Source organism: Archocentrus centrarchus, unplaced genomic scaffold, assembly GCF_007364275.1.
Source record: "Archocentrus centrarchus isolate MPI-CPG fArcCen1 unplaced genomic scaffold, fArcCen1 scaffold_36_ctg1, whole genome shotgun sequence".
Classification (NCBI taxonomy): Eukaryota; Metazoa; Chordata; class Actinopteri; order Cichliformes; family Cichlidae; genus Archocentrus; species Archocentrus centrarchus.
Genome location: NW_022060263.1, coordinates 1537034 through 1607658, shown reverse-complemented (window position 1 = coordinate 1607658; position 70625 = coordinate 1537034). Strand labels below are relative to the sequence as shown.

The 70625-nt window shown below is 44.6% G+C and overlaps 7 protein-coding genes across 7 annotated transcripts; 5 read left to right on the top strand and 2 right to left on the bottom strand.

Moving 5' to 3' along the window:
- The first annotated feature begins 4492 nt into the window (after positions 1 to 4492).
- LOC115776656 (piggyBac transposable element-derived protein 4-like) lies at positions 4493 to 6859 on the top strand. The gene is made up of 2 exons (XM_030724378.1): positions 4493 to 4662; positions 4821 to 6859. Exons 1-2 carry the CDS (start codon positions 4493 to 4495, stop codon positions 6514 to 6516), a joined length of 1866 nt encoding a protein of 621 aa, XP_030580238.1. The 3' UTR covers positions 6517 to 6859.
- Positions 6860 to 8510: 1651 nt separating this feature from the next.
- On the bottom strand, positions 8511 to 9614 carry LOC115776711 (trace amine-associated receptor 13c-like). The gene is made up of 2 exons (XM_030724473.1): positions 9442 to 9614; positions 8511 to 9327 (listed from the first exon to the last, which is right to left on the bottom strand). The coding sequence occupies exons 1-2, from the start codon at positions 9612 to 9614 to the stop codon at positions 8511 to 8513; spliced, it is 990 nt and encodes a 329-aa protein (XP_030580333.1).
- Positions 9615 to 19469: 9855 nt separating this feature from the next.
- On the top strand, positions 19470 to 20629 carry LOC115776654 (trace amine-associated receptor 13c-like). Its single transcript, XM_030724377.1, has 2 exons — positions 19470 to 19633; positions 19813 to 20629. The coding sequence occupies exons 1-2, from the start codon at positions 19470 to 19472 to the stop codon at positions 20627 to 20629; spliced, it is 981 nt and encodes a 326-aa protein (XP_030580237.1).
- A 17113-nt stretch (positions 20630 to 37742) lies between these two features.
- On the top strand, positions 37743 to 40977 carry LOC115776710 (uncharacterized). The gene is made up of 2 exons (XM_030724472.1): positions 37743 to 37951; positions 38406 to 40977. Exon 2 carries the CDS (start codon positions 38637 to 38639, stop codon positions 40587 to 40589), a length of 1953 nt encoding a protein of 650 aa, XP_030580332.1. The 5' UTR covers positions 37743 to 37951; positions 38406 to 38636; the 3' UTR covers positions 40590 to 40977.
- An 89-nt stretch (positions 40978 to 41066) lies between these two features.
- LOC115776720 (uncharacterized) lies at positions 41067 to 42922 on the top strand. Its single transcript, XM_030724484.1, has 2 exons — positions 41067 to 41268; positions 41360 to 42922. Exons 1-2 carry the CDS (start codon positions 41148 to 41150, stop codon positions 42712 to 42714), a joined length of 1476 nt encoding a protein of 491 aa, XP_030580344.1. The 5' UTR covers positions 41067 to 41147; the 3' UTR covers positions 42715 to 42922.
- Positions 42923 to 43157: 235 nt separating this feature from the next.
- Positions 43158 to 48306, top strand: LOC115776694 (uncharacterized). Its single transcript, XM_030724450.1, has 2 exons — positions 43158 to 47692; positions 48138 to 48306. Exon 1 carries the CDS (start codon positions 44270 to 44272, stop codon positions 47183 to 47185), a length of 2916 nt encoding a protein of 971 aa, XP_030580310.1. The 5' UTR covers positions 43158 to 44269; the 3' UTR covers positions 47186 to 47692; positions 48138 to 48306.
- Positions 48307 to 49053: 747 nt separating this feature from the next.
- LOC115776713 (trace amine-associated receptor 13c-like) lies at positions 49054 to 50226 on the bottom strand. Its single transcript, XM_030724474.1, has 2 exons — positions 50054 to 50226; positions 49054 to 49864 (listed from the first exon to the last, which is right to left on the bottom strand). Exons 1-2 carry the CDS (start codon positions 50224 to 50226, stop codon positions 49054 to 49056), a joined length of 984 nt encoding a protein of 327 aa, XP_030580334.1.
- Between the last annotated feature and the right edge of the window lie 20399 nt (positions 50227 to 70625).

Sequence of the window (70625 nt, the reverse complement as noted above, 5' to 3'; positions counted from 1 at the left end):
CCATGGATTAACCAAATAATAAACAATTAAATAATACATTAGACAGAGAGCAGCAGATCTGAAAGTGCTGACTAACTTCTTTGTCTCAGTGTATCTTATCTTGAGGATCTTGAGAGAGAGAGTGCACACTTTTACTCGGAGTTCCCACATGCACGTGTGAAATTGATTCTTTAATATATTAAATGTCTTACATTTTTAATTAAAGTGTTTCAGGTGTCTACCTTCATAATCAACCTGTTTACCTGTCAATTTGGTGACCCCGACATGATAAGGACTGATTACAGGTAATGACAGGTGATTTGTGAAGGAGGATGATTGTGAAAGTGGATGATGGGGAAAATTTTGTCCAGGACTCACCTTGGGACTTTAAGTCCTTAAAACACTCACAGGGGGCACCTCATAAAAAGGTAAGCAGAAACCTGTTGTTTTTAAATAACCGAATTCTGCATTATTGGATGTTAAAATTTTTCTGTGAGTGAGGAGGAGATAAGGTCACGAGAGAACAAATTTTAGAGAGTCTGTTAAATAAACTGCTTGAAGTTTGCACATATTAAAGCATCAGAAAAACTAAAGGGGTTTGACAAAAAAAATAATAATAATAATGGGTAAAGAAACAAAATAAATTAAGTGACAAGTGAGTGAAAAATGATTGTGAGAGATACTGTAAATGTAGAGGTTACATGGACCTGCCCTCCTGTAGGCCCACCACCTGCAGGAGGCATTGTAGGGGGCGGGTGCAGTGCGTGTGTTGGTGGTGGCTGAGGGCAGAGGCCCTGGTGGACCGATCCCAGGCTATCAAGACTAGCTATCGGGACATGGAATGTCGCCTCTCTGGTGGGAAAGGAGCCTGAGCTAGTGCATGAGGTTGAGCGATATAATTGGGCTCACCTAAACGCATGGTCTGGGTTCTGGAACCAGGGGGCTGGACTGTATTCCAGTCTGGAGTTGCCCTCAGGAAGAGGCCGCGAACGGGGGTGGGTATTCTTGTATCCCCCAGGCTTGCTGCCTGTAGGTCTGAGTTTTCACCCGTGGACAAGAGGGTTGTTTCCCTGCACGTTCGGGCCAGGGAACAGGTCCTGACTGTTGTTTGTGCTTATGTGCTGAATGACAGTTGCTGGGCAGGGTGCTCGAAGGTGCTCTGTCCTGTGAGTCCATCGTCTTGCTGGGAGACTTCAACGGACAATGACAGTGAGACCTGGAGGGGCGTGATTGGGAGGAACAGCCTGCTCGATCCGAACCCGAATGGTGTATTGTTATTGGACTTCTGTGCAAACCACAGTTTGTCCATAACAAACACCATGTTCAAACATAAAGATGTCCATAAGTGCACATGGTACCAGGACACCCTAGGTGGCAGGTCAATGATCAATTTTGTAAGCGTATTACCAGACCTGCGGCCGTATGTTCTGGACAGGGGTAAAAAGAGGAGCTGAGCTGTCAACTGATCACCACCTGGTGGTTAGTTGTATCAGGTAGCGGGAGAAGATGCTGGACAGACCTGGTGCACCTAAATGTATTGTGAGGGTGTGCTGGGAATGCCTGGCAGAAGCCCCAGTCCACGAGATCTTCACCTCCCCCCTCCAGCAGAACTTCAACTGCGTTCCGAGGGAGGCTGAGGACATTGAGTTCAAATGGACCATGTTCCGCACCTTCATTATTGAGGCTGCTGCTCAGAGCTGTGGCTGCAAGGTGGTTGGTGCCTGTCATGGTGGTAACCCCCGAACCAGATATGGTCACCGGAGTTAAAGGGAGACATCAAGCTGAAGAAGTAGTCCTATCGGGCTTGGTTAGCCTGTGGGACTCCGGAGGCAGCTGACAGGTATCGGCAGGTCAAGTGGAATGCAGCTCCGGCAGTGGCCGAAGCAAAAACTCGGGTGTGGGAGGAGTTCGGTGAGGCTATGGAAAAAGCCTTTTGAAGGGCATTGAAGCAATTCTGGCAAACTGTCAGGTGACTCAGGAGGGGAAAGCAGTGCTCACACGGTTTATAGTGCGAGTGGGGTGCTGCTGACTTCAACTGAGGCTATTATTGGACGGTGGAAGGAATACTTCAAGCACCTCCTGAATCCCACTGACACGCCTTCTGTAGTGGAAGCAGACTCTGGGGACGAGGGGGATAACTTGCCCTGTTATGTGTTCACTGATCCACACCACCAGTATCTAGAGCAATGACATCAGAATGTCATTCGGACTGGAGAAGTGTAGTCGGATGGTAACTAAGAGAGGAAAAGTAGTCAGAACTGAGGGGATTACATTACCAGTAGGCAAGATTGCAGACGTTGAATACAGCTACAAGTATTCAAGGAATCCCACAGGCAAATGGGAACCATGAAAATGTTGCTAGGAAAGCTCCAACCTTCAAGTACCTGCAGAGAGTAAGGCAAATCATGAAGAGTCAGCTGAATGGGAAGAAAAGATCTGGGATATCAACACCTATGCCCTGCCAGTTTTCAGATAACCCTGCTGGGATAACAAGCTGGCCAGAGGAGGAAATACAAGCCACTGATGTCAAGACAAGAAAGCTCCTTACCATGCATGGAGGGTTACACCCCAAATCCAGCACCCTGAGACTGTACGCTAAGTGGAAGGAAGGTGGCCGAGGACTAGTGTCAGAACCACTGTCATTGGGTATGGGTGTCAGGAAGATGGCCACAAAAGATCTTGTGATTAGTGAGTACTTAAGGCAGCAAAAACCCAAGAAAGAAGAGGACAAATAACAGGAACCATCATGGAATGACAGGCCTCTGCATGGCATGTACCACCAACAGATAGAACAAGTGCCTGACACAGAGTCACTAATCACCACACCAGGCAAGACCCCAGGTGCAGGCTGTGCAGAGATGCTCCTGAGACAATCTACCACATAACAGCAGGGTGCAAGGTGCTAGCAGGCAGGGCATACATGGAACGCCATAACCAAGTGGCCGGCATAGTATACAGGAACATCTGTCAAAATGGGACACGCCCCCAAGGGTGGTTGAGAACAAAAGAGCTAAGATCCTGTGGGACTTCCAGAAACAGACAGACAAACTTGTGATGGCTATCCAACCAGACATCGTAGTGGTGGACAAACAAAGGAAGAAAGTCGTGGTGATAGACGTTGTAATACCAAGTGACGGGAACATCAAGAAGAAGGAACACGAGAAGCTCGACAAATACCAAGGGCTCAGAGAGGAGTTGGAAAGGATGTAGAAGATAAAGGTAACAGTGGTCCCCGTGGTAATCGGTACACTTGGGGTAGTGACCCCCAAACTGGGAGAGTGGCTCCAGCAGATTCCTGTAACAACATCCGAGATCTCTGTCCAGATGAGCGCAATACTGGGAATAGCTAAGATACTGTGCAGGACCCTCAAGCTCCCAGGCCTCTGGTAGAGGACCCGAGCTTGGAGGGCAAAAATAGACTGCCCATAGGGGCAAGCTGGGATTTATATATATATATATATATATATATATATATATATATATATATATATATATATATATATTGCCTGCACTCTCCTCACCCTCACCCACAGCGGAGCCAGCCCCATCACCCACCCCAACCCAGCCTCACATCCACCTCAGGGCTGATCAGGTGAAAATTCAGCTCAGGAAGACGAAGATCAGGAAGGCAGCGGGTCCGGATGGAATCAGCTCCAGACTGCTCAGGGACTGTGCAGACCAGTTCTGTCAGGTGCTCCTACACATCTTCAACCTGAGCCTGAATCTAGAGAGGGTTCCTGAACTGTGGAAGACTTCCTGCATATTTCCAGTGCCAAAGATCGCACAGCCCAGGGAGTCCAACCACTACAGACCTGTGGCCCTGACTTCTCACCTGATGAAGACCATGGAGAGGCTCATCCTGCACCACCTCCGCCCACTGGTGAGCTCAGCACTGGACCCCCTGCAGTTCACCTACCAGCCCGGCATCGGGGTGGACGATGCCGTCGTCTGCCTGCTGCACAGATCCCTCTCTCACCAAGAGCAGGCGGGGAACACTGTGAGGGTCATGTTCTTTGACTTCTCCAGTGCTTTCAACACCATCCAGCCTGCACTGTTGACAGGGAAGGTGGAGGGAGCCGGAGTGGACAGGCAGCTGACTGCATGGACCCACCACCTCACTAACAGACCACAGTATGTTAGGTGCCATGACTGTGTGTCTGATGTGGTAGTCTGCAGCACGGAAACAATAAAAATATTATAATCCAGACGCGGCGGCTTTTTTGATGCAATTAGCTGTTCACGGGGATTCCTACATTGAAATGCATGTCATCACGATGTCAGCATCAACTATCTCTGATTTTTTTGGCGCGTAATTGAACACAACAACAGGAAGTGACGTCATCTCCCGGGAAATCTGTTCGCCTCGCTTGTAGTCGTACTCTCGCTGCCGCTTGTAGTCGCACTCTCGCTGTCTCTCCTAGTTGGTTTCTTGTTTGAAAAAACACAGACACACATAGATCGCACACATTACAAACTTGCCACAAACACACTACACACTGCCACACAAAAAATAATGGTACCGCGAAAACCCGGACCCGCGAAACGGTACTCCGTACACGAAGCTTTGGCGCTAATCACCGTGCCGGATGAAGATGGGGCTTCGGTCCACTCTTCTGGTCCGGATTCAGCTGATAGTGGCGATGAAGCGGACTTCCTTGAAGGCCTGGATCCGTGCCATGACATGTATGTATATATTCATGAAATATTGGGTTTATTTTTTTAGATAGAGAAAAGTAAGGAAAATATACAACTGTAAGAATTTCGCGCCAAATACGCACTATTATTTTATTACTCTCATGCTAAACACGCGTAACACATCGTGTAACTTCTCCTGTGTGCAGTGTTGCTGATGTTGAGGAGGAGATATTTGATGGATCCTCTTCCACTGAGCCACCCTGCACTGTGGAGGGAGGCAGAGGGCGAGACAGGAGTCGGAGGAGTCGGCCTCCAGCAAAGCGGGGAAATCGCTCCAGATCAGAGAGACTCTCTGGTGATGTAGCTGCCTGGAAAAATGAAACCGAGCCTGACAGTTTGCCACGTCCCCTACCACATTTCCTGCCTAAAAGAAGGCCAGGTGTGCAGCCACCTCTCTCAGAATTTGTGGACAGTCCAGCTCCATCAGAACTATTCAAGCAGTTTTTTGATCAGGCAGCTATCAAAACATTATGTGTAAACACAAACAAAAATGCAGCCAAAAATATTGCTGCTGGGAAAAAATTCAGATGGACTGACATTACAGAGACTGAGATGTATCAGTACATTGGGCTGACACTGTACATGGGGCTTCTGAAGCGGCCGAAGATCAAAGATTTTTGGTGCACCAGTTCCATCTTCCGTGTGCCGTATCCTCCTCAGGTCATGCCCAGAGATCGCTTCTACAACATCGCCTGGAACATCCATATGAGTGACCCTGCAGAAGATGCTCTCAATGACAGCAGGAAAGGCATGGATAATTATGACTGCCTGCACAGAATTCGCCCTCTGTATGACAGCTTACGTGTAGCCTGCAAAGCTGTTTACCACCCCCAGCAACACCTTTCGGTGGATGAGCGCATGGTAGCCACCAAAGCCCGAATTGCTCTGAAGCAATACATAAAGAACAAACCCACAAAGTGGGGGATAAAACTTTTTGTGCTGTCTGACAACACAGGCTACACGGTTGACTTCAGCATTTACACAGGCAGGTCCACTCTGGTAAGTGGGAAGGGGCTGTCGTTTGATGCTGTGATGTCACTCATCCAAAAAAGCTACCTGGGATCTGGTTATCACATTTATTGTGATAATTTTTACACCAGCCCAGCACTTTTCAGTCACCTGCATGGCCTGGGATTTGGAGCCTGTGGCACATTTCGGGACACAAGAATTGGCATTCCAAAAACAAAAGAAAATGCCCTGACCAAAAAATCTCCAAGAGGGACCATCAGGTGGATCAGAGAGGGACCTCTCATCTTCATCAAATGGATGGACACTAGGGAGGTGAGTGTGTGCTCCACCCTGCACACTGCCTTTTCAGGGGACACTGTCAAGAGAGCATGCAAGGTTGGTGGGAAATACAGAGCAATTGAGGTGCAGGTGCCAACAGCTGTAAAGGACTACAACCAATTCATGGGTGGGGTTGACCTTTCAGACCAGCTAATTGGCTCCTATTCCTCATGGAGAAAAAGCAGGAAATGGTATGTCACAGTGCTGCATCATTTCATTGACATTGCTGTAACTAACAGCTATTTGCTCAGCAAGCAGCTGTGTAGCAGACTGAAGCAGCAACCAATGACACACCAGGCCTTCCAGGAACTGCTGACAGCTGAGCTCTGTGGGGTCCCCTCACAACCAGTCCTGGAGAGCTATCACCATTTTCCTGTTGCCATTTTTGAAGGGGCACCTGACCAGAAAAAGGCCACACAGGGGCGCAGGAAGTGCAGGCTGTGTGGGAAGTGCACTCCCTTCATGTGTGAGGCATGTAAAGTACCTCTGTGTGTCATTGTGGACAGGAACTGTCACAAGACCTACCACAGCTCCGCTTGTGGTACTGAGAAGTGACATTTTATTATATCTTTCTGTATTTTAGTTCTTGGGACACTTGGATCTTGATTGTACTATTGTAAATAATTGCTCTGAGGTAAATGCTGTATTTTTTGCAAATTGTGCCAATACAATTTTTATGTGAATTTTTGATACACTAAAAATAAGCGTTTTTCAATAATCTCAATAATCTATCACAGCTCCACTGGTGCTAATGAAATGGAAAGTTTTAACAATGCCTTTCTTTTTATGAATTCCTGGGACAGTTAAAAATTTGATTGCACTTTTGTAAATAGTTTATTTTTGATATATATGCTGTCTTTTTGCAAATTGTTCATAATATTTCATTTTTCGTTTTTGCTACAGTTTATAAAAATGAGTGTATCTCCAAAATGTCCAAAAGTTATGGATGCACTCCAAATAAAATTTCTGTGTTTTGAAAGACCTCTGTGCATCTTTTTCTCATTTACAATTTTGAGGGATACAGCTATGGATTTTATTTATCTAGAAAAATATGTAAAAATAAAAACCGATTTTTATTTTTTTGTGGATTAGTGCACTTTTTAGCTAATTTCTGTAGTTGTTATGGATTTATTTCATACATATTATTAAAATTTGGGATGTAAGGATTCTATTGATGTATAGACAGTTGAAATAGTCCAAAAAATGGCACTACAGCATGTAAAAATGTAAAAATATGGTCTGGCGGACTTGTTCTATTGTAGGTACTAAGGGGTTAGACCTTTTATGACACAGTGGTAGCATCTGCCCTTTTCTATGCAGTGGCCTCCTGGGGCGGGTGGATGCACTGAAAGGGACAAGAGCAGGATCGACAAACTGGTGCGGAGGTCTAGGTCTGTGCTGGGATGTCCTCTAGAGTCTGTGATGGTGGTGGGTGAGAGGAGGATGTTAGCAAAGCTGACATCCGTCATGAACAACCTCCATCACCCTCTGCATGAGACCGTGGGTGAGCTGAGCAGCTCCTTCAGTCAGAGACTGAAACATCCTCACTGCAGGAAGGAGCACTTTCACAGCTCATTCATCCCAACAGCAGTTAGACTGTACAACACATCATGATGTCACTTTACCTCCTCTGCCATCACTTTATCCATACAGTCCAGATACATTTTATTTATTACACTCACCCATATAATGCATACCGTGTATGCTGTGTACCTTACCGGCTACAAATTTAAATAATTTTTTGACATCTGTATATAGTGTTTTGATGTGTGTGTATATGTGTGTATATGTACATTGATATATATATTTTATGTATATAGTGCTTATGTATATGTGTATAGTTTTTTTTCTATTTTATTTTATTTTATTTTGTTCTATTCTATTTTTAGTTCATTTGTTCTTACTCATCCTTTTCATTTTTCTCTGTACTGAGCTGCTGTAATGCACAAATTTCCCCGTTGTGGGATCATTAAAGTTTTATCTTATCTTATCTTATCTTATCTTATCTTATTTATATATATATATATATATATATATATATATATATATATATATATATATATATATATATATATATATATATATATAAAATGTACCATGTCTACAGGAAGTAGTTGGCTGATAGTTGCTTTGATGAGCAGTTGAAAAGGTAAGTGGCCTGTGAATGCAAATGAATGGAAGTGAATAGAAATTTTTAATTTAATAAAACATTCCTGAATTCTTGTACTGTGATTTGTGTTCCTCAAAGTCTACGGTAAAAAAATGTAGAGGTGCAAACCTTTCCTCACCATCTGTTTCACTTCCATAATTATAGGGGTTCCCTTTGGATTATATATTTCAGTTTTACATCAAGTATGATGTGTCTGAAATCACTGTCCTATTTTTTTTTTAATATAACCTCAATGTTTTAATTCACAGATAATACAAAACAGATTCTGCAGCTGGTAAAATTTGTGGTACTTGTTATAGTAAGAACAAAATAAAAAATGAGGCACTGACAATGAACAGCACATATGGAGAATATTTGTATGTGAGTCCTTTAACTCTGTTTACATGATGTTGGCCTCACAGGATCCAGACTTGAGTATTTCAAGTGTAACAATTTGTTTAACAGATTTTCTGAACCAGGGGTAAAACAAAGCATAGATCAGAGGGTTTATACAGGAGTTTAAATAGAACAGACATACTACAAATGTAACAGATGAACCACTGAGCATGGCATCTTGATCTGAGACTGTAACACAATAATATGGACACAGACATATTAGAAACACAATAATAAGAACACTGATAGTCCGTAATGCTTTCATTTCAGATTTCTTAACATTTGTACTTACTGACCCCTCATGTGTCACAGCTGCAAAATGAGACCACAGGGCGCGAGCTTGAGACACAGCCACAACAAAAACTCTAAGATAAAGAACTACAATCACAATGACAGGCCCAACAAAGGACAGCAAAAGATCTGCAACTCCAAAAGCATGACCAACAACAACTACACACTCTCCATAGCAGGAATTATACCTGCCTGGTTGCACCAGATTATCTTTCAACACCAGACACTGGAAGAGTGAAGAACAGATCCAACACAGATAAACACAGGCCTTTGCTCTTTTTGGAGTGACTTTGGTGGAATAATGGAGAGGGTAACAAATAGCCACATAGCGGTCAATTGATATGAGCACCATGGTTCCTACTGAGGCAGAGGTAATAATGTAGCTCAAGAGAAAATGCATACTACACATGAGGTCACCAAGGAACCAGCACCCATCTATGATCATAATTTGAAAGAACATCAAGAGACCCACAAAGCAATCAGAGACAGCCAGAGAGAGGAGGAGGAGGTTGGTGGGGGTGTGCAGCTTCCTGAGAAAGACAGACAGCAGTAAAATTATTTGTAGTAACAATTACAATTTTATACAGATAAAATTGTAAGAGAAACATAAAACCCAACTGCTTTATCTATAATAAAATGATTACTTGAAATGGGAGATGGAGATGATGAGCAGCAGATTAAGAATCACAGTGAGTAGAGCAATGGAGGACAGAGTAATATAAATGAGTACAGATAAAGAGTGAGGTCGAATGGACTTCCTGCAGGAGGAATTGAGGATCTGTGGAAAGCAGAGCTCAACTTCTTCAAAGATTTTCATCATTAGGAAAATGAAGAGATGACTAACTGTTGAGCTCTGCCAGCTTTATGTTTGAAGCTCGTTGTCATATCCTGGTTTAATTATGTTCTTGCTCCACATTGCTCCACCTACCTTCCCTCTGGAGGAAATTTTCTTTCAGTAGCTTTACTGCTGTGCCACAATCTTGAATAGTTTCAGTGGGTATGAATGTAGTTAATCTATTGTTAAACTTTAAATACCTGTTTGATTTATATTGAATTACGATTATGATTAAATTAATTACTGATTTGGCTATGAGTAGAGTGTTAGATCCCCTGTATAGGAGGTCTGGACCAGATCTCCTTTTAAAAGGGTTCAAGTCTCTGTTCCTAAAGGGTATTACCCTAATAAGAATGACCAGAAACAAATTTAAGTTGGTGGAGGTGAGACATGTAGCTCTGACTGCCTACCTCTGAGTGCCTAGCATGCTTCCTCCAGTAATGCACTTAACTGTGTAGCTTTACTAGTCGGTTACAGTTACCTACCACACTTGTCGATTGCAGCTCTCCCCTTAATGATCCATACATTGGTGAACTGGCCTTGGTTTTTAACTTAGTGGCTAGAAAAATACACCCCACGGATCTTTATTTTCACAGAACAACCTGTTATAACCACTGAAAAGAATGGGGAAAGTTCAGTCAGATTATAAAACCGATTAGAATAAGTCACTTAAGAAATCACTGAAATAAGAGCTAAAGCTGAATATCTCTTAATAATCTTGGAGCGTGCCACTGGATTGGCAGACTGGGGTCGTGGGCCCCATCACTATGAAGGGAGACTGGAGGGTGTGATCTGACTATCAGAGGATCTGTCACGGTGAGTGCTGGCCCAATAACAGGATGCACGAGACAAAGCTGACTTTTAGTAGTTTTAATGCTGAATGTGTATCAGCGTCCAAAAATACAAAATAAAGAATCCCAGAATCAAAGGTCGAACATAATCCAAAATGTAACACACTTGGAACAGAAAAGGAAGAGGCGCGCACACACAGCAGGTAGAAATCAGAGACTATGACACAACAATGAACAGAAGAAAACCGAGGGTTTAAAATTAAGATTAAGATGTCACATGCAGTTATATACAGTACAATGCACAGTGAAATGTATTTTGTACCTGCAGCCATATATACACACACACATATAAATACGAAGAATAAAAATACGTAATTCACACTATACAGCCTATACATGGAATTATAGAATATTATAATAATTTACATAGTGCATAATAGTCCAGTTTAGGGCTCAGAGTTGAGCAGATGGCTTGTGGGTAAAAACTCTTCTTCAGCCTTTCAGTCTCAGTCCTCAGGCAGCGGTAACGCCGGCCTGATGGGAGCAGGGAGAAGAGAGAGTGTCCGGGGTGGCTGGGCTGTTTTAGGATCTTCATGGCCCTCAGCCTGCACTGCTTGTTGTAAATGTCCTGCAGGTTGGGGAGGGTGGTTCTGATGGTCCATTCAGCTGATCGAACCACCCTTTTTAGGGCCATGAAGTCCTGCTTGGTGCAGTTTCCCATCCAGGTGGTGATGCTCCCACGCATGATGCTCTCAATGGTGCAGGTGTAAAAGTTTCTGAGCACCTTGAGTGGGAGCTTGAAGTCTCTCAGCCGCCTGAGGAGGTAGAGACGCTGTCTGGCCTTCTTCACAGTGATGTTAATGTGATGAGTCCAGGACAGGTCCTGTGAGATGGTCACTCCCAGGTATTTGAAAGTGTCCACTCTTTCCACCTCAGCACCACTGATGACAAGTGGATGGTAGTCCCTCTGCTGCTTCCTGCTGAAGTCCACGATCAGTTCCTTTGTTTTGCTGACGTTGAGCAGGAGGTGGTTCTCCTGGCACCAGTTCTCCAGGCAGGAGACCTCTCTCCTGTAGGCTGTCTCCTCATTGTGAGAGATTAGTCCGACAACAGCAGTGTCGTCAGCAAACTTGATGATGACGTTGGACTCTGACGTGGCCATGCAGTCATGGGTGTACAGTGAGTACAGCAGAGGGCTGAGCACACAGCCTTGGGGGGATCCGGTGTTGAGGGTGAGGGAGGATGAGGTGAGGTGACCCACTCGTACCACCTGTGGTCTGCTGGTCAGGAAGCTGTGAACCCACCTGCACAGGGATGGGCCCAGGCCCAGGTCCAGCAGCTTAGAGACCAGCCTGGAGGGAACTATGGTGTTGAAAGCTGAGCTGTAATCTACAAACAGCACTCTCACATAGTTCCCGTTACCGGTGTCTATGTGCGAAAGGGTCTTGTGGAGGAGGAAGGATATGGTGTCGTCTGTGGATCTGTCTGGCTGGTATGCAAACTGTAGTAGTGGGTTGAGGGTGGTGGGCAGTGAGGAGGTGATGAATGTCTTGATGAGTCTCTCAAAACATTTCATCACCACAGAGGTGAGCGCTATGGGCCTGAAGTCATTGGGGCTGCTGGGGTGTGGTTTCTTTGGGACTATGATGGACTCGAAACGCGCAAAGAAATTGTTGAGTTCACACCGGGGGTGTGTGTGGTGCTTTGTAGTCCGTGATGGTGTGTAGTCCCTGCCACAGTCCCCTGGAGTCAGACATTTTTTTTTAATTTTAAACCTTTATTTAACCAGGCAGACAGATTAAGAACATGTTCTTATTTACAACTGCGGCCTGGGAAATAGCCTCATGTAGCTCGGATAGTGCAGAGACCGTGTCCGCCTAGGGTAGAATACAGACAGCGCTGAAGATGACCAAAGTGAACTCGCGAGGCAGGTAGTGGGGGGGGGGGGGGGGGGGGGGGGGGGGGCAATTCAGAGTTAGGAGCTCCAGGTCACCCCAGTTGTTATTAATCATTAGGCACACACCTCCTCCTCCTGATTTTCCAGACTCACTCGTTCTGTCCGTGCGATGAACACTGAAGAACTCCGCCGGCTGTACAGCGTGGTCCGGTATGAGGGGGGTCAGCCTGATGATGTTGCAGTCCCTTATGTCCCTCTGGAACTGTATCCTGGCCCGGATACAGCTTGTTATCCAGTGACTGGACATTAGCAAACAGGATGCTCTGTAATGGCGTTTGGTGCGCTCTACGCCTCAGCCTCTTTTTTACGCCGGCTCTTTTCCCTTGGGGCCTTCTGCGTGACCTGGGTGCCCCGCGCCCTCCTTTGTTTGAGCTGGCCCACTGGCGCAGGATGTCCCAGGACCAAGTCAGGTCGGGGGAAAAAGGTCTCAGAATACATATTCTGATATTCTGATATTAAAAAGAGTCTGTCATATCACATATGACAGACCAGGCGAAATTATAAAAAAAAAATTTAAAAATTTAAAAAAATTACAGCTAAAACGAATATATACAAACAAAGCGTAGGAGAAGGTATGATGGCTGCTGACCTCACTGACACCATCTTTTTTCATCATTCTCACACAGAAGGTAATTAGGGAGAGTGGACACAGCAGGGAGCAACAGGTGAATCAAATGAAACTAGTAACAACAAGGAAGCAAAACCAAACACAAAGCACAGGGAGCACAAGACTATCAAAATAAAACAGGAAGTGACCAACAATGACACAAACACAGACTTAACAAAACATGAGGCATAACATATATATTGGGAAACAGACACAAGAGACACCACAACACAAGGGAGGGATACTGAGGTAAGGGAAACACCACATAATGAAACTAAATATAATAAAGACGTAGGGAGACAGACACACAGAAAAGTAGACAAACACAGAGACATAGGACGACAAGAACAAAGAAAAAACCAGAATGACATGCAAATAACAAACCCCAAAAAATAGAATACAAAACGATAACAAACCGAGAATCTAAACTATAAGAAAAACCAGTAAACAGAACCAGAAGTATACTACCTGGCCAAAAAGAAGTCACCACCAAAAAAAAAAAAAAAGGGTCACACACTCATATTTCGTTGGACCACTTTTAGCTTTGATTATGGCATGCATTCGCTGTGGCATTGTTTCGATAAGTTTCTGCAATGTCACAAGATTTATTTCCATCCAGTGTTGCTGTCATGTAACGGCTGTGTGGCAGGCAGAAACAGGACCGCAGTGCAGGCAAAGATAAAACTTAAATTCCACTTTATTTTCAGGTGATGAAGGAAAAGCCGGACTTGGCAGAGCTAGTGGCAAAAATAGCAAACTTAATTCAAAGGCAGAACAGGACACACAGCAGAACATATGAAGACAACGCGACAATGGGCACTGAAAACACAAGACTTAAATACACAGGAGGATAACGAGGGGAGTGGAAACAGCTGCGAACACAAATGACACTAATGACAGTGACATGACCAGGGGAAGTGAAAGTGAACACAACAAACAGAGGTCGGACGACTATCAAAATAAAACAGGAAGTAAGAGGAGGAAACAGAGAAGCAGAAATGGTAAATGGACTAGCTCTTATATAGCGCTTTTCTACTCAGTATGAGCACTCAAAGCGCTATTACAACATGTTTACATTCACCCATGCACTCCCATTCATACAAACACTTCCATGTTTGCTAAGCTAAGTGCTTTTTAATTAACTATCATTCACACACATTCATACTCCGACGGGACGGTCGGAGAGCAACTTGGGGTTAAGTATCTTGCCCAAGGATACATTGGCATGTAGCCTGGAGTAGCCAGGAATCGAACTGCTGACCTTCTGATCAGTAGGTGACCTGCTCTACCTACTGAGCTACAGCCACCCCACAGAACTGACACAGAATACTGGGAGAACACCAGGAACTAGAAATAACCAATTAAACCCCACAAACAAAAGAAACCCAGAACAGACCAAACAAAAAACAAAACACACGGGGTCCTTTGGACATGACAGTTGCATTAATTTTTCACCGAGATCTTGCAGTGATGATGGCAGATTCTGACCACTGCGCAAAGCCTTCTCCAACACATCCCAACGATTCTCAATGGGGTTGAGGTCTGGACTCTGTGGTGGTCAATCCATGTGTGAAAATGATGTCTCATGCTCCCAGAACCACTCTTTCACAATTCGGTGAATCCTGGCATTGTCATCTTGGAATATGGCCGTGCCATCAGGGAAGAAAAAAAATCCGCTGATGGAATAACCTGGTCATTCAGTATATTCAGGTAGTCAGTTGACCTCATTCTTTGAGCATATAATGTTACTGAACCTAGACCTGACCAACCCCAGATCATAGCACTGTCCCTACAGGCTTGTACAGTAGGCACTAGGCATGATGGGTGCATCTCTTCACCTGCCTCTCTTCTTACTGTGATGCACCCATCACTCTGGAACAAGGTAAATCTGGACTCATCATTCCACATGACCTTCTTCTATTGCTCCAGAGTCCAATCTTAATGCTCCCTCTTTATGCAAATTGAAGCCTTTTTTTTCTGGTTAGCCTCACTGATTAGTGGTTTTCTTAAGGCTACACAGCTGTTCAGTCCCAATCCCTTGAGTTCCCTTCGCATTGTGCATGTGGAAATGCTCTTACTTTCACTATTAACCCTTAAACACCGAATGTGTCCCATGTGACACGACATACTTCAAAAGTGCCGCCGTTCGCGGCCTTCCGGCAACAAATACTGTAATACCCCTATATGGCTGTGATGTGCAATTTCTGGGCTTTCAGGAACCATTTGCATTTTTTCGATAGGACAAACGGTTGCAGAGTTACGGTAATATGCCAGTTGATCAACATTCCTTTGATCAGCCGACTACGAGCTGATATGCCACGTCTCAATCAGCTGTTAGCCACTATTGAGGGCAAGTAATGGGCACTTCAGCATCGATCGCCTGGCGTTAAAGGGTTAAACATAGCCCTGAGTGCTACTGTTGTTTATCTTCTATTTGATTTCACCAAATGTTTAAGTGATGGCCGATCACGATCATTCAGGATTTTTTCCGGCCACATTTCTTCCTCGAAGGCCATGGGTTCCCACTATCCTTCCAGTTTTTAATAATGTGTTGGACAGTTCTTAACCCATTTTTAGTAGTTTCTGCAATCTCCTTAGATGTTTTCTCTGCTTGATGCATGCCAATGATTTGACCCTTTTCAAACAGACTGACATCTTTTCCACGACCACACGATGTGTCTTTTGACATGGTTGTTTAAGAAATGAGAAGAAACTCATTGCACCATTTGGGGTTAAATAACTTGTTGCCAGCTGAAAGATAATCACCCATGCAGTAATTATCTAATAGGAGGCTCGTACCTATTTGCTTAGTTAAATCCACATGGTGACTTTTTTTTTTGGCCAGGCAGTGTATATATCCAAATGTGTATATGCACCATGGTTTTGCCCTGCAGGCAGTGGTGGACTCCAGCGCTGAACAAAACTTTCTGGATTCTGCTTTTGCTCAACAATTGAAACTACCTCTTACTGACCTCCCGCAACCTCTGCTGGTCAAAGCTCTGAATTACTGCTGGCTTGCGGAATTAATGCTTCAAACTGAACCCATTCCTCCTTTCTGGCAACCACCATTAGTACCTCTACTTTTTCATCATTCATTCTCTTCAGACCCCTCTGGTCCTGGGACATCCCTGGTTACAAAAACACAACCCGTAATTGACTGGTCACAAAACAAAATTTCCACCTGGAGCCTTCTGTCAGCCCAGCCTCCATCCTCTGCTCCGTCTGAAACCCCTGGTTCTGATGTTCTCAATCTCTCTAATATACCTGCTTGTTACCATGATCTTGAAGAAGTGTTCCACAAAGACCTAGCATTATCGTTGCCTCCCCATGCCAAAAGTGCAGACTGGACACCCTGACGAAGGCCAGACCAACCCACCCCACCTGGTAGCGTGCCCGGGACAGCAGAGGCTCCCCCAGCGCCGTGGGGGGGGGCCTCCGGGAGCCGGCGCAGCCCCAGGGCCCAGGCCCCACACCCCAGCCCCCGAGCCACACAGGGAAGACCAGCCAACCGGCCAAGGGCCAACCCCCGCCACCCAAAGCTCCCGGCCCACACCCCAGGACCATAAGGCAGCACCATCCAAGCCCCCGACACCATCAACCAGGATAAGCACACAGACGTCACCAGAAGGCCACCACAGAACTCCAGTCTCAGGGGGCTACCAGACGCAAAGGCCCCCCGGAGTCCTCCCCCAACCGCCTACAAAGCACACCAGGAGCAGAGCTCACAGCCAACCATCCCCACTAAGTAATGAAGCTGATCGGTGGGAACCAAAGAGAGTCAAATTCCTCCAATTGGTTTTTAGAAGAAGGAGACATTCTCTCTAATCTAAAATGATCTATTAAGAAATTTTTGTATTGAGTAATACAGAGTTAATTTTTTAAATTTCCAATTCCTGAGGATAGTTTTCTTAGCAATGCACAAGGCGGTAAAAACTATGTGTGATGTATTTGACTCCATAACTAATTCACTTACATTACCTAAGATGCATAGTCTGGGGAAGTTTGGACATGACAGCTAAACCATGTGAAACATGGTAAACAACTAAAAGATTTTGATTTTATTGTGTGACAGACTGTTGACTTATGCTAAATGTATTCAGGTATTTAAAAACAATTGTTTTTTTGTTTGTTTGTTTGTTTTAAAAAGATTGGATTTGTATAGGTATCAGCAGATGTCTAAATGTAAAATATCGGTATCAGACATAAAAAAGTGGTATCGTGCCTTCCCTAGTTTAAACATATCTGTGTCCAGAAGTTTTCATCTGGGTTGATGGAAAGATCTTGCTCTCATTTTGCAGTTGGAAGGGAAATCGCACCACTAATTCTTAAGAATAACTTCTATATTTTGATAGCAATTTAGGGGTACAGAGATTTAGAAATTCTGTTATCCATACAGGCATTTCTAAGTTCAAATGATTTAAATTAAATCTTGCCTGTATGATGGACCTCAATTGACCATATTCAAGAAATTTACTGTTGCTGAATCCATATTTTGAAATATGTTCTTGAAATGAAATAAAGGTTCTATCTTGAATAACATGTTCTAGATTATTTATTCTTTATTATTTATTGTTTCCTGACTTTATTGGGGTGGTAGTAGTGGTGTTCTGAAAATTGCAATCCAGAGGCAAAACTGCTGATTTACTCCAATTGATGGAGTGGTCTGATATAGACGAGAACTTATCTAAAAGTGTGATTGTCTTCAGAAGAGAGGTTTGTGACTTCCCAATGAAAAGTAAAACATCATCAGCATAAAGGCTTATCTTATGTTCTATATTTTCAGTTTGATTTCCTTTAATATCTACATTTCGCTGGATTGCTGCTGCTAGTGGCTCAATAAAGATGACAAAAACTGCGGGAGAGAGTGGGCATCCCTGCCTGGTGCCCCTCTGTAGACTGAAGCATTGGAAAATAATATCATTTGTCCTAATACATGCATTTGCAGAGCTGTATAGTGTTTTGATCCAGTTTCTGAAGGATGAACCAAATCCAAATTTGTGTAGAACTGCTAATAGAACTTTCCAATTTACCTAGTCCATCACTTTCTCTGCATCTAAAAGGACAACATTAGTCTATTACATTTAATAGTCAGCATGCATTAATAGTCACCCTTGATGAAACCTGTTTGGTCCAGATGTATAATGGATGGAGTGGCTTTTTCTAATCTTTTGAGTGTGGGGTCTTTGCTTGGTTTTTGCCTGGTCTTTGCAGGATAATGTTGGTGGAGCTTATATTTGGAGATAGTGTGTGATCATTCTATATTTGAGTCACCATTTTGAAAAAGTGGGTGCTAGTGAACCAAAATTCTTTATAAAACTCTGCTGGACCTGGGGCTTTATTATTTGGGAATATACTCATGGTATAAGTTTCCCCTTACCGTAGGTACATTTATTTGCCTGAGGAACTCTGTCTTAGACTAGAAAATAAATATAACTGAACAATGACACAGAAGCACATAATGTTTTAGGACAGAATGTTTCTGCTATATCTTCATTTTATCAGGAACAGAAGCAAGGACTCTTGAGTGGAGTGGTCAACGAGACTAAACAGATGATAAACGAACACTTCGAGGGAGAAGCAGCTGTGGAATCCTTTCTCTCTGTCTTGCACATTTCTTGTTTTGTATATGATGTAGCCAAGATTGATAAGCTGTCACTATATGAAACTGTGAGCTGAACTAGAAGGTGTCAGTACTCCATGCCGTCCTGTATGAAAAATGGTTAATTAAATTTAATAATTGGAGTCGTTATTCCATTGTGTTGTCTCATTCCTGTTCGATAAATGAACACGCAGAAACCTAAAAGGCTTAAGCAGCAACTTATATTTTTTAAATTTCTTCACTTCATAAAATACAGATGCTGAAAGAGGTGAATCCAGATCATTTAGTTTTGGATTTTTAAGTATATCTTTTTAATAAAGATTTTGTATATTTAATTGATCTTTACTGTTAAGAATGTATTCTCACAAAAAAGGTGGATTTACCTTTTTAAAAATGTCCAGTAAATGGTAACTATTCAGAGCCAAACTGAATTTTTAATTATTATTTGTTTTAAGTCCAAACTACTCAACATCCTGGGTCCCAGACTCAGGATGATGACAATAGGTAAGATTTAGGTGTTTAATAACCTTTCACTTTTGAACAAAGTGTAAACCTAGTCAGTTATACTTCCACACTAAGGAAAATCCCTCTTCTGCTCTTTTTTCTTTTCTTTTCTTTTCTTTTCTTTTCTTTTCTTTTCTTTTCTTTTCTTTTCTTTTCTTTTCTTATTACCTCAAGGTGGAATTGGAGCAATGGAGTTTTCTTGTATTGGTTGTCTTGTATGTTACATGTGACTGAAATAACTGAAAGGTTTACAGAGAAAAAAAAAAGAGAGCTGAAAATGAATGATGTCAGGGGAAGAATGGGATATATAGGAGGAAGAGAAAGGGGCTCAGTCACAAAGCTGCCTGCGCTCAGCTTCCTTCTCTGTCTTTCTCTAACAATGGAAGAAACTGAACTCTGCTTTCCACAACTCCTCAACTCCTCCTGTACAAGGCAAAAGCGCCCACAAATTGAGGCTGTGTTTATTTACACCCCGCTGTCTTTCATCTCTCTACTTACTGCAGTTCTGAACCTTCTTGTCATCATTTCAGTCGCCCACTTCAAGTATTGACATATTTCATTATATATAAAATGATAGAAAATGAATGCTTCTGGTAAAATTAATTTGACATTTTTGATTGTATGGTGTTTCCTCTTTTTCTCATGGTTTTATGTTATATGTGTAACAGTGGTGTTGCTATTACCACTGTGCAACCACTTATAATGCTCCTATTTTAATCCAGGCAGCTGCACACTCCAGCCAACCTCCTCCTCCTCTCTCTCGCCGTCTCAGATTTCTTCGTGGCCCTCATCATGTCTTGTCAGATTAGCCTCTTAGATGGCTGCTGGTTTCTTGGTGACCACATGTGTGCTCTGTATTGCACTTTAGATTACATTGCCACTTCTGCGTCAGTAGGAACTATGGTGCTCATATCGGCTGACCGCTATGTAGCCATTTGTGACCCTCTGCGTTATCCCACAAAAATTACACTAAGAAGAGTTTCAGTTTGTATTTGTGTTTGTTGGGGCTCCTCCATTCTATATAACAGTCTTATAATGAAGGATAATTTCAAGCAGCCGGGCAGGTATAATTCCTGTTATGGTGAATGTGTAGTTGTTATTGACTACTTTGTTGGAATTGTTGACTTTATTTTGACCTTTGTTGGCCCCGTGACTGTCATCATATTTCTGTATCTAAGAGTATTTGTGGTGGCTGTATCTCAGGCACGTGCAATGCGCTCTCGTATTACTGCTGTCAGAATCCAGGGGTCAGAGACGGTGCATGCAAAGAAATCTGAGATAAAAGCAGCCAAGACTCTCGGTGTACTTGTCATTTCCTTTCTGATATGTCTTTTCCCATTTTTCTGCTCCTCAATGGTAGGCCAGAATAGCTTTTTTGATATTAGATCTGTACCTTTAGAGCGCTTGTTGTTTTATTTTAACTCTTGTCTGAACCCATTAATTTACACTTTTTGCTACCCCTGGTTTCGGAAATCTGTTAAGCTCATTGTTACATTTAAGATATTTAGGCATGGCTCCAGTGAGGCCAGTATACTGTAGAGAAAAGCATTGCAGGCACTGACACTATGAAGAATAGATAAATGATTAGTGAGTTCACTAAATGTAAAGGTCTAGAAGTCTGATAAAATATATCTCTACAATGTTAAAGGTCACTTTTGCCTTTAGGGGTCATGTGTAGTGTTCTAGTTGTCTGTTCCACAATGACACAATCATGGTAAATGGACTAGTTCTTATATAGCGCTTTTCTACTCAGAGCGCTTTGAGTCAGAGCACTCAAAGCGCTTATACAACACGTTTTACATTCACCCATGCACTCCCATTCATACAAGCACTTCCATGTTTACTAAGCTAAGTGCTTTTAATTAGCTAACATTCACACACATTCATACTCCGACAGGACGGTCGGAGAGCAACTTGGGGCTAAGTATCTTGCCCAGGGATACATTGGCATGTAGTCTGGAGTAGCCAGGAATCGAACCGCTGACCTTCCGATCAGTAGGTGACCTGCTCTACCTACTGAGCTACAGCCACCCCACCCCACAATTTAAATGAATGTAAATCCACCATATATTTCAAAATCCACCAAAATTAATATAATATGTGCAATCTGCTATTTTTCATGGTAGTCTAACTTATATCTACATCCTGGAGCTGAAAAAAAGGGCCTGAGTAGTGTTAATAAATCATTCATGGTCAATCAACAAGCATGATTACTGTAATAAACTGAAATGTAAACATTTGAATTGTTGACTTTATTAGCAGACTCCAAAACATGAGAACGGGATAACAACACAAACATTCCCTGGAGGTCAGCATTGTGAGTGAGTGTGTCGCAAAGATTTAGAGTTTATCTCTTGTAGTTTGTGTTTCACAAGTGGGTATATTACTTCTCTATCTTTCTTTGTTCACTATCACTCTCAGCTCTTGTTTCTGTATCAGGCTCTCCCACAGCACCATGCTGACTGCTGTCTGTCCCATTAGGGTTGCACTTGTTGTGTCTTTATAGTGATGCTGTGTAGATCAAACTTTCTCCAGTGAACACAAGAAACCAGTCTTTTGGCTGGTTTCTTGTGTTCTTCGCCACTAGATTAAAAATCTATATTCCTTACTGTGAGGAAGACTGATCCTCACAGTCAGTCTTGGCCTGATCACTGATGGCTAGGAACAGACACATTCTAATATTCCAATAATAATCTAATGCACGAACTGAACTGATTTCAGTCAAAGTGCTTTATGGTAATTTGATTTTAACATATAGCCTGCCATTTGAAAACCCTTATTTCAACTGACTTAAAACGGGTTTGCCTTTCATATTTTCTCTTTTTCCAAGAATTCAGAAACAGAAATTTTTTTGTAACTATGTTTTGATGCATGCACAACAATCCAGGTAATGAAATTCCAGACAGTTCACTCTGTTTATCTGGATGCAGCAAGTTTAGTGGAAAGTTTCATCACTCATTCCAATGACTTCTTCAGTCTCAGCTTGCTGCAGGTTTCCGCAACTTTATAAATGGTGCATTTGCATAACAACCAAAACTAGCACCATTGCCTAAAAATGAGCCAGCATTGTAAGATGGTGACAGGTGTACCCTTAGGTCCCCTCCTTGGTTAAGCAATCATTGTTCCCTTTTCACATAGATGGCCTCCTTGACCTCCTGCTCAAAACAGCATTCCTCCCTATACAGGCTGTGCACATCATCGTCACTGAAAGAGTGAGCACTGGCCTGTAGGTGTAGATAAGCAGAAAAGCTTGGCCTGATGAATTAGCTCTTCATTGCTTTGCTATTCACTTTACCAGATGTTTGGTTTTTCCCAGTGTATAATTCACACACACACACACACACACACACACACACACACACACACACACACACACACACACACACACACACACACACACACACACAAAACAACTACTACTTACTTCTATGGTTAGTAAATAATTTTTGGTTCTAAAGCAGACAATGACAATAGTGGAGGAATCATTCCTTTAGGAAAAGAAACACTGAAAATAATCACTACAAATACAACTGTATTATTGGAAAATTATGCACAAAGTATCAAGAGCAAAAGTAATTATTCTGCTGAAAAATGTTCCCCATCATTAAATGAAATATTATTACTGCTGCATATGTTTAAGAATGAGCTCATTTGAAATACTTCAAATTCTGTTTAATGTTCTTATCATATTTTATTTTATCATACAAAATACATTTCACTGTGCATTGTACTGTGTATAACTGTGCATGTGACAAATAAACACTATCTTATCTTATCTTATCTTATCTTATATGATAAAAAGGGTGGCTGTAGCTCAGTAGGTAGAGCAGGTCACCTACTGATCGGAAGGTCAGCGGTTCGATTCCTGGCTACTCCAGGCTACATGCCAATGTATCCTTGGGCAGGATATTTAACCCCAAGTTGCTCTCTGACCGTCCTGTCGGAGTATGAATGTGTGTGAATGTTAGGTAATTAAAAAAGCACTTAGCTTAGTAGAAACATGGAAGTGCTTGTATGAATGTGAGTGCATGGGTAAATGTAAAACGTGTTGTGTAAGCGCTTTGAGTGCTCTGACTGAATAGAAAAGCGCTATATAAGAGCTAGTCCATTTACCATTTATTTTATAAAAGGTTATTTAGGAGTGTGAGTTTTTTGTATGTTGGTTTAATCATGTTAGCCGATTTATTGTGTTTTAACAACACCCTGTAATAAACTTTTATTCTGCTGTAGTGCTACTGAGTTGATTCTGACGAAGACAAACTGTGCAGAGATGTTTCATTAACAACCTAAGATCCTCTGTTAATGATGAAAAAGAATAGAAACATGGTTAATGGGTAAAGCGGTGCATCACTTTGACTTTTAACTCAGGGTCCATACGAAGATTTATTGCTTTATTGATAAAACGACAGGGTACAGTTATGATACTGTCACTGACTAATGGCCGTTGCTATTATATTTTGGTTAGTGACGGTATTCCTTTTCAACCCTACAACACACAGGAAGTATATTGTGTATTGAAGTTCAAGGACCTGTGAATGTCCCCCTGATTTCTGCTTTAAGACAACCCATGGCCTTAAATCAATCTGTCTGCTCAGTCAATTTGCCCCGGATTTGCTAGCTTGTCAATTTGCAATTACAAATTGAGTTCAGCTGAACTGCAACCCTGCACTGGGGCACGTGCCAATTTGACCCAGTCCCTCAGTGCAGGTCTCTCAGTACCACTCAGCATGAACATGGGTGAGTGAAGTTGTCATCAGTGTTACGGGAGTGGCAGGCTAGACTGCTGTTGTTGGTTGGGTAGCACAATGCTAAAACAATGCATTGTTAAGGTTAACCTATGTTATTTACAGGGACAACATAGCTTAACCTGTCCCTCATTATAGCACTGCTTGGCCTGTTTGGTGTCATTTTGATCCAATCATGCTGCCCTTACATTATCTCAGGTCATCTGTGGGGGAGAGGGAAAAACGTTGGGTGAGGTCAGTGCAGACATAGGAGTAGAGAAAAACAGAGGATTTCACGAAAAACAATGTCGTGCTCTTTTTTTTCTATCAGGTTTGTTCTGCAAAAAAATTTTTCAAAAAAGCTCCAGTGATAATACACGATAACACCAGTGTCAGAGGAGGTGAATCAGAATAGTTCTGTCACAGAATGATGGACTATATATATGGCTAAAACTGAGCTTTAGACCATTGTTAAAAATTCTGCAATGCAGCAAATTTAACTTTCTTGTTTTTCAATTTCTTCCTGTGTTGGAATTTTGGCCCACTCTGCTTTGCAGAATTGCTTTAATTCAGCTACATCGGAGGATTAATGGTTAAGGTCAAAGCAATCTTAATCAGAGATTTGAGTCTGGACTTTGACTAGGCCACTGCAGTTTCTTTTTAATTGTCCTGCTGTTTGACCCAAGTGGATAACCCAGGTTGGCCCAGTCCTGAAGCATCAAACCAGCCCTAGACCATCACACTATCACCACCATGTTTGACTGTTTGTATGATGTTCTTTTTATTAAACGCTGTGTTTGTTTTAAGAGGACTCTGCTCTTCTACAAAGTTAAACTTTTGTCAGTTTGCAGACTATTTTTGGCAGGAGGCAAGCCTTTGTGCATGCGTGCGTGCGTGTGTGTTTTTACAGAAGTGGTTATTGAATTGGAACTCTGCTATGGATGCCATTTTTCTCCAGTCTCTTGCTGAATCATGAACACTGACCTTAACCGAACATTGTGAGGTATGCAGTTCTTCAGCATTCTTCAGGAGTAATCAAAGTGCTTTGGGGGTAATTTTGTTAGGTCAGACACTCCTGGGAAAGTTCACCAATTCAATTCAATTTTATTTACATAGTGCCAATTCACAACAAGCAATTGCCTAAAGGCATTTTATATGGTAAGGCAAATACCATGCAAACACTAAAGAGAAAACCTAATAATCAAAATGACCCCACAGAAGGGGGGCCTGAAATCTGAAGGTTCTGCCTCCCATTCTACTTTTAACTCCCTTAGGAACCACAAGTAAGCCAAGTGCTCTGTTGGGGTGATATGGTACTGTGAGGTACCATATAAGATGGACCCTGATTATTCAAGACCTTGTAGGTGAGGAGAAGGATTTTAAATTCTATTCTAGATTTAACAGGGAGCCAATGAAGAGAAGCCAATATGGGAGAAATATGCTCTCTCTTTCTAGTCCCTGTCAGTACTCTAGCTGCAGCATTTTGGATCAGCTGAAGGCTTTTCAGGGAGCTTTTAGGACAGCCTGATAATAATGAATTACAATAGTCCACCCTAGAAGTAATAAATGCATGAATTAGCTTTTCAGCATCACTCTGAGAAAGGATGTTTCTAATTTTAGAAATATTGCGCAAATGCAAAAAAGCGGTCCTACATATTTGTTTAATACAGATGCAGCCACCGAAAATGGCCGGCCGATCCGTGACGCGACCTTGGCCGGTCCTTGGCCGATTCGTGGCCGAACCTTGGCCTAAACGTGATCCCCCGCTAATGACGTAGGAATTCCGGCCACTGGTGGGAACGCCCCTAAGCAGCATTTGGGGAAAATGGTGGTAATGTCTTGTTTATCCACCAGGAGGAGCAGTAATAGTGGAAGCGCATTCATTTACAGTCCGCTGTATACTGTACCAAGGATCCTCACATCATTGAACTGTAATTGTAAGCGGAACTGTCCATTAAAAACAATAGAAAGATGAGAGTAAAGTGGTCATTATAGTGGAGCGGTGAGTATTGTCTGGAGGGACAGGCTGTGCTTGAAGTTCAGCCCGGGACCTCGGACAGGCTGTGAGCGCTGCACCGCCAGCGAAACTGGGTAAAAAAATAAATAAAATAATTCTGATCACCAGCTGGTTTGGCCTGGGAATGACCTGGGAAGCCTAATCCTCTCATCAGTGTCACATTGTTCTTCCAAGTCTTCACAATGTTAAGCTTTTTGTTTGTTTATATTTTCGCTTTTATTTTATAATCAAAACTGCGACCAAAATGACTCTGCTTCTCAAACTAATAATACTGGCAGTCGTCATTGTATGCTGAGCTAGGGTTAGGGTTAATAATTCAGACTAAATGTCATCCATATTACCTTTGCTGAATCTAACAAAGCATTCTTAGACTCTCCTCCACCTGCTTCATCAAACCTCAGCAGTAAACATATATGAAGGCAGCAGCTGACACATTAACAGTGAGCGCAGCGCACTGTGCAGTCTAAACTCTGCTCTGATTAATTATATGAATGTACAGTGAGTCAATCAGGATTGTGAAACGTCAGCTGCAGAGCCCCCAGTCTCCATCATCAGATCAATGCCCGGTTCATTTTGTTGTGTAAGCGCTTTGAGTGCTCATATCTGAGTAGAAAAGCGCTATATAAGAACTAGTCCATTTACCATTTACCATTTACCATTCATTTTCCATTTTATAAACAATACTTTAGAGGTTTTAGTGAAGTCACACTGTGACAGTGACGTGCATTAGGGTGTGTGTCATCAGTGGCTATAAAAGGAGTTTTCTTAAAGGATAAAGTGGTGTTTGAGCCACAGTTACCGCGGAGCGGCGGCTCCTTGAAATGGGACGCAGCCTTCCTGCGGCAGACAGCTAGCAGCAGGAACCGGACGCGCCAGGTTAGCCTAATAAGCTACTGAGGCGTCCATGACAACCACCATAGCAACAGCCTTTTAAGACCGTTTTAAAAACATCCTCAGAGTTCAAACGAACAAAAATATATGATTTGAAACAGTTACAGCTGCAGAGCTGTGGCGTCTTCTTTAAACGTTGTTTACACAGATGATCATGAATGATACGATGTAGCTAGCAGTGTAGCTAGCAGTGAATGAGGTGACGTCATTGTGTGCGCATTTCACAGCTGTCTGTCTCAGTCTGTTGTTGATATTACTCCAATGAACATGTGTTTACTTTCTCTGGACCATCTCAGGTCCACCGTTACAATTTCAGCCTACAAAATGATTTAAATATGAACACACACTCTAACATCAGTGCGCTTTATGAAGTCCAATCCTTAAAATAAATATTATGTTTGTAAACATTCATGTCTCTGAAATAAGTACAGATGTTCATGTTTGTCATTACCATTTTATTTGTTTAGAGAATTGTGAACTTCACATTGTGTATCTAATCAGAGTCTCAGCAACCTTCAGTCAGAGACTGAGACTGGATCACAGCTTTAACCTCTGCAGAGTCACAGACAGACACAAACCTTCCAAATCACACACAAGCAGCCCAGTCTCATCATTTTTGGATGCCTCTACGGTACACTACACTGTGATCAATACATTAAAAATTATAAATGAAAAGATAACATTCACATAAAGCTGTTTGAAAGTAAAATTTATAGGTACTTTCCGTCTGTGTAGATTCTCAGTTATCCAGGTCATAGTAGTCTCTGGAGCTTGAAAAAGGCGACTGGACTTATTTTTGTTTCTTGAAGACGTTTCACCTCTCATCCGAAAGGCTTCTTCAGTTCTCAACCAAATGGTGGAGAGACCCAGGTATTTAAACCCCTGTGGGCGTAGTCCCCTGGAGGTGGTTATGACCCTCTATTGATCATGTGCTTGAACACATGTGCCCAGGTGTGAAGGGGGCGTGGGTCATATTTAATCAGTGGTTTCAGTTGAAACCAACTTAGGACTCCGCTCCATTGTTTCCTGTGGCCTATTGAGGTCACTGGAACAAAGGTGTGAATGGGGGTTGAGACGTCTGGGAAGGGAGCTCAGGACAGCACTGTAAGCGGGGGAAAGTTGGTGACGTAATCCACCTCCTCTGTTCAATGATGGTTGTTCACAGTGGACATAGATGGCTTCTTTCACTCCTCTTTCAAACCATCTGTTTTCCCTGTCCAAAATGTGGACATTGGCATCCTCAAAAGAGTGCCCTTTTTCCTTCAGATGCAGATGTACTGCTGAATCTTGTCCTGTCGAAGTGGCTCTTCTATGTTGTGCCATTCGTTTGTGAAGAGGCTGTTTGGTTTCACCAATGTAGAGGTCCGAGCACTCTTCACTGCACTGAACAGCATACACTACATCGCTGATCTTGTGTTTGGCGGGTTTGTCCTTGGGATGAACCAGTTTTTGTCTTAGGGTGTGACTTGGTTTGAAGTATACTGAGATGTCATGCTTGGAGAAAATTCTTCTGAGTTTCTCTGACAAGCCTGACACATATGGGATGACAATGTTGTTCCTCTTGTCCTTCCCATTCTCTGTAGTTTGTGTTTGGCCTTCATTCCTGTGCATCTTAGCTGATTTGATGAAGGCCCAGTTGGGGTAACCGCATGTTTTGAGGGCTTTCTTAATGTGTGTGTGTTCCTTATGCTTCCCTTCTGCCTTAGAGGGAACACTTTCCGCACGGTGTTGTAGGGTCCTGATCACCCCAAGTTTGTGTTCCAGAGGGTGGTGGGAGTCAAAGAGGAGATACTGGTCTGTGTGTGTGGGCTTCCGGTAAACTTCAATGTTGAGGCTTCCATCTTTCTCGATAAGCACCGCACAGTCCAGGAATGGTAACTTGTTATCTCTGGTGTCCTCCCTGGTAAAACGTATGTATTTATCCACTGAGTTAATGTGACGAGTGAAGGCTTCTACTTCTCGGGTTTTGATTTTGACCCAGGTGTCATCTACATATCTGTACCAGTGGCTAGGTGCTAAGATGCACAGGAATGAAGGCCAAACACAAACTACAGAGAATGGGAAGGACAAGAGGAACAACATTGTCATCCCATATGTGTCAGGCTTGTCAGAGAAACTCAGAAGAATTTTCTCCAAGCATGACATCTCAGTATACTTCAAACCAAGTCACACCCTAAGACAAAAACTGGTTCATCCCAAGGACAAACCCGCCAAACACAAGATCAGCGATGTAGTGTATGCTGTTCAGTGCAGTGAAGAGTGCTCGGACCTCTACATTGGTGAAACCAAACAGCCTCTTCACAAACGAATGGCACAACATAGAAGAGCCACTTCGACAGGACAAGATTCAGCAGTACATCTGCATCTGAAGGAAAAAGGGCACCCTTTTGAGGATGCCAATGTCCACATTTTGGACAGGGAAAACAGATGGTTTGAAAGAGGAGTGAAAGAAGCCATCTATGTCCACTGTGAACAACCATCATTGAACAGAGGAGGTGGATTACGTCACCAACTTTCCCCCGCTTACAGTGCTGTCCTGAGCTCCCTTCCCAGACGTCTCAACCCCCATTCACACCTTTGTTCCAGTGACCTCAATAGGCCACAGGAAACAATGGAGCGGAGTCCTAAGTTGGTTTCAACTGAAACCACTGATTAAATATGACCCACGCCCCCTTCACACCTGGGCACATGTGTTCAAGCACATGATCAATAGAGGGTCATAACCACCTCCAGGGGACTACGCCCACAGGGGTTTAAATACCTGGGTCTCTCCACCATTTGGTTGAGAACTGAAGAAGCCTTTCGGATGAGAGGTGAAACGTCTTCAAGAAACAAAAAGAAGTCCAGTCGCCTTTTTCAAGCTCCAGAGACTAATAGGTACTTTCCAATAATATTTTTAAGGATCTCTGTCAGAGACCAGACAGAGCCATGACTCTCAAGAACCAGAGACTGAAATATGGAAAGAAAAAAAATCCCTATGAGAAATAAATGTGTAACAGTAAATATTTTGTCCAGTGGAAAATAATCGTTTTGAAACAAAAGCTTGGGATATCATCAAACCAGGAAAATAGAACTCATTTTTTTCTTTAATAACACACCTTAGCATGTAGTAATGTGACACATTTCCAAACAACAATACATAGATTTTGTTCAATGTTTTGATTGTGGCAGTGAAAACACATGTTGCTGTGTGAGTGTGACTGGCAGCCTGTGCACTGAGACCATGAAGCACACTTCTCTGAAGCAGCTTCTTCTTCTTCTTGGCATCAAAACAGAGGAGGGAGAAATCTACCAAAAGGAGAAAGAACATCTGAGGTGAAACCAGTCAGGACAAATGATTAAATTATATATAGTAGTTCAATACAGCCTCTCAGGTAGCTTTGTGCTGATTTCAGCTCACTGCTCCTGTCTGTGGACCCGTGGTTTTTATGTTTGTAACCACTTAACTTCCATTCATCTATTTAACTCAGGGAGGAGAAATGTCAGGTTGGTGCAGGCTGGTGAGTTTAGGAGGGAGGTGCGTTTGGTTCTCTGTTGTCATTATCTGAAAGATTTGGTTCACCCTGTGGCTGGGCTGTATCTGGGGTTACGTTGGACCTGTCACACTTAGCAAGTTTCCCAGGTTGGTGTTTATGGTTTAGAACTTCTAGCTCTGGAGCAGCATCTGTGGCTGTGTAGGGTCCCGTTGGTTTTTGCTGTTTCTCCAGATCTGCGTTGGAAATTAGGTTATTGATCTCAGTGCATTCTTAAACAGGCTGAACAAGGTTATATATCGTCACCCTCCTAAAAAAATGGTCAAAGACATTTTTAAAATTTTATTTTTGTCTAAATTAAATTTTCAACATTCGGTTCAGTTTTTTGTGTTTTCTGAAAAGCCTGAAAAAAATCAAGGGAGGGTGACGACATGTTTCATGGCTAAATAACATAACTGCTGCAGTCTGATAGTGACAGCAAGATCTGAAGCAGTGGGTGACGAGGAAGAGGAGGAATACAACAATTTGAAGAGATCCCTCAGTCTACAGTCAGCACAACGGCTACATTAGTGGCTGTTTGAGTTTCCTTCCATCTGCTGTGAACCTGAAGCACGGAGAACACAAAACATCTCTTCCAAATTTGAGATCACAATTACAAATATGTTCTTATTAAAGGTGAAATATGTGTTGTGACCTGGCTTTTTATACACCTGGCGACCCTGGGTCATCAGTGGTAACCCATCCCCACCCCCACACCCATCCCACACACATTCCGATCTACTGGCCCCGTGTACATAACAAAAGGTGGCCTAATGAGATGTAAACTGCCATTTGGAGGTGCTTGGTAGAAAAAGGAGTAGTGTGAAAATGCTGGTAGTTCTAGTGGTCCAAGTTGTTCACCCACTCCTCCAACCTCCTACAACAGTCTCCTAAATCCTTAGGGCTTGGTTTGTGGCCTGAACTTGAGTTCAAGCTTCTCCAAACTCCACTGGTGTTGCTCTGCAGTAGCTGGTCCTCCATCTTCTTTCTGTAGGTGTTTTTTCCATCCCTGATTTTCCTTCTGAGATCCTTCTGCACAGCTCTCAGCTCCTCCTTATTTCCTGATCTAAAGGCTCTCTTCTTCTCCTTCAGGAGAGCCTTTGTTTCAGAGCCACAGTTATGTATAACAAGTAATACTCAAGTGAATGTTAAACATGTATTAAAAGAAAAATGATTCAGCTCAGCTCACAAGAAACTGCTGGATACTATTCTGGAAATGCCTAATGAATACAAGGCCACTGTGAGCAATGACAAACCTTTAAACATGATAATCAAAAAGTACACATTAAGTATCATTGCTCACCTTTATTTATGAGAGTGTCACTTCTCAAAATGATTGCATGCTGTCAGCTCTCATGGGTGAAGTTTGGCTTTGAGGGTTGGAGAAGAAGCTTTCCAGCACCTTTGGATTTCCAATTCAGTTCTGAAAGAGCAAAGACACAAACTACAATGATGTATGAAGTGGAAATGTTTGATTGTTGCTGCAGCACAAAACAGGTTTATAAACTGGTAGCTGATATAGCCTGAAGTATTAAAGATGAACCTCCTCTTCCACAAAAAAAAAAAAAAAAAAAAAAGATTTAGTGGTTCTTATTGCTGTTCTCAAATCTGCTCCCTCCACTGATAAACAACAACAATGTAAAACATATTAATGAATCAGTAACAAAATTATGGTGTTGAAAGTAAGTAGCCTGATGCTTCTAGATTAGTGACTCCAAAGCAGGCTGAGTCAAAACCTGAGATGGAGACTGGGTTTGTTTAAAGCTGAGGACAGTGAATCAGTCCCTGCTCACTGACAGGATTCCCAGAGTCTGGAAGCTAATACACTGTAAGTAATACACTGTAATACACTGTAAGTTTCAGCTCATTCTCAGGTGCTGGCAGGTTTCATGGATCCTCAGGTTTGTCACAGAGGATTAAAGGCAGCCAGACTTTCAGTTTTATGTGTATAGCGCCAAATCACAACAGTCACCTCAAGGCTCTTTCCACAGAAGAGCTGAAGGCTCTGCATCCCATTCTACTCTTAAGTATCATAGGAACCACAAGTAAGCCAGCAGTCTGAAGTATAAACAGACTGCTCTTTGTTTAAATAGTGAATATAAGAAACTTGCTAATATAAGGTTTGTTTACAGTGAATATAAAGAAATCACGGGAACCTCCCCAGCAGTCTAGGCCTATAGCAGCATAACTAAGAGAGGCTTCAGGGTCACCTGATCCAGCAACTGTGTTCAGACCAGTATCATTTTATTTTACATTGTGATAAGCCTGGGTCAGTTCAATGCAGATTAAATGAAGCACTGTACTCGCAGATATTGAATATGGATGCACTGAAGCTCATCAGGATATTTATTTGGAATCTGTGGCTGAAAATAATCATTTTACTTAACTAGTAAGTCCAGAAGCTCATATTTCTGTCATAACATTGTTTAAATAGTGAACGCTTTCCTACGATATCCGCTAACATTTGCACAGAAAATTTAAGCTAGCGTCTCAAAGACGGCAAAACCCGCAATAATCTCTACAAATGCATCTCAGAGTCGGGATATCAGCGCTCTCTTACACCACATTAATCTAATTTCAAGTGCTTATTGAACTCACTGCTGTAATAATATCACTATATAAACGCTGTCCATTGAAATCCTCTTACCTGAACACTGCAGCATCCGCCGGAAGTCAGCGAGCATGGCTTCTGTAGTCCTTCGTCTGTAGTCCTTCTCTGTCAGTGATCCTCCGTTAGAACGATAACTACCTTCTCGACTGACTACGAGGTGCAGACGGCCCTTGCTGGCCCATATCTACGGGCCTGAAAACTGCTAATAAAGTCAGTAATTACCTGATAACATCCGAAGCGGGTGAACTAATGCAATTAGCTGGACAGCAACGGGAATACGCGTGACCGTGGTCACGGCCGATGGGGTGATGGGTACTGTAGTTCATTTATTTATTCATCGTTGGTTCATGGATTTAACACAGAAGAAAAACGGCTTCAGACCACGGAACTCAAAGAAAAAATTGGACACCGAATATAGCACTAACCATAAACACGTAAATATAAATTTAGACCTAAAAAGCCCCGCAAATGTCATCGTTACAACCATAAGCAGCACCCCACATTAAATGAAACAAGGAGAAATTCATGTCAAAAGGAAAAGTGGCGGTTAAGGATCGCAATTAAAGGCATAATTCAGCTTCTGAGCTTCCAGTTCAAAAGAAAAGGGGGGAAAAAAGGGGGACAGGGGCAAAAAAAAAAAAAATATACTGCAGCTTAGAAGAAGAACTTTATCCCACTGCATTTCAGGCAGAATAGAAGTCGTGCCGAGTAACACGAAAAAAAGAGGGAATTCGTGTTCATGAGCACGAATCAATAGATTAAATTTCGTGACTACTGCACGAACTGCCGTGAGACCGGGTTGGCTCAGCGCAGCACCGCTTCTTTTTTAACCTACTGTATTTATTTACTTATTTAGTTAAAAGATGAAGTGAAACAAAGGAATCTTTTGGTGATTCGCAATGGAAATGTGTGAAAGGTCATACTGACAAAAATTTTAGGCATCTATTTTAGGTTTTCAAAACTTGATACTTCACCAAAACTTTTATGAATCACAGAACTCAACGTTTTTGTTAAGAAGGAGCCACCTTTTGGTGACAGTCTACAATTGAGGGAAAGGGGTGTGTTCATGCTGGAAAGTAGATACGCCCAGGAGAAGGAGGGGGACTTCCAGCCCGACGACAGCCGGACGTCGGCCAGCTGGGAGCTGGACTTCAGCTGGCCGACGTCTGGCTGGATGCGGCAACATTAGGTGGCTGCATCTGTATGTGCATTGAAGGACATATTTTGGTCAAAAATGACTCCAAGATTTCTCACAGTGTTACTGGAGGCCAAAGTAATGCCATCCAGAGTAAGTATCTGGTTAGACCCCATGTTTCTAAGATTTGTGGGGCCGAGTACAAGAATTTCAGTTTTATCTGAATTTAGAAGCAGGAAATTAGAGGTCATCCAGGCCTTAATATCTTTAAGACATTCCTGCAGTTTAACTAATTGATGTGTGTCATCTGGCTTCATTGATAGGTAAAGCTGAGTATCATCTGCATAACAATGAAAATTGATGCAGTGCTTTCTAATAATACTGCCTAAAGGAAGCATGTATAATGTAAATAAAATTGGTCCTAGCACAGAACCCTGTGGAACTCCATAATTAACCTTAGTGTGTGAAGAAGACTCCCCATTTACATGAACAAATTGGAGTCTATGAGATAAATATGATTCAAACCACTGCAGTGCAGTACCTTTAATACCTATAGCAAGTTCTAATCTCTGTAATAAAATGCTATGGTCAACAGTATCAAAAGCTGCACTGAGGTCCAACAGGACAAGTACAGAGATGAGTCCACTGTCAGAGGCTGTAAGAAGATCATTGGTAACCTTCACTAATGCTGTTTCTGTACTGTGATGAATTCTGAAACCTGACTGAAACTCTTCAAATAAACCGTTCCTCTGCAGATGATCAGTTCGCTGTTTTACAACTACTCATTCAAGAATCTTTGAGAGAAAAGGAAGGTTGGAGATTGGCCTATAATTAGCTAAGACAGCTGCAGTGATGGCTTTTTAAGTAGAGGTTTAATTACAGCCACCTTGAAGGCCTGTGGTACATAGCCAACTAATAAAGACTGATTGATCATTTTTAAGATTGAAGCATCAATAATTGGAAAGACTTCTTTGAACAGTCTAGTAGGAATGGGATCTAATAAACATGTTGCTGGTTTGGTGGAAGTAACTATTGAAGTTAACTCAGAAAAATCAACTGGAGCAAAAGAGTCTAAACAAATACCAGCAGTGCTGAAAGCAGCCGAACATGAAGAATAATCTTTGAGATGGTTATGAATAATTTTTTCTCTAATGTCTAAAATTTTATTTGTAAAGAAATCCATGAAGTCACTACTAGTTAAAGTGAAAGGAATACTCGGCTCTACAGAGCTCTGACTCTTTGTCAGCCTGGCTACAGTGCTGAAAACAAACCTGGGGTTGTTCTTATTTTCTTCAATTAATGATGAATAGCAAGATGTCCTAGCTTTACGGAGGGCTTTTTTATAGAGCAACAAACTCTTTTTCCAGGCTAAATGAGCATCTTCTAATTTAGTGAGACGCCATTCCCTCTCCAGCTTTCGGGTTATCTGCTTTAAGCTGTGCGTTTGTGAATTATACCACGGAGTCAGGTACTTCTGATTTGAAGCTTTCCTTTTCAGAGGAGCCACAGTATCCAAAGTTATACGCAGTGAGGATGTAAAACTATTGACGAGATAATCGACCTCACTGGGAGCAGAGTTTAGGTAGCTGCTCTGTGTTGGCACATGGCACTGAAACTTAGTTACAGCACTTTCAGAAAGACTTCTACTGTAATTAAACTTATTCCCCACTGCTGTGTAATCCATTAAAGTAAATGTAAATGTTGCTAAGGGATGATCAGACAGGAGGGGGCTTTCAGGGAATACTGTTAAGTCTTCAGTTTCTATGCCATATGTCAGGACAAGATCCAGAGTATGATTAAAGTGGTGGGTGGGCTCCTTTACATTTTGAGAGAAGCCAATTGAATCTAACAATAGATTAAATGCAGTGTTGAGGCTGTCATTCTCAGTTTCTACATGGATGTTAAAATCACCCACTATAATTATTTTATCTGAACTGAGCACTAAATCAGATAAAAAGTCTGAGAAATCAGACAGAAACTCTGCGTAAGGACCAGGTGGACGATAGATAATAACAAATAAAACAGGTTTTTGATTTTCCCAATTAGGATGGACAAAACTAAGAGTCAGGCTTTCAAAAGAATGAAAGCTTTGTCTGGGTCTTTGATTAATTAATAAGCTGGAATTGAAGATTGCAGCTAATCCTCCTCCTCGACCTGTGCTTCGAGCATTCTGACAGTTACTGTGACTCGGGGGTGTTGATTCATTTAAACTAACATATTCATCCTGCTGTAACCAGGTTTCTGTAAGGCAGAATAAATCAATACGTTGATCAATTATTAAATCATTTACTAATAGGGACTTGGAAGAGAGAGACCTAATGTTTAACAATCCACATTTAATTGTTTTATTTTTTGGTGCAGTTGATGAAGCTGTATTATTTATTGTTTTTGAATTTTTATGCTTAAATAGCTTTTTGCTGATTTTAGCTTTGTTTTTTGGTGGTCTGGGAGCAGGCACCGACTCTATGGGGATGGGGTTTTGGGGGGATGGCAGGAGGAGAGAAGCTGCAGAAAGGCGTGTAAGACTGCAACTCTGCTTCCTGGTCTCAACCCTGGGTAGTCAGGTTTTAGGAGGGTTAATAAATTTGGCCATATTTCTAGAAATGAGAGCTGCTCCATCCAAAGTGGGATGGATGCCGTCTCTCCTGACAAGACCAGGTTTTCCCCAGAAACTTTGCCAATTATCTATGAAGCCCATGTCATTTTTTGGACACCACTCAGACAGCCAGCGATTCAAGGAGAACATGCGGCTAAACATGTCGCTCCTGGTCTGATTGGGGAGGGGCCCAGAGAAAACTACAGAGTCCGACATCGTTTTTGCAAAGTTACACACCGAGTCAATATTTATTTTAGTGACCTCCGATTGGCGTAACCGGGTGTCATTACTGCCGACGTGAATAACGATCTTACCAAATCTACGATTAGCCTTAGCCAGCAGTTTCAAATGTCGCCTGCTCTGGCCCCTGGAAGACATTTGACTATGGTCGCCGGTGTCTCTAGCTTCACGTTTCTCAAAACAGAGTCGCCAATAACCAGAGTTTGTTCCTCGGCGGGTGTGTCGCCGAGTGGAGAAAAACGGTTAGAGACGTGAACAGGTTGGTGGTGTACCCGGGGCTTCTGCTTAGGACTACGCTTCCTCCTCACCGTCACCCAGTCGGCCTGTTTAGTTGATGAGTCTGAATTGCCCATAGGTGATTTTGAGTGTAAATGGTTGTCTGTATTTATGTGTTAGCCCTGTGGCAGCCTGATAGCCTGTCACCTGTGATTGTATATGCCAAAGAGGTGAAAAAAGGTGAACCTAACTCTAACCCTGCTGCTATGATGTGGTGGGAGAGATTAAAGCCGTCTGTAACGGACCATTCATCCATTTTTTCCTGCCTATTGAAATCAGGCTGGCGCCTATCCCAGCTGTCATAGGGCAAAAGGCAGGGTTGCATAATACTGCTAAATTTCATATTGATCTGTATTAAAATAATCACTTTGCTGAAAAATAGTCCCTTATAACAATGTTTCAAGTTGTAAAGGTAGCTGATGTAAAGGACAGAGTCAATTAATGCATCATCAATATGCTAAATCTGAATACATGTTAAGGTCTGTGATTTTTTTTTCTTCACTGTTAAATAGTTAACACAATAAAACTCACCTTTCACAGTTTTTCTGAAATGGGAGGCCTAGAATGTAAAAACCCACACCTGGAAAGCATTTTGAATCAATTTCTGGTGTTCTAAAATCTTGTTCTATATTCTGTTATTGTTAGAAAGACTAAGGGCTGCAGCCGACAGTTCGCGCATGCGCCCAGATCACACACGACGTACTTGGTACGTTCCCCTTTTCCTTTCAAGTGCAGACAGACACAGACGCCATTAGGAGCACTCATCGCCGACTCGCCAGACAATCCAGCCTCGCAGTGCCTGTGACTGCAGAGCTGCTCACCTTGTAGCAGATGCGAGATTGTGTGTCACTGATGATCCGTGAGTGTTTCCATTGTTAATGTTGATTGTTGTATGCCGATGTAGCGCGGTTAGCGCTGGCGGCTAATGTTCGTGGCTAACGTTAGCGATTAGCGTTAGCGTTAGCGATTAGCATTAGCGATTAGCCTGTTTGTACTTAGCTGTTTGCTGTATTAGAGGCTAAGCTAGCGATTTGTTGGTTGTGCCTGCTATATATTAATCCATTTGTGATTGTTTGCATTACTGTCAGCTGACAATATTAATGAGAGCGTTTATTGAGCACAATGTTATGCAGTGGAGCACTAATTCCTTTTCAACCCACTCATAGTTAAATGGATATGTCTGACCACAAACAGGATATCAATGTCAGTTTACTCTACCTGCATTATTGGTGTGTTATACAGTGTTTGATAATATATGTAGTGAATGTATGCATTAGCATTACAAACCAGTGTTCATCTTATTTCTCTCTTAGACCACAAGTTGCATCTGTGATCCCTACATGCTGAGCTCTGTGTTTAGCCGTGCTGCATGATCCTTATTAAAGTTTCGCCAACATCCAGACTCTCGAGGTGTTCTTACCGACACACCGGGGCGGTCCCATGATACTCCGGCCCAGCCCTTACAGTCCATAAACAGTCACTCGTCTAAACAGTGGTCCTTCGAGCCGGATTTCGTGAGGCTGCCTTGGATTTACGCCTATGTGATGCAGCCTCCTCGACCTGGTGAGGAGATTCCTGCAGCTTCTACACGCCCTAAGCGTCAGTCTCACCTGCCTGCTTACCTGAGAGATTATGAGGTCCGAGCAGCAGGTTGGGAACCGATAGAGCCACCCCCGGCACCACATGCAGCACAGCATACACAGGGTTCAGAGGACTGGACTCCCAACGTGGCCGCGGCAGAAGTGGGAAGGAGGACGGTGCAGGCATCCCGCCCCACCAGCGCCAGCCCTATCAGCCAGTATGCCGAGTCTACAGCGGAGGAGTGGAGCCCCGTGGGGGGACGACGATCCGCCGCGACACCTACACTTGAGGAGAACGCATGGTACCCTTCCCGGTCCAGTGCACAGCTGATCGGTCCCGCTGGGAGCAACCAGACATCTCCTTCTGCCTTCTATAGACCGTGGGAGGGCCCTGATCAGCAGGAGGCACAGTCAGTGCCTCATGATGGACATGTTGGGTTATATAGACAGTCTGTGTCTCATAGTGATAAGTTGCAGTTGAGTGCTTATGATGATGAGAATGTTATTTCCTTCTGTCAGCCCCCCGGTGGTGCCTCCCATGACCCGCAGCCCAAGTCTGCTTGGAAATCGCATGCAGAACCAGTGCTACGACCACAGCCTCTGAGGTTTAGACCGCCTGCGCCTCAGGCTAGTCATTATCCTCAGGGCCCTGGTGAGCACCCCACCTCCGCACGAGAACAAGACCTGATGGACTCCATCAACCGCATGATGCGGGAGCTACAACTCATCAAGGATCAAGCAGAGGGCCGCGTGCTGAGGAATCCACAGGTGGGTCAACAATATCCAGGTGAGCAGCCACACCATGAGCTACCTCCACCCCAGTATCAGCTGAGTGATTATTTTCCTCAGCCATCTTCATTCAGTCAGGCCTACATTCAGGGTTACCTGCACCAACCGGTTCCCGGCTGGACTTCAACCAGACTTGCCGAACCACCGAGCTTAGCTACCCGCAAGCCGTCGAGCACACCCTCAGGCCCTCAGGTGAGGTATGAGCCACACCCTATGGCGCACGTTGCACCAGTACACCAACCCCCCGCCTTCCTTAGAGAGAGAACATACCGGGGACCCGTTCCAACCATTCCCGACTTCGCCAAAGGAGACCCTAGTGAATTCACCCGTCTCAAGATCGCTTTGGAGAACCTTCTACCTCCTGACGCCACCAAGCTGTTCTGTTACCAAATTCTCCTGGACCACCTCAAACTAGAGGAGGTTCGCCTTGTAGCTGATGCCTATTTGAATTCATCTACACCTTATTCGGACACGATGGCTGCCTTGACCGACAGATTTGGTCAACTGCATAAGTTGGCCTTGAAGAAGATCGCCACGGTGATGAACGCTCCAGACATCCGACGAGGAGATTCCCAAGCCTTTCAGAAGTTTGCTTTACAAGTGAGAGCCTTGGTGGGAATGCCCCAGACCCTTGGACGTGAAGGCATAGCAGAGCTCCAGTGCGGGTCCCACGTCGAGCGGCTCTTGAGTAAACTTCCCTCTGACCTGCGATCAGAATTTCGGAGATGTACGTTCCGTCGATCAGGAGTTGGGTACAATCTCACCGACTTCTCCGATTGGCTGCAATATGAGGCGTGGTGCCAGGATAGTGAGAGCCATGCTAGCTTCCAGGACCCTCGGCCCGATGGGAAACGGCGCTCGGATCAGCGGCATGACACCAAGAATCCTCGTCCAGCCACGATCTTGCATGGGGTCGAGGTTACTCCTGACCAGCAGCCAGTAGAACCACCCCAGTTGAAACCTGATCCACCAGGTAAGAAAAGGAACAAGCACGCGTACTGCCCATATTGTGAGTGTGAGGATCATTTCCTGAGCCAGTGCGACACCTTTAACACTACAAGTCCCCAGGATTTCGACCTCCCCCCTCAAGTCCTGAAAGAGGGTCAAAAGACCCTTAGTCCAAACTGACGACTCTGATGGCTCCAATTAGCATCCCTTCAATTGTAAATGTTGCCATTGCCTGAGGAATCAGCAGGGGGGGAGGAGAGCGAACTCACAAAAGCATTTCACACTTCTGTACCGTCAGGCCAAAAGGTAGGAGTGTGAATAGTCCATGTTGGGGTTGGGTGGGATCTTTGATGGAGGCAGCTCTACAGTAGACTCTCCTGTAGGTAATGCTCTGCAGAGAGGGTTGTACATATAGTTTGCAAAACATACAATCTGTTTCAAGAAATATGCAAAGGTTTTTCTAAAAGAAATTAGTAATGTTTTTCTTTTAAAAAAAGATAAGTGGGTTCAAAATGACAGTTTAGAAATAAACTAACCAAATTAATTGTGTTGATCCACCTCAAAAAAAGTCATGCAAAAAGTGTAAGCAAAAGAGTGTAAGCTGCTCCTGAGTGTGGGGAGGGGTGGGGGGCTGGGGCAGATCTGGGAGACTTTGCACATGCAAATTTGCATGCAGCCTTTTGTGCTGTGGAGGATAAATAGGTGACTGCTTCACCTATTTAGTTCACAAGAAACAAAATGCAGAAGAGGTTCACCACTCAGAAGGCATTGGAACTGATTCTGAGCAATGTCAGCCCTTGTGACTCAGATGGAGAAGACATAGACCTTCAACCGGATTCGGACTCAGAGCTGTCTTCAGGTTAGATTTCTCAACCTACCTATTTTATTTTCCTGACTATTTTTTATTTAGAACCAAACAAAAAGTTAATTTGAAATTGTTTATCTTGCAGATGAGGAGACTCTCCCTCTACCAAAAAAGAGAGCTCGGTTGGGGAGTGAGCCGACAGAGACCGCGAAAGATGGCACAGTGTGGCATGAAGAACAAGTGGGGACACATCTCCATTTCACTCCAATAGAACCGTACGCCACAGATGGAGAGCCAAGCGCTAAGGCCAGACGAAGTATCCGGAGTCGCCTTCAGAGCTTCCTCTGTTTTATCACTCTTGACATGCTTCGTAGCATTCAAGAATGGACTACTCAACATGCATGTCACACGGAGCAGCTGGATTGGTTCATGGATCTCCCGGAATTAATGGCATTTATTTCAGTCATTATCTTGCGGGGGGTGACCAAGGGATCGTTTGTCACTAACTGCATCGCATCCTACAACCCTGGTCGACACATCACTATTGATGAACAGCTTTTCCCATCAAAGACTCGCTGCTGTTTCCTGCAATACATTGCAACAAAACCGGACAAGTTTGGCATCAAGTTTTGGGTGGCTTGCGACTTGAAATCAAAGTACATCTGTAATGTCTTCCCATATCTTGGCAAGGACCCCAGTCGTCCCAGCGGGGAGAGACTGTCCGAGACTGTAGTGATGAGGCTGATGGAACCGTTCATGGACAAGGGCAGAACTGTAACCACGGACAATTTCTTTACATCACTGTCACTTGCACAACGACTGCGTAGCCGGAAAACCACTATCCTCGGCACAGTCAACAAGAGTCGCCGGGAAATTCCTCAATCCGCTAGACAGATGGATCGCACTGAATTCACCACTCAGGTGTTTTCAACCACTGGTGCCACGCTGACAGTGTATGCGCCCAAACGGAAGAAGGCCGTTTACGTTCTCAGCAGCATGCACAGCGTGGTTGAGACTGAGGATACCACCAAAAGGAAGCCAAACACGGTCACACAATACAACAAAACAAAGTGCGGTGTGGATGTGATGGACCAAATGGTGCGGGAGTACAGCGTGCGTGCAGGAACACGGAGATGGCCAGTTGCCGTGTTCTACAACATGATTGACATGGCAGCACTGAATGCACATGTGCTTTATCAGGCATGCATTGGGGTGCAGGAGAGACGGGTGGACTTCCTGGTTGAGCTTGCAAAAGAGTTGGGTAACTCTCATGTGAGTGAGAAGAAGGCACACAAGGAGAAACTGCTTCGGCAACAACCTTCCACACCCAGCCCAGGCAAAGGGGCGAAGTGTCAGGTCAACCATCGATGCACGAACAATTGTGCAACTGTGAGATGTGTTGACTGCTACAAATACACATGTGGCAAATGTACCAGGGACATACCCTGGCAGTGCCAGGTATGTTCCGACAGTGCAGACAGACTGCTGAGTGAGTGCTGAAATGCCAGTCACACAAAGACATGCCACTCACACACACACACGCAGCCCCCCACTGTGCCTAGTGTAAATATGTATGGAATTGTTTTATTTCTTGTATTTTTTGTATCGTTTTTAATGACAAAAATAAAAAGCATTTAAACAAATAACAGTTGTTCTTTTGTATATTTCTCATGCTGGAATTTCAGTCCTCTTGACTTAGACACAAATACTTCTGGTCATTGCTCACAGCTGTACCTGGCTGTAAAATTTCTAATTCTCCATTTAAAATATTAAAAATAATTCATTGTGCTTTTTTGCTAAAATAAAACTAAGCTAAATATAATATATATAATCTTTATATTATAAAATACAATATACTGACTAGAACTAACTAGACAGTTAGTTGGGAGTTAAGCTTTCCCCCCTCCTGTGGTGCGCCAGTAATGGCCTTATTTACAGAACAAAAGCGCCTGTTCACACCTGATTATAGGATGTTAGCTAAAATCCTTCAGGTCACTTGACCCGTCTCTGGGCTCCAAAGGTAGAAATGTTAAATGACCCTTCTCTGGGACTTCTAGTGTTAAGTCCTTTGATAAGGCCCAAGTTATCCAGTGGATAAAGTCTAACCGACGCTGCTGGCGGTGCGGCAGAGCACATCAGGCGGCCCAATGTGACCTGAAGAAACTCTGCAGCAAGTGTCAGGGCAAACACCTCCAGATACTACATGAGGTCAACGTTAGGCAGGCAAGGGAGAGGTCCTGTCTGGTCAGCTCGGCTACAGAGACGCTATACCTTGATCGGCCAGCAGAATGCAGCCGGGTCCTCTTGAAGGTTGTCTGGGTTCTTCTTCATTACGAGAACCAGACACTTGATACCTACGCGGTCCTAGACGATGGCTCAGAACGCACAATGATCCTGACTGCAGCAGCACATAAGCTAGGCCTCCAAGGCCACCCAGAATCTTTAGGCCTGCGGACCATCAGACAGGATGTACAAACCCTGGATGGCGCCTCCGTTACCTTCAGAGTTTCATCTACCGTCCAACCCAACCGAACCTTCCAGGTCAAGGATGCCTTCACTGCCGAACGTCTAAGCCTAGCTGATCACCTATCCTGTGGCTGCACTCAAGAGAAGGTTCAAACACCTCCATGACCTCCCACTCCAAGCCTTCGACAAGGTACGGCCTATGTTGCTCATCGGGGCCGACAACCCTCACTTGATTACACCGGTCGAACCGGTGCGTCTAGGTCCCCCCGGTGGTCCTGCGGCCATAAAGACCAGGCTTGGTTGGACTCTCCAGGGGCCGGCTCGGATGGCAGAGCTCCAGCTATCACCTCAGCAGTGTTTATTCACGTCGCTCAGTCCTCGAGAAGCAGAACTGCTGAGGAATGTAGAGAAGCTCTGGCAGCTCGACCTCTTACCATCGAGGAGCGAGAAGCAGGTGACACGATCACGAGAAGACCAACAAGCCATTGATCTCCTGTAGTCCAAAACACAGCGCGTTGAGGTTCATGGTACCTCCCGGTATGCGACCCCTCTACTTCGGAGGAAAACCTTTCCGTCCTTCCAGGCCCCCATGGAGGCAGTAATGCCAAGGCTTAGGAGCTTGGAGAAACGCCTATTACAAGATCCCACGAGTGCAGCTGCTTATGAAGCCGAGATTGCGAAGCTGGAGGCCGCCGGTACAGTTGCTAAAGTAGTCAGGCCAGATATCTCATCCAGTGGAGAAAGCTGGTACATCCCACACCACCTGGTGCAAGACAATGGGAAAAATCGAGTCGTATTCGACTGTTCCTTTCGATACAAGGGCCTCAGTCTAAATGAGTACCTGCTACCTGGCCCTGCCTTGAGCCCTTCCTTACTAGGCGTCCTTCTGCGGTTCAGAGAACACTGTGTCGGTGTTAGTGGTGACATCAAGGGCATGTTTCACCAAGTGCGGTTACTACCAGAAGACAGGCCCCTTCTGCGCTTCCTTTGGCGCAACATGCGGAGAGAGAACCCGCCGGAAGTCTACGAGTGGCGGGTGCTGCCCTTCGGTACCACGTGCAGCCCCTGCTGTGCCACCTATGCCCTGCAGAGGCATGTCTTTGACTACAGCAAGCCTGGAAGCACAGAGCGCTTCTCAATAGAGAAATGCTTCTACGTGGACAATTGCCTCCAGAGCGTGCCATCCACACAAGAGGCCATACAACTGATCAACAACCTTAGAGACCTTCTCCAAAGTGGAGGGTTTGAGATCCGGCAGTGGGCGAGCAACGTGCCGGGCGTCATCAGCCACCTCCCGGCCGAGGCCAGGTCAGAGAAGCTAGAGCTATGGCTAACATGTGATAAGTTGGAAGCGCGCGAGTCCACCTTAGGACTGTGCTGGCAGTGTGACGCGGACACCTTCAGTTACAAGCACAGGCCTATCACCTATGACACGGTGACCATGCGGAACATCTACCGAGTGCTCGCCAGTCAGTACGACCCACTCGGATTCTTGCTACCCTACACCACAAGGGCAAAGGTCCTGGTCCAGCAGCTATGGGACCGACGGAGGGACTGGGATGACCCCAGTCTCCCAGCAGAGCTTCTGACCGCCTGGCGCACCTGGGAACGTGAACTCGAACACCTACCTCACATACAACTGCCTCGATGTTACACCCCGGCAGAGATGGACCACACTGCAACCAGGAGAGACATCCACATATTCTGTGATGCCTCTGAGAAAGCGTATGGAGCGGTCGCTTACCTGCGGTCTGAAGATCCCAAAGGGAGGATCTGCATTGCGTTCCTTCTTGCACGCTCAAGAGTTGCCCCTCGGAAGCAACTTTCCATTCCCCGACTCGAACTATGTGCAGCAGTCACAGGAGCACAGTTGGCCAAGCTACTAAGGAATGAGCTCACCCTTGAGATTCGCCACTGTGTGCTTTGGAGTGACTCCACCACTGTCCTTACATGGCTACATTCAGAGTCGTGTCGTTTCAAAGTGTTCGTAGGTATCCGGGTAGCAGAGATACAGGAGCTTACGGACCTCCAGTCCTGGCGATACATTGATTCCCCACGGAATCCGGCAGATGACCTCACAAAGGGGAAGTCCCTGCAACACCTAGGGGAACCAAGCCGGTGGAGTCAGGGACCCAAATTTCTGCAGTTATCCCCGGAAGAGTGGCCAACTCTTCCTTTGCAGCATTCCTCCGAGTCTGGAGACACTACTGAACTCAGACGTTCGGCTTTCTGTGGTCTGAGTAGCACCACTGATCCGCCGAGTATGGACTGGTCCCTATTCAAGACTTGGAAGGAGTTGATGGAAACACTAGCGCAGGAGCTTCACGGGGCGGCTGGGCTGTCAGGGCCACCTACAGCTAGTACATACCAGGATGCCGAATTCTTTGCTTTCCAGAGGGCGCAGCAAGAGAGCTTTGCAGATGACTATGACCTCCTCAAGGCAGGGAAGCCCGTAGCATCCAATAGTCGTCTCCTTTGCCTTGCTCCGGAGTTCGACACAACGCATGCAGTCGTTAGAGTGGGTGGACGACTCCGTAGAGGGGAAGGATTAGATCCAGCTGCAGTACACCCCATTGTACTTGACCCTAGTCACCCGACCACCAAATTACTCATCCAGGAGTATGACACCAAACTGTGCCACCCTGGGCCCGAACGAGTCTTCGCGGAGTTAAGACGCAGGGTGTGGATCCTAAGGGGGCGTGAGGCCGTAAAGCGTTGCCAGCAGGTGTGTGTCGAGTGCCGTCGATGGAGATCCCAACCTGCTGTACAACGGATGGCTGACCTACCACCGCCAAGGCTTAGATTGTTTAAGCCAGCGTTCTACTCCTGTGGTATTGACTGCTTCGGACCGCTCCTGGCGAAGGTTGGCCGAAGAACGGAGAAACGATGGGGTATACTCTTTAAGTGCCTCACCACCAGAGCGGTACACCTAGAGGTGTTACCTTCACTTGACTGTGACTCCTTCTTGATGGCTCTCCGGAGGTTTGTAGCTCGGCGAGGCAAGCCAGCAGAGTTGTACTCAGACCAAGGAACCAGTTTCCGAGGAGGTGAGCGGGAGCTGAGGGACACCTTTTCCAGCCTATGTCCTGACCTCCAGCAGCAGTTAGCCACACAGCAGATTGCGTTCCACTTCAATCCACCAGCGGCACCTCACTTTGGTGGAGCATGGGAGCGCGAGATCCGGTCAGTAAAGTCTGCCCTGTACACCACTCTGGGTGCTCAGACTGTGAGCGACGAAGTTCTCAGCACCATCTTAATAGAGATTGAATCCATACTCAACTCTAAGCCGCTAGGTTACGTTTCGGCCGATGTAGCAGACGTTGACCCTGTCACGCCCAATTACCTGCTGATGGGGCGGCCAGACAGCTCCCTGCCCCAGGTAGTCTATCCGCAATCCGAGCTCCTTGGACGTCGGAGGTGGAGGCACTCTCAGGTGCTGGCAGACAGGTTCTGGACGGCATTCGTAAAGAACTACTTACCTGGTCTGCAGCTACGGAACAAGTAGAGGACCACTACCCCAGACATGATGGTTGGAGCCGTAGTCATGGTAGTAGACCCACAGGTGCCTCGATCGGTTTGGAGAATCGGAAAGGTGGTGAAAGTGTTCCCAGGCCCAGATGGTCATGTCAGGACGGCCGAGATACAGATCGAGGACAAGATATACACCAGGCCAATCACTCGTCTCATCATTCTGCCTAAGATGCCGGAGGAGGAGGTCAATGGGCCGTGAGCAGGGAGGCTCACTTCAGTCTTTCTAGGGAGCACATTTGGCATCAAATGTGGGGGCGGCAGTGTTAGAAAGACTAAGGGCTGCAGCCGACAGTTCGCGCATGCGCCCAGATCACACACGACGTACTTGGTACGTTCCCCTTTTCCTTTCAGTTGCAGACAGACACAGACGCCATTAGGAGCACTCATCGCCGACTCGCCAGACAATCCAGCCTCGCAGTGCCTGTGACTGCAGAGCTGCTCACCTTGTAGCAGATGCGAGATTGTGTGTCACTGATGATCCGTGAGTGTTTCCATTGTTAATGTTGATTGTTGTATGCCGATGTAGCGCGGTTAGCGCTGGCGGCTAATGTTCGTGGCTAACGTTAGCGATTAGCGTTAGCGATTAGCATTAGCGATTAGCCTGTTTGTACTTAGCTGTTTGCTGTATTAGAGGCTAAGCTAGCGATTTGTTGGTTGTGCCTGCTATATATTAATCCATTTGTGATTGTTTGCATTACTGTCAGCTGACTATATTGAGAGCGTTTATTGAGCACAATGTTATGCAGTGGAGCACTAATTCCTTTTCAACCCACTCATAGTTAAATGGATATGTCTGACCACAAACAGGATATCAATGTCAGTTTACTCTACCTGCATTATTGGTGTGTTATACAGTGTTTGATAATATATGTAGTGAATGTATGCATTAGCATTACAAACCAGTGTTCATCTTATTTCTCTCTTAGACCACAAGTTGCATCTGTGATCCCTACATGCTGAGCTCTGTGTATAGCCGTGCTGCATGATCCTTATTAAAGTTTCGCCAACATCCAGACTCTCGAGGTGTTCTTACCGACACACCGGGGCGGTCCCATGATACTCCGGCCCAGCCCTTACAGTCCATAAACAGTCACTCGTCTAAACAGTTATATACATAAATGTTCATAGTTCATGTTTGAGATATAATTTTTTACTTCCACTAAAACAATTATTGGAAGTGTTCATGTTTCAGTGGGCTGAATGTATTTGAATATCTGAGTACAGTTAACAGTAATTGGTAATTGTTGAAAATAACAGCTATGGTGACAAAAAAACACAATATTAACTAAGGCTAAAGGTCTGAAGTGAGTTATATGGAAACTGCCTGCTCTGCACTGAATCAGATGACAGAGCACATAACAATTCACAAAAATTTGATGAACCCAGGTGGAATACCATTGTGCTGACTGTAAAACTTCTTACTATAAGTGTGAGAAGATTTAAAGAAAATGCTAGGCAATTGTACTGTAATGTTAAATATCACATAACATTATTAAAATATTGTGCTGTGATATTTTCTTTTGTTCCACAAAATCTATCAGAAATGATGTCAGTCAGTACTGTTGGGACAGTCTTTTCCTCCCAATCTATAAGCATGGAATAGAAACATGTATGCTCAGAGGTTTTACTTTTCTTCTGTATCTTTCAGTTTTAAATCAAACATAACATGTCTGAACTCACTGTCTCATTTCTTCTTCAAAATACTAAATTAAATATATTTAATTGACAGGTAATGTAAAACATAGAATAAAATTCATGCTGGTTGTTATAGTTATGAATGAAAGAAATGGTAAGAAACTGACAATGAGCAGCACATATGGAGAATATTTGTTTTAACTCTGTTCACATGATGTTGGCCTCACAGGAGCCAGACTTGAGTATTTCAAGTGTAACAATTTGTTTAACAGATTTTCTGAACCAGGGGTAAAACAAAGCATAGATCAGAGGGTTTATGCAGGAGTTTAAATAGAACAGACATACTACAAATGTAACAGATGAGGCACTAAACACTGCATCTTGACCTGTGACTGTAACACAAAAATATGGACACAGACATATTAGAAACACAATAATAAGAACACTGATAGTCCGTAATGCTTTCATTTCAGATTTCTTAACATTTGTACTTACTGACCCCTCATGTGTCACAGCTGCAATATGAGACCGCAGGGCGCGAGCTTGAGACACAGCCACAACAAAAACTCTAAGATAAAGAACTACAATCAAAATGACAGGCCCAACAAAGGACAGCAAAAGATCTGCAACTCCAAAACCAACAACAACTACACACTCTCCATAGCAGGAATTATAACTGCCTGGTTGCACCAGGTTATCTTTCAGCAGCAGACACTGAAAGAGTGAAGAACAGATCCAACACAGATAAACACAGGCCTTTGCTCTTTTTGGAGTGACTTTGGTGGAATAATGGAGAGGGTAACAAATAGCCACATAGCGGTCAATTGATATGAGCACCATGGTTCCTATTGATGTAGAGGTAATAATATAGTCCAAGAGAAAATACATACTACATATGAGGTCACCAAGGAACCAGCACCCATCTATGATCATAATTTGAAAGAGCATCAATAGACCCACAAAGCAATCAGAGACAGCCAGAGAGAGGAGGAGGAGGTTGGTGGGGGTGTGCAGCTTCCTGAGGGAGAAAAGGAGCAACAAAATTATTATTTAAAGTAACAAGTGTCATTTTATGGAAATAAAGTACAAGAGAAATGCAAACTTTATTTAGAATCATACATTTTCTGTCATACTCTGATATCATATCATTTACATTTTCCTGATCCATGAAACATTACTGTCTGCATGTCTATAATAAAATGATTACTTGAAGTGGGAGATGGAGATGATGAGCAGCAGATTAAGAATCACAGTGAGGAAAGAGATGGAGAACAGTATAATATAAATGAGTACAGATACTGAGTAAGGATGCATGGTCTTCCTGCAGGAGGAGTTGAGGAGTTGTGGAAAGCAGAGTTCAGGTTCTTCAAAGGTTTTCATCATTAGGAAAAGGAGGTGCCAGCTTTCTGCCTGAAGCTCTTTGTCATGTATCTGATTTATTTATTTTCTTCATCCATGTTGCTCCTCCCTCTTTCTCTTTGGTGGCAGTTTTATTTCAGTACATTTACTGCTATACCATTTTCTTTCACAATGGAGGGTTTTAAACTTTTTCCAGTGAAATTAATGAATTGATAGGTTGCATGACCTTCTTTCTTTTTGCAAATTGGGATTTAGGTCTTGGGGCAGTGCCATTGGATTGGCAGACCGTGGTGGTGGTCCCCATCTTTAAGAAGGGAGACCGGAGGGTGTGCTCCAACTTTCGGGGGATCACACTCCTCAGCCTCCCCGGTAAGGTCTATGCCAGGGTGCTGGAAAGGAGGGTGCGTCCGTTAGTCGACCCTCGGATTCAGGAGGAACAATGCGGTTTTCGTCCTGGTCGTGGAATGCTGGACCAGCTCTTTATCCTCTCAAGGATATTCGAGTGCGCATGGGAGTTTGCCCAACCAGTCTACATGTGCTTTGTGGACTTGGAGAAGGCATTCGACCGTGTCCCTCGGGGTGTCCTTTGGGAGGTTCTGCGGGAGTATGGGGTGTCTGGCCCATTGTTGCGGGCCATTCAGTCCTTGTACAACCACAGTGAGAGCTTGGTCCGTATAGCTGGTAATAAGTCGGATTCGTTTCCTGTGGGTGTTGGACTCCGTCAGGGCTGCCCTTTGTCACCGATTCTGTTCATAATTTTTATGGACAGAATTTCTAGGCGTAGCCAGGTGGCGGAAGGCTTCTTCCTTGGTGGCCTCAGAGTCTCATCTCTGCTTTTTGCAGATGATGCGGTTCTGTTGGCTTCATCAGGGGGGGGCCTCCAGCTCGCAGTGGAACGGTTCGCAGCCAAGTGTGAAACGGCTGGCATGAGAATCAGCACCTCTAAGTCTGAGGCCATGGTCCTCAGCCGGAAAAGGGTGGAGTGCCATCTCCGGCTCAGGAACGAGTTCTTGCCTCAAGTGGAGGAGTTTAAGTATCTCGGGGTCTTGTTCACGAGTGATGGGAGAAGGGAACGGGAGATCGACAGGTGGATCGGGGCTGCTTCTGCAGTGATGCGGACGCTGCACCGGTCCGTCGTGTGAAGAGGGAGCTTAGCGTAAAAGCGAAGCTCTCGATTTACCGGTCGATCTACATTCCTACCCTCACCTATGGTCACGAGCTTTGGGTAGTGTTTTTCAAACAACAAACCCTGGAACAATTTTGAAATAAAGGCTCTCCTGAAGGAGAAGAAGAGAGCCTTTAGATCAGGAAATAAGGAGGAGCTGAGAGCCGTGCAGAAGGATCTGAGAAGGAAAATCAGGGATGGAAAAAACATCTACAGGAAGAAGATGGAGGACCAGCTACAGCAGAGCAACATCAGTGGGGTTTGGAGAAGTTTGAACTCAATTTCAGGCCACAAACCAAGCCCTAGGGTTGTGGGAGACTTAGAGTGGGTGAACAACCTGAACCAGTTCTTTAACAGGTTTGACCAGCCACCCACCCCTCCCCCAGCCCAGTCCCCCCTGCTGTCAGCCCCACCATCTTTAATGACTGCCAACCTTTCTTCTTCTTGGGACCTCACACCTCTCAGCTCTCAGCCATCACCCACCCCCTTCACTTCTGAGGACTCCATCTCACAACCCCCATCCCCCACCTCCATCTTGTCCCTCTCAACTCATCATGTGAGGAAGGAGCTACGTAAAATCAAGGTGCGAAAGGCTGCTGGTCCAGACGGCATCAGCTCCAGGCTCCTGAGGTGCTGCGCAGATCAGCTGTGTGGCATCATGGGATACATGTTCAACCTGAGCTTGAAGCTGGGGAAAGTACCACAACTGTAGAAGACCTCCTGTGTGGTACCGGTACCAAAGACCAAACATCCAAAGGATCTTAGCAGCTACAGGCCGGTAGCCCTGACATCGCATCTAATGAAGACCCTCGAGAGGCTGGTCCTCAACCATCTACGCCTCATGGTGTCGTCTTCGTTGGACCCGCTGCAGTTCGCCTACCGGCCTGGCATCGGGGTGGATGACGCCATCATCTACCTCCTGCACCGAGCTCTGACCCACCTGGAGAAGCCTGGAAGCACTGTGAGGATCATGTTCTTTGATTTCTCCAGTGCTTTTAACACCATCCAGCCAGGACTTCTGAGAGACAAGCTGGAACTGTCAGGAGTGGACCACCACATCTCCGAGTGGATACTGGACTACCTCACTGACCGCCCACAGTACGTGAGGACACAGGGCTGTGTCTCTGACAGGCTGGTCTGCAGTACGGGGGCCCCACAGGGAACTGTGCTGGCACCGTTCCTCTTCACCCTCTACACTGCAGACTTCTCCATCAACTCCCCACGCTGCCATCTGCAGAAGTTCTCTGACGACTCTGCCATAGTTGGCCTCATCACAGGTGAGGATGACTCAGAGTACAGACAGTGGACTCAGGACTTTGTGGACTGGTGCCAGCGGAACCACCTCCTGATCAACGCCGCTAAAACCAAGGAGCTGGTGGTGGATTTCCGCAGGCGCAGACCCACCACACAGACACCGGTGAACATCCAGGGAGTGGACATTGAGATAGTGGACTCTTATAAGTACCTGGGTGTTCACCTAAACAATAAACTGGACTGGACTCATAACACTGATGCGCTCTACAGGAAGGGTCAGAGCAGACTCTACCTGCTGAGAAGGCTGAGGTCTTTTGGAGTGCAGGGGACACTCCTGAAGACCTTCTATGACTCTGTGGTGGCATCAGCCATCTTCTATGCAGCAGTATGTTGGAGCAGCAGCTTGTCTACAGCTGAGAGGAAGAGGATAGACAAGCTCATCAGGAAAGCCAGCTCTGTCCTAGGATGTCCTCCCGACTCAGTGCAGGTGGTGGGAGACAGAAGGACTCTGACCAAAATAACATCACTGATGGACAGGGTCTCCCATCCCATGCATGAAACTGTTGCTGAGCTGGAGAGCTCCTTCAGTGACAGACTGCTGCATCCTAAATGCACAAAGGAGCGTTACCGCAGATCCTTCCTCCCAGCAGCTGTAAGACTTTATAACCATCACTGCTCCCAACAAAAACCACAATAACCTACACAATGTAGGATAATATATAATATACTGTAAATAGTCCGGCCTGTTAAGGTTCAACACACAGGCACATCATGTACATTGTATATAGTGTTATTATTAGTAGTATTAAGGTTAATCTTGTTTGTTGATTTTATATATATTCTTTTCTTAATAGTGTAAATTATTATATCTTTATTTATATTTATAATAACTGCGGCTGCTGTTACACCCAAATTTTCCCTCTGTGGGACAATAAAGGCTGTTTCTTCTTCTTCTTCTTCTAGTGACCGAAAGAATAAGATCGCGAATACAAGCGGCAGAAATGAGTTTCCTTCGAAGGGTGGCTGGCCTCTCCCTTAGAGATAAGGTGAGGAGTGCGGCCATCCAGGAGGGGCTCAGAGTAGAGCCTCTGCTCCTCCACATCGAAAGGAGCCAGTTGAGGTGGCTCGGGCATCTGATTAGGATGCCTCCTGGCTGCCTCCTGGGTGAGGTGTTCCAGGCATGTCCCACCGGGAAGAGGCCCCGTGGTAGACCCAGGACACGCTGGAGAGATTATGTATCTCGGCTGGCCTGGGAACGCCTTGGGGTCCCTCCGGATGAGCTGGAGGAGGTGGCTGGGGAGAGGGAAGCCTGGGCTTCTCTGCTTAGGCTTCTGCCCGGCCCGGCCCCGGATAAGCGGAAGAAAATGGATGGATGGATGGATCGGATTTAGGTCTTGCTGCTTCATTGCATTAAAAGCTGATCTGGCTACAAGTGATGCTCATTAAGTGCTGAACTAAAAGCCCAGACCCCTATGGAAGAGTCATCAAGGGAACTGTATACCCTGCCTGGGATCGGGTTACCGGGGCCCCACCAAGGAGCCAGGTCTGAGGAGGCACCTTGAGGGAGAGGTGGCCTGGCGTTAGTGGTGATGGGCCAGCCCCCCTGTAGGCCAACCACCCGCAGGAGGTGTTGTAGGGGATCGGTCCATTGAGTGTTGGGCGGTGGCCAAGGGCAGAGGTCCTAGTGGAGAGATTCCTGGCTAACAAGACTGGCTATAGGGACATGGAATATCACCTCTCTGGTGGGGAAGGTGCCTGAGATTGACTTCTGGTGCTGTGGGAGATGGCTTCCTTTCCAGTAGCACTGTAGTTCTTAGTGCTTACTTATTGTTTTCTGTCTATTTTACTATTTTAACTCATGTCATATGGATCACTCTTTTCACAGTGGTCATAGCAACATCTGCACCTGCTGAGCGGATGGAGAGGCAGGGGGGACCACACAGCATGACCCAGACGGCTGCTCTTCAGTCACCTTCTCCCTGTGCTGGCACACGCCACCGACCACAAAGCTGCTGAGGATGTGGACAAGCTGGACATCTCATCAGGCAGTGCCCCAGGTTTGCAGCGGCGCAGGGTAACGGTCAGGGGCCCATGTAGGTGGGAGTACACGGGCCGTCGTGACCAACATCGCCACACCACCCACATTGTCACCTGGCATGGTCATTACCGTAGGCTGGACCCAAGTTGGTGACTTTTGCCACATTCCGGTGGTGGTTGATGGGGTATCCTGCACAGCACTCCTCGACATGGGGTCCAACGCAACACTGGTCCGACCCGACATCATTCCAGCTGGGACTGCCATGCAAACAACTGATGTGCAGCTTAAGACAGTGACTGGTGACCTGGCCCCCATAAAAGGGAGGGGGATGTTCCAGTTTAAGGTTGGAGACCTAACCATGCCTTTTGCTGCCTGGGTGGCTGACGTCCAGGATGCCTGCATCCTGGGGCTGGACATTTTACGAGCCATTGATGGTGTGCTGGACCTTGGAAAAGGCAGTCTGCTACACCCGGGAGGAGAGAGGGTGCAGCTTAAACCCTCATCTTTAAACCCATCCCCTGCTGTAATAGCTGCTTGCACCTCGGAGTCCCCTGTATTATCACTAGTTGAACAGTGAACTGATGAAGAGGAGAGGCTGTCAGCAGTGAGGAACGTCTGGTCCAGGAACTGTGAGGGCCTGACTCCGCAGCAGCAAGGAAGTCTATGGCAGGTGCTCCTGGACTTTAAAGACATTTTTGCCCTCACAGAGTGCGATGTAGGCCTGACACACTTGGTGGAACACGTTATCGACACTGGGGATGCTCGTCCTGTTAAAGTGCGCCCTCATTGTCTTCCTCTGGTTCATTAGGAGGCGGCTGACCAAGAACTGTGTGAGATGCTAAAGATGGGCATCATAGAGCCATCTGAAAGTCCCTGGGCATCTGCTGTGGTGATGGTGCCCAAGAAGAACAGTCCACGAATGCGCTTCTGCGTGGACTACAGGCCACTTAACCTGTTAACTGGCAAGGGCCCGCCCCCGGGCCCTCTGTAGCGATTTCTGACTTTGAAGCCTCATAGCGTCACAGTAACGCTGCCGTTCGCCCTCACGATGATTTTATATGACAGACTAGACCCTCAAAATTCGATTGACACCTCATTTAGCCAATCATGTTATGAAATGGATTTTCCAGAGCCAATAATATCCAGAGAGCGTCATGTGACATTTAAGGACATGCCCCCAAATGTTCTCCAATCGTTCTTATTGGTCAACTCTAACCTGAAATCTAAAACCACAGATGGATAGCCAATAAAATTCCCGACACGTGGGTATATGGCACTATGGGGTGTGTTTTCACATGAAGGCATAAACTCCCTGCGTATTCAGTGCGTATTTGCTGCGTCCTCCATGCGTAAACCAAACAGGAAGTAGGAGTCTATGCGCTGACGTGCATAAACAGTATTTACAATGTTTTCTCTCGGCAACGGATTGTCAGAATGCATCAAAAACAGACTACATTTATTATACGAAGTGACTAAATGACTCACGAGAGTGGATTATTTTGTATTAGAGAATGTCGTCGCTGATTTGACCAGTTTTATCGCTGCAAATGAACACCTGTTACTCAGAAGGCAGAAGGTAAGTTTTTATTCTCAGCTCGTCCTCGTATTATATGCCGTTCTGATGTAAATATGTATGTAATGCTAAGCTTGGCATGCACCATTACACAGAAAATATAACCGTGCGCCGCTGTGGCGCCACTTATATTGTGTGTTTGCGTGGGCGCTGTATAGTGGTGTGATTTACATATTGAAATGTGCCAGGTGTTTGGGGGTAGGGAAAGGTGTACTGTAAGTATCGATTAGGGGTTTTGCGGGCTTCTCTATTACGTCAGCATCACCCGATAAAAGGGCAAGGTGAGGTGGACAACGTCTCAGAGCTTCATTTGAGATTCGTCGTGATCGCATCGTTGTTTTGGAGTTTTGCGAAATGGCACAGCGGGCCGCTGGCAAGACCAAGTTCAGCGCTCAGGAGGTTGTGGAATTGCTCACACGGAGAGAGAGCGACGTTTCAGCATCAGACTTTTCGGGTTCAACTGATGATCCAACATCAGAAGAAGATTTGTTTTCCGATGGAGATGACCAGTAAGTGTCTAAAGTTTTACAAGTTGGGGGTGGGGGTTATTGTATGGGAGGAGGTTGTACATTTTGTATCAGACAAGGACTACTGGGAGGATTGTGTGGTTTTTATTTTATGTGTGTATGCACTGTCTGCATTTACTGTAACTTTTTTTGATATACAATGTATTTATTTGTGTGTGTAAGGGAATCACTGAAAAATGACTGGGTTTTTGGTGCATGAAGGCCTGACATTTTCCTTCTTTTACAAATTAGGGGAACCTCTGATCATGAGTGGCAGCCAGCCAAAGAGAAGATGGTGGAAGAGGCTTCTTCATCTGATGAAGAGGATCTAATGCCTGTTACAGCACGGGCCAGAAGGGCCAGTGCACCACATGTGACAAGCCATTGTGCTTTGTCCCAAACAGAGACTGTTATAACCGGTGGCACATTGAAAATTCCATGTGAGGGGGGGTGGGGGTAGAGCAGAATAATTGTAAATAGTTGCAGTTTGCTGTGCTGTGTTTTTTTTTTTACATTACTCTGAAAAATAAAATAGCATTTACAGAAATGGTGATTTGTTTTGTGACTAGTTTTTTTTTTACAATGTACAATAGTGTCATTCATATTTTATTGGATTAATATGGCTTTATTTATGATTTATTCAGTAATTTTGTGTGTAGTACTGGATTCCTCAGGATAGTATCTTTGATTAGAGCCCTCATTGATGACTGTATGTTGAAGCATTGAGGAGTTACAGCCCTTTAAAATTTGCATGTCAAAGGCTGCTAACATGTGGCACTCGGAGTCTCCAAATGGCACGTGAGAGACCACGCCAGGGCATCAATGCACAAAAACCTTTACAAAACAATAGGCTTTTGTGCTATCTTGATGAAATTCGAAATGCACGACAAAGACTTCATTCTACAGCTCCAATGTATTTTCCAGTCGATACCTTCTATATTCAGTGTGTAGTTACATGATAACAATCAGGAAAAATCTAGGCGAGGCAAAAATTGTCTACTTTTTCTGTGTTCCAAACTTAATAGCTACATACTCATTATAGTTACAGTGCTTTTGACTACATAAATGAAAAATATAGGTTGTCTGCTTCGCAAAGACACTAAACTTTTGTGTGTACTCCAAAGAGTTCAGGAACAGCAGCTGATTTAATTTGGGTATGCTTTTTCAGGCGTTTTTTGTGATCTTGGCGCCGCCAGTTAAGGGGTTAATAAAGTTACTAAAAAGGACTCTTATCCCCTTCCCAGAATCGACGAGTCTCTCAACCTGGTGGCAGGGTCTTCTTGGTTCTCCACCCTGGACCTGCGAAGCTGTTACTGGCAGGTGCCACTGTCCCCAGATTACAGACCAAAGATGGCCTTTTGCACGAACAGGGGACTGTGGCAGTTCAGAGTCCTGAGCTTTGGCCTGTGCAACGCCCCAGCCACCTTTGAGAGACTTATGGATGGTGTGCTGGCTGGTGTCCCAAGAAGGCAGTGTCTGGTCTACCTGGACAACGTCCTGGTGCATGGGACCTCTTTTGAAACCACCTTGGATACCCTGAGACAGGTAATGGAGAGAGTAAGGGCCGCAGGCCTTAAGCTGCACCCAGATAAGTGCCACTTCATGAGGAGGGAGGTGGAGTTCCTTGGTCACAAGTTGGGTCAGAAGGGCATCAGCACTTTGGAAGAAAAAAGTGCAGACCATTAAGGACTGGCCCACTCCCGCAGACCAGGTGCAACTAAAAAGCTTCCTGGGACTGGTGTCATATTACAGGAGGTTCATGAAAGGCTTCTCCTCCATAGCTGCAATTCAATTCAATTCAATTCAATTTTATTTATATAGCGCCAAATCACAACAAAAAGTCGCCTCAAGGCGCTTTGTATTGCGGGTAAAGACCCTACAATAATACAGAGAAAACCCAACAGTCAAAAACAACCCCCTATGAGCAGCACTTGGCAACAGTGGGAAGGAAAAACTCCCTTTTAACAGGAAGAAACCTCTAGCAGATCCAGGCTCAGGGAGGGGCAGTCATCTGCCGGGACCGGTTGGGCTGAGGGGAGAGAAAAGACATGCTGTGGAAGAGAGCCAGAGATTAATATCAATTAATGATTAAATGCAGAGTGGAGTATAAACAAAGTAAATAAGGTGAATGAAAAGAAACAGTCTATTGTGGGAACCCCCCCCCCCAGTAGCCTAGGCCTATAGCAGCATAACTAAGGGAGGGTTCAGGGTCACCTGATCCAGCCCTAACTATAAGCTTGATCATAAAGGAAAGTTTTAAGCCTAATCTTAAAAATAGAGAGGGTGTCTGTCTCCTGAATCCAAGCTGGAAGCTGGTTCCACAGAAGAGGGGCCTGAAAGTTGAAGGTTCTTCCTCCCATTCTACTCTTAAGTATCCTAGGAACCACAAGTAAGCCAGCAGCGAAGTGCTCTGTTGGGGTGATATGGTACTATGAGGTCTTTGAGATAAGATGAGGCCTGATTTTTCAAGACCTTGTATGTGAGGAGAAGAATTTTAAATTCTATTCTAGATTTAACAGGGAGCCAATGAAGAGAAGCCAATATGGGAGAAATATGCTCTCTCTTTCTAGTCCCTGTCAGTACTCTAGCTGCAGCATTTTGGATCAGCTGAAGGCTTTTCAGGGAGCTTTTAGGACAGCCTGATAATAATGAATTACAATAGTCCACCCTAGAAGTAATAAATGCATGAATTAGCTTTTCAGCATCACTCTGAGAAAGGATGTTTCTAATTTTAGAAATATTGCACAAATGCAAAAAAGCGGTCCTACATATTTGTTTAATATGTGCATTGAAGGACATATCCTGGTCAAAAATGTCTCCAAGATTTCACACAGTGGTACTGGAGGCCAAAGTAATGCCATCCAGAGTAAGTACCTGGTTTGACACCATGTTTCTAAGATTTGTGGGGCCGAGTACAAGAATTTCAGTTTTATCTGAATTTAAAAGCAGGAAATTAGAGGTCATCCAGGCCTTAATATCTTTAAGACATTCCTGCAGTTTAATTAATTGATGTGCATCATCTGGATTCATTGATAGGTAAAGCTGAGTATCATCTGCATAACAATGAAAATTTATGCAATGCTTTCTAATAATACTGCCTAAGGGAAGCATGTATAATGTAAATAAAATTGGTCCTAGCATAGAACCCTGTGGAACTCCATAATTAACCTTAGTGTGTGAAGAAGACTCCCCATTTACATGAACAAATTGGAGTCTATGAGATAAATAGGATTCAAACCACTGCAGTGCAGTACCTTTAATACCTATAGTATGCTCTAATCTCTGTAATAAAATATTATGGTCAACAGTATCAAAGCTGCACTGAGGTCCAACAGGACAAGAACAGAGATGAGTCCACTGTCAGAGGCTGTGAGAAGATCATTGGTAACCTTCACTAATGCTGTTTCTGTACTGTGATGAATTCTGAAACCTGACTGAAACTCTTCAAATAAACCGTTCCTCTGCAGACGATCAGTTAGATGTTTTACAACTACTCTTTCAAGAGTCTTTGAGAGAAAAGGAAGGTTGGAGATTGGCCTATAATTAGCTAAGACAGCTGGGTCAGTGATGGCTTTTTAAGTAGAGGTTAAATTACAGCCACCTTGAAGGCCTGTGGTATATAGCCAACTAATAAAGACAGATTGATCATTTTTAAGATAGAAGCATCAATAATTGGAAAGACTTCTTTGAACAGTTTAATAGAAATGGGATCTAATAAACATGTTTCTGGTTTGGGGGAAGCAAGTATTGAAGTTAACTCTGAAAGATCAACTGGAGCAAAAGAGTCTAAACAAATACCAGCAGTGCTGAAAGCAGCCGAACATGAAGATAAATCTTTGAGATGGTTATGAATAATTTTTTTCTCTAATGTCTAAAATTTTATTTGTAAAGAAATCCATGAAGTCACTACTAGTTAAAGTGAAAGGCATACTCAGCTCTACAGAGCTCTGACTCTTTGTCAGCCTGGCTACAGTGCTGAAAACAAACCTGGGGTTGTTCTTATTTTCTTCAATTAATGATGAGTAGTAAGATGTCCTAGCTTTACGGAGGGCTTTTTTATAGAGCAACAAACTCTTTTTCCAGGCTAAATGAGCATCTTCTAATTTAGTGAGACGCCATTCCCTCTCCAGCTTTCGGGTTATCTGCTTTAAGCTGTGCGTTTGTGAATTATACCACGGAGTCAGGCACTTCTGATTTGAGGCTTTCCTTTTCAGAGGAGCCACAGTATCCAAAGTTATACGCAGTGAGGATGTAAAACTATTGACGAGATAATCGACCTCACTGGGAGCAGAGTTTAGGTAGCTGCTCTGTACTGTGTTGGCACTGAAGAGCATAATAATGAAGGAATTAGATCCTTAAACTTAGTTACAGCACTTTCACAAAGACTTCTACTGTAATAAAACTTATTCCCCACTGCTGTGTAATTCATTAAAGTAAATGTAAATGTTACTAAGAAATGATCAGACAGGAGGGGGCTTTCAGGGAATACTGTTAAGTCTTCAGTTTCTATGCCATATGTCAGGACAAGATCCAGAGTATGATTAAAGTGGTGGGTGGGTTGACGCCCGCTTGGCCCTGGTTGAAATCCTCCACAAGGAGTTTCAGGCCCTGCGGGAGTCAGTCGAGTTCAGCCAGCATCAGGTGGAAACGCTGGGTGCTGAAAACGCTGTCCTCAGAGAGTCGGTGAATTCCCTCACAGAGGAAACGACCCGGCTCTCAGAAGAAAATAAGAAAATTAAAGACTCTATTATCGAGCTTCAGGCCCGCAGCATGAGAGAAAATCTTGTGTTTTCAGGTATCCCGGAGAAGGCAGAGGAGGACCCGGAGGCTACAGTGAAGGAATTTATCCAAACTCACCTGAAGCTCCCGGAGGACGCCGTGAAGACCATCGCCTTCCATAGAGTCCACCGCCTGGGAGGGAAGCGACCCGGAGCACGCAGACCCAGACCGATCGTGGCCAAATTCGAACACTTTAAACAAAAAGAGCTGGTGAAGAGCCGCGGCCGGGAGCTGAGAGGGACGGACTTCAGCGTCAACGACCAGTTTCCAAAGGAGATCCTGGAGCGACGCAAGGTCCTGTTCCCCATCTGGAAGAAGTTCATGCAGGGAGGCTCCCGGGCTGTCATCGCCGTGGACAAACTGTATGTAAATGGACAGCTTTACCGAGACAAAAACACCACGCCATGGCTCTACTGATCGATCAGGTGATCTGTGTCCATATTAACGTTCTTTTCTGAGTTTTTTTTCAACTATCTAAACAGTACCATTAAATAGTCTAAATAGTCTAAATCTGTCTAAGTAGTACCATTAACGCCGACGAGTCAGCATAGTGCCGTGATCGTTTGTTTGTTTGTTTGTTCTGTTTTGTTTTCCCCTCATCCAATTTCATTCTTATGTCACTTAGGTCACTTTTTACACGTCTTTTTTCTTTCTGCACTCAGCAATATGTTTACGTCACTTACAATGCTACAGTTTACTACACTAACATACAGCGCAGATGCACACACACCAACATACAGCGCACATACACACGCACACATCAATATAAAGGGCACACGCCAACATACAGAACATATGTACACACACACACACATCTTTAGTGAGCACACAACAGTCCATCAGTTAGTTTAAATATGAGCACACTCAGATTTGTCTCATGGAATGTGCACGGAGCTGGTTCGAGGGAAAAGAGACTAAAAATTTTTAATCGGTTAAAAGACTTAAAAGCAGATGTTGTTTTTCTACAGGAGACACATGTGTTCAAAACATCTGTGCTCACTCTTTCCTCTCCACAGTTCCCTCACACGTACTCAGCCTGCTATAACTCCAAACAAAGGTGTAGCTATATTGATTAACAAGAAGATAAACTTTAACATTAGCAACACTACAATAGACCCTGAAGGTAGATTTATAATACTTAATTTATCTATACAGAATACAGATTTATGTATTGCTAGTATATATGGGCCAAATGTTGATGACCCCTCCTTCTTTCATGCTTTGTTCACTTCACTCTCAGATCACTCTGACACCACACTTGTAATAGGAGGAGACTTCAACCTGGTACTTAATGCAGATATTGACAGGCTCAGTACAGCAGTGAGTCAGAGGAACTGGCAGTCTGCAGACATTCTTAAACAGTACATGAAGGATTTTGGTCTTTGCGATGCTTGGCGTTCACATCACCCCACTCTGAGAGATTATAGTTTTTTCTCACCAGTACACAAATCTCATTCCCGCTTAGATTACTTTTTAGTTAGCAGCTCCATGATGATGGATATCACAGACACTCAGATTCACCCTATCACTATTAGCGATCATGCACCGGTGTCTATGTCTCTGACACAGAAAAGAGTCACACCACCAATCAGGAACTGGAGATTTAATACATCATTACTTAAAGAAGAAGATTTTATTAATTATTTCAAAAAGGAGTGGTCAGCATACTTAGAATATAATGATATTCCAGGAATATCACCATGTGTTCTTTGGGAAGCAGGAAAGGCAGTAATGCGGGGCAAAATAATATCTTACTGCTCGCATAGGAAAAATAAAGAAAAAGCACTTGTGTTAGAATTAGAACAAAAAATTAAATCTTTAGAAACTGCCTATGCCGCTTCACCACAAGAACATACAATTATCAGCCTGAGGAAACTGAAACTGGAGCTAAATGAAATAATTGATAAAAGGACACAATTTATGTTGCAGAGGCTGCGTTTGGAAAACTTTGAGCATGGAAATAAATCTGGAAAATTCCTGGCCAACCAATTAAAACTGAATAAAGAAAAAAACAGCTATTTTTTCTATTAAAGACTCGACTGGTATTATTACTCATGACCCACAACAAATAAATAACTCTTTTAAAGACTTTTATGAAGCTTTATACTCACCACAGATTAACCCATCTGATACTGAAATTGAAGAATTTCTTAATAATATAAATCTACCAAAACTAAATGACAGCCAGGCTGCAGCTCTGGATTTACCTCTTTCATTGTCTGAACTTAGTGAAGCCCTACAGCATCTCCCAAATAATAAAGCCCCAGGCCCAGATGGTTTTCCAGCCGAGTTTTATAAAGAATTTTGGTCTGAGCTAGCTCCCATTTTTTTCAGAATGGTAACTCAGATTCAGAATGATCACATCTTATCTCCAACCTTAAACTCTGCTAACATTAGCCTGCTTCTTAAACCAGGCAAAGACCCCACACTCCCATCCAGCTACAGGCCAATCTCTCTCATTAATATAGATCTTAAAATAATTTGCAAAGCCCTTGCCAAAAGATTAGAAAGTATTACCCCATGTATTGTACATCCAGATCAAACAGGCTTTATCAAGGGTCGGCACTCAGCCAATAATACACGTCGACTGATAAATATAATAGACTATTGTTTTATTAACAAATTAGAGACGACAATCGTGTCTTTAGATGCAGAAAAGGCATTTGATCGGGTAAATTGGAAATTCTTACTAGCAGTTCTACAAAAATTTGTAGAATTGAATCTAGAAATGCCTACTTGGGTAACAGAATTTCTTAACCTCTGTACCCCAAAATTGTTATCAAAATTATATAAATTATTAATAAAAACTGATGATTCAGTTTCCCTCCCAATTGCAAAATGGGAGCATGATCTTTCTGTCAACCTGGATCAAAATTTATGGACAGAAATATGTTTAAATATCTTCAAAATGACTGAAAGACCCCAAATACAACTTGTACAATATAAGATTCTCCATAGAACATACTACACTGGACAAAGGATGTTCCAAATGGGCCTTACACACTCAAACATATGCACCCACTGTACAAGCAATTCAGAGGATAATCATCTACACGCTCTGTGGTCTTGTGTACCAGTTCAGAGATTTTGGCAGAGGATTTGTGAAGATCTATCCACATGGTTTAGCTGTCGTATCCCAACTTCCCCCAGACTATGCATCTTAGGTGATGTCAGTGAATTAATTATGGAGTTAAATATATCACACATAGTTCTTACTGCCTTGTGCATCGCTAAGAAGATGATCCTCATGAACTGGAAGACAAAAAATAAACTATGTATTACTCAGTACAGAAATTTATTAATAGATTATGTTAGTTTAGAGAGAATGTCTGCTTCTTCTAATAACAAATTGGAGGAATTTGACTCTCTTTGGTTCCCACTGATCAGCTCCATTACTTAGTGGGGGTGGTGGGCTGCGGGCTCTGCTCCTGATGTGCTTTGTAGGGGGGTGGGTGAGGACTCCGGATGCCTGTGTAGCTGGTAGCCTCCTGAGACTGGAGTCCTGGGGCGACCTTCTGGTGATGTCTGTGTGCCTGTCCTGGTTGATGGTGGTGGGGGCTTGGATGATGCTGCCTTCGGTCCTGGGGTGTGGGCGGGGTGCTTGGGGGGGTGGTGCCGGCCCTCGGTCGGTTGGCTGGTCTTCCCTGTATGGCTTGGGGGCTGGGGTCTGGGGCCCCGACACTGGGGCCGCGCCGGCTCCCGGTGGGTCCCCCCTGGCGCGGGGGGGGCCTCTGCTGTCCCGACCGCGCCACCGGGTGGGGTGGGTTGGCCTGGCGTCGGGATGTCCGGTCTACGCTTTTGGGGCCCTGGGGTGCCTGCATTGCAGGGGGGTGGGGTGGGGGATGGGGCCGCGGTGGGGTGGTTGGGGGGGACTGGGCACTGTATTTCCATGCCCAGGCCAGTATGTCCTGTCGCTTGTTTGTGTCTATTGTTGAGTGAATGGGCATCTAGGGGGAGCGGGCCGCCCTCTGCAGTGGGGGCGAGGGCACCAACCTCGGGTGCTGCAGTGCTCCGGGGTGCTGTCACCACGGCCCCGGGCTCACCTCCCCCTGCCCTGTGCTGGGGTGTGGGAGGTCGGGTTGCCTATTGAGCCAACGGACAGCTGGCTCTCTTCTTCCAGGATTCTTCCTGGTCATATGCCCCCCCCCCCCCTCCCCCTCCCCATACACAAACACACAGACACACACACACACAGAATACACATCACTCACAGATGTAGGATGGAGAGGCCACGTGGAGAGCTGCACCACCACTTGCCTCTCCGTTTTAATTGCACTTGAGTCATTATAACTCACAACATATACACACTTACAACCTGATACACATAGGACCTTTGGGGCAGGCATGTTACTCAGAGGTTGATGAGGTGGGGCCGCTGAGGTGGCCCCACTCGGATCCTCGTCACTGTCTGTCCCCAAATTTTATTTGCACTTTAGACATGGAGGGTTTTGGGGGGGCAGTGTGGGCAAGCACTGACGACCAACAGTTGGTGCTTGTGGCATAACTGTCCCCTCAATTTTAACTGCACCCTATACACCTCATTCACTCACAAACATTAACACATAGACCTACAAGTTGGGGAGGAGGAGGGGTGGATGGGTCATCTTACACCCCGATTTCTTACACCTCGCCCAGGGTGGGGGTAGAGTGGTTCCTTGGGGACCGGGCTGGTGGCGTCCTGGGGTCGCTGTTGGCCCTGGGGTGGTTTCCACTTGCCCCGTCTTCAGAGGGTGGGTAGCTATGGATGAATGTGTGTCTTTGTGTATTTGTCACCGTCTCCATGAGTATGGGTGGGTGAGTGAATGTGTATGTATGTCATATCTGTGTGTGGGTAAGTATGTATGGGCATGTATGAGTATCTGTGCATAAATGTGTACACGGGTGTGTGGGTGTGTTTGTATGTATGGCTGGACCTGGGTCTGGGCCTTGTGCCTTGCCTCCTGGCCGCTCCTTGCTGGTTGCCTCCTCCCCCCTACCGCCCTGGGATGGGGGTGCCTCAGGGTTCCTGGGTGGGGCTGGATGTTCTGGCGTGGGTGCTGGCCTGCCCCCCTTGGGGGTGCGGTGCGGGGCTGCGTTGGCTTCTTTGGCATGGGGGGGGGCTCTGTGGAGGGTCGTGCGGTCCTTGGGTGCCGTGGGTCCGGGGGCCCTGCGGCCGGCCAGTGCAGGGGGCTGGCCGCTGGGGGGGGACTGGCTTCTCATCGCCTTGGGTTCCCTGGAGCCCTTGCTCCTCGACTGGGGGGGGCTCCGTCTGAGACCACCCTCTCCCGTCTGCTGGGGTGGGTGTGCGGTTGTCTTTGGACTGAGTAGCCATGGGTCTTCCTGGCTCTTGGTGGGCTGCTGGTGGCCTGGGTTTCCGGGGGCTTTCCCTACCTGCCTCTGGCTTCTGATGGGTGGAGCTGCAGCGTTTTGCCCTCATTGGTAAGTACGTTCCATGACACAGACACAAACATGACACAGACACAAACACCCACTCAATCACAACTCAACAAAATTGTTGGTGTGCGTAACATGCTTTGTTAGTTTTGTTTTTCACACACAAATTTATTTTTGCAAGTATTGATAGTATTTTTTTATGTTAAAGTGATGAACTATCTGATTAATAGACTTGTGCTCTTTCCCCCTTTTTTTTTTTTTTTTTTTCCTCTCCTTTTTTTGCTCCCTTTCTCTCTCCCTTTTTCTTTTCTTTATTTTCCTTTTCTTCAGCCTGTCAGCTCTGGCTGTTACATTGTATGTGAAAAAATAACTCAGATAAATAAAATAAAGGGTTAAAACATCAACAAGAAGAGCCTATTGAGAACCTATAGAGCTCATCTTGAAATAGCAAATATGTTTGGCACAACAACGCATTCAGATCACAGTTCTGCTTGCAAGATCTACCAGACATGACAGGCTTTAAAAAAAAAAAAAAAAAAAGTGGTGGGTGGGCTCCTTTACATTTTGAGAGAAGCCAATTGAATCTAACAATAGATTAAATGCAGACTGTCATTTTCACCATCTACATGGATGTTAAAATCACCCACTATAATGATTTTATCTGAACTGAGCACTAAATCAGATAAAAAGTCTGAGAAATCAGACAGAAACGCTGAGTAAGGGCCAGGTGGACGATAGATAATAACAAATAAAACAAGTTTTTGATTTTCCCAATTAGGATGGACAAGACTAAGAGTCAGGCTTTCAAAAGAATGAAAACTTTGTCTGGGTCTGTGATTAATTAGTAAGCTGGAATTGAAGATTGCAGCTACTCCTCCTCCTCAACCTGTGCTTCGAGCATTCTGACAGTTACTGTGACTCGGGGGTGTTGATTCATTTAAACTAACATATTCATCCTGCTGTAACCAGGTTTCTGTAAGGCAGAATAAATCAATATGTTGATCAATTACACTGGGCAACAATTTTTTACTTTTTGAATGTTGTCTAGATTTCTACAACTGATTTAGGGTATTTTTGCACTGCTGAATCAGGAAATGGCATCCGTTTTTCTCCATCAGGTTAGGTTTTTGTGCTAAGTTGATTTGAAAAAAAATCAGATCTTGTGACAAAATCGATTAAATTTTTGTGGCATTATCAGCTGATTCTTGTCAACACATATCATCCTAAATATGTTTTTAAGAGAAAAAATATTTTTCCAACAACATATATTGATTACCTGATAGAAACATTGATTACTGTAAACTGAATGGTGGGCAATGATAAAGGTAAGTACAGGTAAATTGCATGTTGCTTCACCATTGTTCAAACTTCAGGGCTTGAACTTCCATTTCTTCGAACTCCTGGAATGCCCAGCAGCAGGGACTCCATCTCTTTCATGTCCTGATGGAATCTCTCCCCCTGCTCGTCCCTCATTTAACCCAGGTTCTCAGGAAACCGGTCCATATGTGAAAATAGGTAGTGCATCTTGATGCTCATGTTGCAGTCCAGGTTTCTGAAAGGTCAGCATGTTGTTGACAAGTTCTGCATAGTTTCTGGCCTTATTGTTGCCAAGAAAGTTCTTCACTACCAGATCAAATGCCTTCCACGCCTCCAGTTCCACTTCGTTCATTGAGCTTTCGAACTCTGGATCTCTGATGAGCTGACGGATCTGAGGATTGTCAAAGATGCCAGCTTTCAACTTCTCCATGGTCAATCCTGGAAAAGCCTGGCACAAGTAAGTGAAACAGTCACCATCCTTGTCCAGAGCCTTGGTGAACTGCTTCATGAGGCCGAGCTTGATGTGAAGCGGTGGGAAGAGTATTCTGTCTCTGTCCACCAGAGGGTGGTTGATGATGTTCCTTTCTTTGCAAGGCACCAATTCCTCCCCCACAGCTGAGGACGGTCCCTACTATCCCACATGCACAGAAAACATGGGTACTTGGTGAAGCCAGACTGTTGTCCCAACAAAAAGTTCACCATCTTCAGGTCAACACAAATAAACCACTTATGCTGATCATAACCAATTTTCTCCAGCACATATTTCACCGCTTCAAACTTCTCTTTCAGTGTAGTCGAGTGAGCAATGGGTACAGAGGCAAACTTTCCTATACACTTCGTGGGGCGGCTTCCCCATTAACTTTAGTTTTGATCCACCAACTTTATGCTTTGCCGCACCAATTTTTGGAAGACTTCGAGGTTTTATGACTTCAAACTGATCCCTTTTCAACATAATCACCCAGAACTACCGGACCTGAATACTTCTTGTCATTTAAATAATCATTTCCAATCAAAACAATTATTTGACATCGCATTTTACCCCACCAACTTCTTCTAAAATGCTCCACACATGCGTACATGTGAACAAAAACATAAAAAACGACATGTGGCCATAGCTCAAAAACTTGACCTGATTGAGCAAAACCAATGTGATTTTTGGATTCAGCACATCAGATTCGTCCTAAATCAGCTGAAAAAACACAGACAACAAATTTGTTGTTGACCAGTGTTATTAAATCATTTGCTAATAGGGACTTGGAAGAGAGAGACCTAATGTTTAATAATCCACATTTAATTGTTTTATTCTTTGGTGCAGTTGATGAAGCTGTATTATTTATTGTTTTTGAATTTTTATGCTTAAATACCTTTTTGCTGATTTTAGCTTTGTTTTTTGGTGGTCTGGGAGCAGGCACCAACTCTATGGGGATGGGGTTTTGGGGGGATGGCAGGAGGAGAGAAGCTGCAGAGAGGCGTGTAAGACTGCAACTCTGCTTCCTGGTCTCAACCCTGGGTAGTCAGGTTTTAGGAGGGTTAATAATCCATCCATCCATCCATTCGCTTCCGCACATCCTGTTAAGGGTCGCGGGGGGGCTGGAGCCTATCCCAGCTGTCATAGGGCGAGAGGCAGGGTACACCCTGAACAGGTCGCCAGCCTGTTGCAGGGCCAACACAGAGGGACAGACGACCTTTCACACTCACATTCATGCTCTCATTCACACCTATGGGCAATTTAGATTAGCCAATTAACCTAACCCCAGTAAGTGCATGTCTTTGGAATGTGGGAGGAAACCGGAGTACCCGGAGGAAACCCACGCAAGCACGGGGAGAACATGCAAACTCCACACAGAGAGAGGGAGAGACCTGGGCCAAGGTGGAATCGAACCCAGGCCTTCCAGATGGTATTCTAACTGTGAGGCAGCAGTGCTAACCACTACGCCACCGTGCTGCCCGGGTTAATAAATTTGGCCATATTTCTAGAAATGAGAGCTGCTCCATCCAAAGTGGGATGGATGCCGTCTCTCCTAACAAGACCAGGTTTTCCCCAGAAACTTTGCCAATTATCTATGAAGCCTACGTAGTTTTTTGGACACCACTCAGACAGCCAGCGATTCAAGGAGAACATGCGGCTAAACATGTCGCTCCTGGTCTGATTGGGAGGGGCACAGAGAAAACTACAGAGTCCGACATTGTTTTTGCAAAGTTACACACCTAGTCAATATTAATTTTAGTGACCTCCGATTGGCGTAACCAGGTGTCATTACTGCCGACGTGAATAACGATGTTACCAAATCTACGATTAGCCTTAGCCAGCAGTTTCAAATTTCCATGAATGCCGCCTGCTTTGGCCCCTGGAAGACATTTGACTATGGTCGCCGGTGTCTCTAGCTTCACGTTTCTCAAAACAGAGTCGCCAAT

Excerpts from the sequence above, each read along its gene's own strand:
- LOC115776656 (XM_030724378.1), top strand. The coding sequence starts at position 4,493 with ATGGTACCGCGAAAACCCGGACCCGCGAAACGGTACTCCGTACACGAA. Across the intron at positions 4,663-4,820 it reads CTGGATCCGTGCCATGACAT|TGTTGCTGATGTTGAGGAGG; the intron begins GTATGTATATAT and ends TCCTGTGTGCAG.
- LOC115776711 (XM_030724473.1), bottom strand. The coding sequence starts at position 9,614 with ATGAAAATCTTTGAAGAAGTTGAGCTCTGCTTTCCACAGATCCTCAAT. Across the intron at positions 9,328-9,441 it reads ATCTCCATCTCCCATTTCAA|GAAGCTGCACACCCCCACCA; the intron begins GTAATCATTTTA and ends TGTCTTTCTCAG.
- LOC115776654 (XM_030724377.1), top strand. The coding sequence starts at position 19,470 with ATGGAAGAAACTGAACTCTGCTTTCCACAACTCCTCAACTCCTCCTGT. Across the intron at positions 19,634-19,812 it reads ATTTCAGTCGCCCACTTCAA|GCAGCTGCACACTCCAGCCA; the intron begins GTATTGACATAT and ends ATTTTAATCCAG.
- LOC115776710 (XM_030724472.1), top strand. The coding sequence starts at position 38,637 with ATGCAGCCTCCTCGACCTGGTGAGGAGATTCCTGCAGCTTCTACACGC.
- LOC115776720 (XM_030724484.1), top strand. The coding sequence starts at position 41,148 with ATGCAGAAGAGGTTCACCACTCAGAAGGCATTGGAACTGATTCTGAGC. Across the intron at positions 41,269-41,359 it reads GGACTCAGAGCTGTCTTCAG|ATGAGGAGACTCTCCCTCTA; the intron begins GTTAGATTTCTC and ends TTTATCTTGCAG.
- LOC115776694 (XM_030724450.1), top strand. The coding sequence starts at position 44,270 with ATGGAGGCAGTAATGCCAAGGCTTAGGAGCTTGGAGAAACGCCTATTA.
- LOC115776713 (XM_030724474.1), bottom strand. The coding sequence starts at position 50,226 with ATGAAAACCTTTGAAGAACCTGAACTCTGCTTTCCACAACTCCTCAAC. Across the intron at positions 49,865-50,053 it reads ATCTCCATCTCCCACTTCAA|GAAGCTGCACACCCCCACCA; the intron begins GTAATCATTTTA and ends TTTCTCCCTCAG.